The 72,089-nt window shown below is 38.4% G+C and overlaps 1 protein-coding gene and 2 long non-coding RNA genes across 5 annotated transcripts; 1 reads left to right on the forward strand and 2 right to left on the reverse strand.

Moving 5' to 3' along the window:
- Nucleotides 1-28,038: 28,038 nt before the first annotated feature.
- Nucleotides 28,039-36,364, reverse strand: LOC136244937 (uncharacterized). Of its 3 annotated transcripts, none has more exons than XR_010695659.1 (4): nt 36,276-36,364; nt 34,090-34,165; nt 33,685-33,765; nt 28,039-29,028 (listed from the first exon to the last, which is right to left on the reverse strand). It is a non-coding gene; the product is annotated as an uncharacterized lncRNA (long non-coding RNA). The 3 variants fall into 3 exon arrangements; XR_010695660.1 differs by lacking the exon at nt 36,276-36,364 and adding an exon at nt 34,248-34,591; XR_010695658.1 differs by lacking the exon at nt 36,276-36,364 and having other exon boundaries at nt 34,090-34,591.
- On the forward strand, nt 32,187-36,418 carry LOC136244936 (uncharacterized). The gene is made up of 7 exons (XM_066036466.1): nt 32,187-32,239; nt 33,545-33,605; nt 35,014-35,134; nt 35,201-35,293; nt 35,339-35,539; nt 35,593-35,645; nt 35,700-36,418. Exons 1-7 carry the CDS (start codon nt 32,220-32,222, stop codon nt 36,375-36,377), a joined length of 1,227 nt encoding a protein of 408 aa, XP_065892538.1. The 5' UTR covers nt 32,187-32,219; the 3' UTR covers nt 36,378-36,418.
- Nucleotides 36,419-59,425: 23,007 nt separating this feature from the next.
- On the reverse strand, nt 59,426-59,994 carry LOC136244635 (uncharacterized). The gene is made up of 3 exons (XR_010695483.1): nt 59,943-59,994; nt 59,848-59,890; nt 59,426-59,803 (listed from the first exon to the last, which is right to left on the reverse strand). It is a non-coding gene; the product is annotated as an uncharacterized lncRNA (long non-coding RNA).
- Between the last annotated feature and the right edge of the window lie 12,095 nt (nt 59,995-72,089).

Here is a 72,089-nt window from a genome sequence, read left to right on the forward strand (position 1 = left end):
CATATTATTGTCAGCCTTAAGTATGGAATGTACAACTTTTACTATTTTTCGAATATCAGGGTAGTGAGGAGCAAGGCGACGTAAATAAAGCAGTGTAGACTGGCACACCTGTAGGCACTCTTTAGCATGTCCTAGCAATGTTGGGTCATGTGCTTCCATCATGGTGCAAGTATTCATATGTTGGACATATAATCTACCATCTAAGAATGTGCACTCTCCAATTTTTTCATATATGTTAGTAATAGTGGCGTTTACCTGCTCCAGAGGGCCTAGCTTGCACAATTCAAATGAACATGTCCAAGTCTTTGGCCAAGAATCTGCATTATAAGATTGAAATTCAGAATATACTACATTGCCATCTGCATCAAAAGCACCATTTTCATACGTACTTTCTGGAAAATACGATTCTGTATTTGATGTGTGGTATCTAATGCCACATAGTGCATCACGTCTGTGATCCTTTGAAGTTGTTTCACTTGCCTTACTTAATATATATGATAGTCCCAAGATGATGAAATTTGTGCACAAACTCATTTTTATAGCTTTCCTTGTAATGCAAGGTGTTCTGCTACAAGGTGCTTGGCAGTAGATGTTGATGCAGAAATCTTCTTAAGGTTACCGAATAGTGAGCAACTGTCAAACAAAAAAATTTTACATAATTCCGGCGGGCTTGGTGTTGTTGTGTTGTGTATCAACTGGTAATAGACTTAAATTGTTGGGAGAATAATAGCTTGCTGACTAGACAGTTACAAGAAAACACACATAACAGTACAAGATAACATAGATACAACACACTTAGAAACTGGTGCACTTGTAAGCGCATGCGTTTTGCTGACTATTGGCAATATATTGTATAAACAGATTACTAGTTTGGCTTCTTGTCTAGGGCTAGACGGAGCCATTTGTTAGAAATAATGTTTCTAGTGCTTGTGATATGAATTTAAAAATTAATTTTGTGACCAGTGTCTTGCTTTAGGCCATATGGTAGCCATATTTCAGCAACTATACACATTATACGCAAATCTCCTTGTCAGTCCCTCACAAGTGATGTTCTCCAAACCTTAGAATTGTTAGTAAGTTCTCATGGTTCTTCATTGGTCTGATTTTTGGTTCACAGTTTTCACCAATTGACATGGGGAAAACTAATGTTTCCATAACAACATTTGAATTCCATGTCAATTATTGAGAAGTTAGGAATGCATTAACAATGGGTTAAGACCCTATATCATGAAAAATGATTGATAGTGCAGTGTACATGAAAGGTAGGGACCCGCCGATTATGCTGGCATGATAATGAGTATAATAGGTGCCTGAAAGCATTGAGCATAATGCTAGCATAATAGGCAGAGCACTTGTGCATTACCATAAATTCTTACTTATCAAAATGCATGTTACAGAAAAAGATTGATATATAATAGTTAGACGTCAAGAACCAGGGTTCTACGGGATTTAGAAAACTCGAAGGCCCTGGGCTGTAGCGCCTGAGCGCAGCGAGGGCGCTACTAAGGGCCTGAGGGTTTTTAAAATCCCGTAGAACCCAGTGGTTCTTGACGTCTAACTTATTTAGACTACAACTCGTTATTGTACCTTGAGTTGACAGCTGCTTGTAAATAGGAAATGTATGGCTAATTACTAGAAACAAGCCCTCTACACCTCCCGACATGGCGGGACCTCAGCGTGGCTGTTGCTACCCGTTTAAACGCCCATGCGTTGCCAATGTTACAGGCGCGTGCTATGTATCGAAGTACTGGACTCAGCGAGTGGACTACAACTCTTTGTTGCTGATGTTGTGCCTCGACAGCTGCTTGTAAGCAAGTAATGTAGTGTTGATTAGTACAAACAAGCCCATTACACCTCCCTCTAATTCAGTACGGCTGTTACTAGCCATTTAAATGCCCATGCGTTGCCAATGTTACAGGCGCGTAATTATCGTGTTTCGTATCGCCTCAGAGCGTGGTCTCTATTGGACATGACCGTGGCTCTACGAGATTTAGAGACCACGTTTTCAGCCAATCAAATTTCAATATCAAACTTGTTGTAGTCTAAACTCTAATAGAACAGTCAGAGATGACTGTTCTATTAAAGTATATCGATCTTTTCTGTGACATGCATTTTGACAAGCAAGGATTTAGAGTCTGTGCTTCAGCAACTTACTGTTTTCCCTAAAAGTGCAAATTTACTAGAAAAACATGGGAACTGAGTTATAAATATTGAGCATAATAGGTAAATATTGAGCATTAATTTGAGCATAATAGGCAAAATTTTGAGCAGTCGGCATAGCATAATTGGTAAAATAATGAGCATAATTGGCGGGTCCCTAATGAAAGGCGGCCATAGCAGTATATATACATGAAAGGCAGCCAAACTCAAGCTATTTGTTGTTATCAGAAAGTCTATGCACTTTGTATTTGTATTAGTAGAGCTCCTAAGCCTTAAAAAAAGCAAGTTTTGTGCAATTTTTTATAAAGCATGAAACTTGGTAAATAGTTTGTATATGCCATGAAGGTCATTTTAAGATTGGGAGCCGCCTCAGATTTGACTTTTGGTGACCTCTGTGTCCCATTTTATACTTAAAAATTGACAGTTTTTCTTCTGTTTCACTTATACATGACTCATAACCCACAAATGTGGTGCCAAATTAATGCTTTTACTCTAAAGAGCACATTGATGCTTTCAGAAAGGCTCAATTATACATGACTCATAACCCACAAACATGGTGCCAAATTAATGCTTTTACTCTAAAGAGCACATTAATGTTTACAGAAAGTCTGTAGCTTTCTCTATTCAAAAGTAGTCATTTGTAAGCACCCGTCCACTCACATCATGCATGATAGTTGTATGTATACTACAGTGTTTTCACATAGTTCTATTACATCCTGAGTAATTGTTGTACAGTTATATATAGTGGACCCTGTCTTAGTAACCACCTGTGTAAAGAGACCACCTCTCCATACCAGGGACACTGGAACAGCAAATTCAAAAAACTGTATTGTGCATGGTCAAAGCCTGCTTGTCTAGTGCAGCCATTTGTCTATCTACACACCACAGCAAAATAACCCTGAGGTGATTACAGTAACTACGTGTGGTATCAGGTTACATGATTTTGTTTAAGTAGCCTAGTTTACAACTGTATTAATTTTCAGGATAGGAAAACTATAATATGCAGCAATATGCAATGATTAAATCCTGTGTAAAGTTAACTGCTGGGCCTAGTATCATAATAGTACAAAGCATACAGCTGGAACATAATAGCCTATTAGTAATCTATAAAAAAACAAATAGTTTCTCACCTAGGCAGTAAACAAAATCACTAAAATTTCTATTTGCAGGGATTCTGTTAAAGTTTTGGACCTTCAATGCTCACGATTGTGTAGTACTATGTACAAGGATCATCCTGATGTGTATCGTTTCTTTATTAAAGGGGTATAACAAAAGTTAATTAATGCTAAAGTTTTAATAGGTCACAGGTGGATATCTCAACAGAGAACCATGAACTACAGCAGTTCAAATGTCAAGCACAGAGCTTGAACAAAAGGTCCCTCGTCCTTATACTGGGCACCATATGAAAGGTAATTAAATTTCTAATGAAGGCAGTTGCAAGTTGTTTCAACATCGTGTTCTCAAGTTACAGCGCTTTCAATTCAGTGTAATATAGCAACAAGGAATCTACAGAAGTGTAAAGGAGATTATTTACATGGCACTGTTAGACTTGTATGTACACTTACAGGTCAAGATAGTTATATCGACAGTTTGGAGAATACATACGTATCTATAAAATCACCTTAGGAAGAGCTTTATGCAGAATTGGTGTACTACCATAGAAGTGCAAATTTGATTACAATTGAAACATTCCTTATGCTGCTAATAGCTGGTTGGTCAATTTGTATTCCAATGTGTAAAGTCAGGTACATGGGGTGATACGTAACTATAGTTAACCACTATATAGGCCAAAATTAGAAAGGCTCTATTACTTTAGAGGTTACATGATTCTGTTTATCCCTTGATTCTGCCTATATAGTATAATAACAGGTTTGAATGACAACAATACTGGTGTACATGTTGTCATACATTGCCTCTATTGACCATAGCATGTACACCAGTAACAGTAACACCTACATTGGCTAGTGGGTCGGAAATACGTGAGTAGTTTTTTCTCTAATTATGTGTATAGACATGACTATTAAGTTTTCTCTAGTTCCCTGAATTTTTCTCTAGTCCCTGTACAAGTGAAACTCCATCAAATCAAGACCATCAGCAAGAACATCAGGCTAACACTACAATAACCCCAGATGGCACAATGAATGAGGTGAGTTGTGATATTGTGTAACAACTGATAGTGTAGCGACAACCAGCTATTTTTAGTGTACTATTTGCACGTAAAAGTCTTAAATGCTAATAGTGCAAGAAACAGTGTATTATTATTCATGTTTTTATTTGCAGCTCATACCATCTGAAATTCTGCTGCCTTTGATAATGAAGCATAAAACTAGAACAAGACTGGCAGTTGCTATGACAAATATATTGTTTGGGAAACCAGGATAAAGTCAAACTGTAGAGGCCGGGATAAGCCTGCGTTAGACCCAGTGAAGTTGATGTGCATTAAAAGAAGTCGTATGAGTGCCACAAATCTACAGTCAACAATGAAAAAGATAACTGGGCCATATGTTTTACTACAAAGGCTTGGATGTAGGAATGCTGGGAGTGTTTATAGCCTCTATAACGTTTTAATATACATTCCTCACCTCATAGAGAACACAATCGCGATGGCACCGATCCTCGGGGCAATCTTTAAATAGGATATGTACAAAGATATTCACTCTAGAACAATCTAACTACCACCAAATAAACTTCACTACACAATGAAGTTCTTTGTGCTATACTTACTCATACCAGCTGTCACACACACGAGTGACTGCCCGAATTTATTAGAGTTATACACGAAGTGTTAGAGCCGAGGTTGGAGCAAGGGGGTGTCACTCCAATAAGCACTGTACTATGATCTGCGAGTTCCTATTACTTGTACCTTAATTCTTTATGGTGTTTGTACATGTCTGTACACTTTTGTGTAAAACTCACGAGTGGCCCAAAATGTTCTTTACCAAATTTATAATCAGTGTGCTCTGTAAGAATAGTAATGCTCATTAATATCATACAGTAAACAGCATACAATTTAAGATACCTTTGATGTAATTCATTCATCTAGGGTCTAGTTGACAGATGTTCTTCTTTCTTGCCTCATCGCTGGAATTTTTAACCCCCTGGGGTTACCACTGATGAGCTCCTTGTTGGAAAGCATCCTAGGTAGCTGGAGTGGAGCTTTTCCTTTATTGAGTTTTGCACTCTCTAGCTGCAGTCAATTAACTTTCTTGCTGAAAATCTGGACGTGGTCCTTTAACAAATGACATGAATAATGTTACAACACTTTAATTTATTTTGAATATTTAGTATAGATGCACGGATAATATATAATTCAACCAGTGCATGCATAGTACTGAATGCATTGCAATTGTATACATTATTACTGTAAAGACTTTAGTTTCACAAGCAAGACTTGCTGCTGTATTTAGATTTATATCTTTCTGGAGGCAATAATGATGTCTTCTTGCATCTCAAACTCTGCACAAAGTTGTACTACAAGTACCATGAATAAGGAACAAACTGCATATCCTTGGGACAGTATATAGATGGCATGTGCCCCACTGGATACTGTCTATGTGATAACTACCATATATTTTTTTCAAGGGGGAAATATATTTTGCAGATCACTGCCTTTGAAAATTTTGAGGGATAATTTTTTGCATTTACAAGATAAATTAATGCTTAAACAATCAAGCTTCGAATTTTGAGTGGAAAAAGATGACGGATAACTGCCTCCACAAAGCATTACTTGGGAGTCAGGATAATGCTGCGTTAAAGATTTTGCAACTGAGGAGTCTGTATTTTGCCATTGCAGTTCAATGTGCATGATAATGCTGCATAAAAGATTTGGCAGCTGAGGAGTGTGTATCTTGCCATTGCAGTTCAATGTGCATGCCTTCATGTTTGGCTTTGCCAAAAGCAATACTTTCAGCATGACAATCTGCTCCTTTTGCTGTACCGTGATATAATTCACCACCACCTTTACCTTGCATGCTGAGATGAACAAAATATAGTAAGGAGTTGTTCATACAGTAAATCAGCAGTTCTGGCTAAACTTCCCCCTTGTAAACCAAACACCATCAGATAAAGTGATAGCTCATTTCCAGCTACCTACAAATGTTGTACCTAGAGCCTTCATTTTCGCTTTCACATATCCACAAGCATAGCATCCACAACAGGCTGGAGGAGTTTAATGGTATCATGTTATATGGCAGGATTTACTGCTGAGAGACCTAGATACTGTTTTAATTAAAGTCTTGCTGTTCTACGCATGCACACAACCACCTGTTACAAAGGGAACCCGTCAACCCAAATTACAAGCTGAATGCTTAGAGAACTCAGTGTCTACTGAGCTAGTCAAAAAATTCTGAGCACATAGTACATGACACTTCCTCCCAGCCCAACAGGTGAGGAAAAGCAATAGTGAACTGCTAGTCCAACACAAGACAGACTAATGCTTGTAATTTTAGTTTCCTTAGGAGTACTGACACGAAACAAAGATTTTCAAACTCTTCTTGCTTTGGGGATCATGATGCTATCAAGATTTTTGGCATCATCACTAGGATTCCACTTTTACTGACAGTTCAAATACCAACTACCTTAAAGTAGGTACTTCACAGTACATTTATTAGTAACACCATATATAGTGCATTTCATGGTATTGTGCAAGTTTTTATGGTTCAGGTTTATGATGAAGTAGCCAATCAGGATTCACAAAGAAAAAAAGTCACTGAAATGCAAACCAGTTGAATGGATAGTCCAGTATTCTTCTGTACTTTAGCTGGAAAAGTGTAGATAATGCCATAATGGCGCTTACTAGAGGTGTACCGATATTTGGATCAACTATAATATTGGCCACCGATTTGGTAATTTTTACCAATATTGGTATCGGTACAGAACTACCGGATGACTTGTTTGTAGCTGGACTCTCTACAGGGTGATTTGTTTGTAGCTGAACTCTCTACAAGGTAACTACTTCTAGCTGATCTTTCTACAGGGTGATTTGTTTGTAGCTGAATTCTCTACAGGGCGATTTGTTTGCAGCTGACTCTCTACATAGTAGTTTCTTTGTAGCTGAACTCTCTACAATGTAACTTCTTCTAGCTGAACTCTCTACGGGTGACTTGTTTCTAGCTAATATCTCTACAGGGTGACTTGTTTCTAGCTGAACTCTCTACAAAGTAACTTCTTCTAGCTGATCTTTCTACAGGGTGATTTGTTTGTAGTTGAATTCTCTACAGGGTGATTTGTTTGCAGCTGAACTCTCTACATGGTAGTTTCTTTGTAGCTGAACTCTCTACAATGTAACTTCTTTTAGCTGAACTCTCTACAGGGTGACTTGTTTCTAACTGATCTCTGTACAGGGTGACTTGTTCCTAGCTGAACTCTCTACAGGTGATTTGTTTGCAGCTGAACTCTCTACAATGTAACTTCTTAACTCTCTACAGGGTGACTTGTTTCTAGCTGATCTCTGTACAGGGTGACTTGTTCCTAGCTGAACTCTCTACAGGTGATTTGTTTGCAGCTGACCTTACTTACGTGGTGGTTTCTTTGTAGCTGAACTCTCTACAAGGTTTGTAGCTGAACTCTCTACAAGGTGACTTTTTCTAGCTGATCTCTCTACAGGGCAATTTGTTTGTAGCTGAATTCTCTACAGAGTGATTTGTTTGAGCTGAATTCTCTACGTGATGGTTTCTTTGTAGCTGAACTCTCTATTAGGTACCTTCTTCTAGTTGATCTGACTACAGGGCAATTTGTTTGTAGCTGAATTCTCTACAGGGTGATTTGTTTGAGCTGAACTCTCTACGTGATGCTTTCTTTGTAGCTGAACTCTCTATTAGGTACCTTCTTCTAGTTGATCTGACTACAGGGTGACTTGTTTGTAGCTGAATTCCCTACAGAATAACTTGCAATGTAAATTATAAATGCAGCTGAATGCTTTATTAGGGTGACTGTTCTATTAGAGTATCTCGCATTTGCTGCACGTAGTTGCCTTTCGAATCATATCTCAGTGGTTTGTAATCCAATTCTTCTGTACTACTGCAAGGACTTTCTATGATGATTATTCCAGCTACATACTGATTTTTAGCTTGTTGCTCTAAGCGGTTTGCCTGGTAGACACGAAAACTAATAGATTTTTTATTCATGAAAATCGATCACGTAATTTTGATACAGGTTGGATTTTATGTCATATCTCCATGGTCTTTATCCCGATTCCTTTCAAACCACAAAAAAGCACTCCTATGATGGTTGCTCCATCCACATGTCAATTTTCAACTGATTCCTCTGAGGGGTTTACCCTGTAGGTGTGACAGGCCTTCGACCTTATTTTACTCAAATAATCGGTCATAACTCCGTGAATGTTTTTTTTTAATAACAAGAACAACAAATTAAAAGTAACAAAGAAAGAAAAACAATAAGAGTTACTGCTTAATTGATGGGAGTCTTGACTCTACTTGAATGAGGTCAATTGGTGCTGATCCTAAAGAGTGGCCAAAGGACCCCTTTGAGGATCTAGAACCCCTCAGACATCTAATTGCTGACCTCAGAAGTGAAAAAGACAAGCAACACCGGATCCACCCCATTACAGCAGCATATATAATTTGAGTCCCATTTATCTGATAGCAAGGAAGCAAGACGTTTGTAAAACATGGTTGCTTCATTTTTAGTTCATTAGCCATTCCTCCTGTGGCTGAAAAAAATTTAAGTAAAGGAACTCTGTTCAACTTCACGTATGCGAGCTTCGTAAGAACGCTTCTTACACAATTCATGTTTTCTGTAAATGGCACTGGCACTGGTGGTACTAGTAAGATTACTAGGAACATGTGGGTTAAAGACTTTAACATCAATGTAAGGTTTCTCACAATGGCCACCCCAAAAACCATTGGCTGAAATATCTAGTCGAGCACCATCTTCAATGTTTGATGAGGCTAAGGTGAACTGCTCATCTGTAATAGGTTGTAAATGTGGTTCAACATCCACCTCATGGCAGACCTCAGTAAGTAAGCTCGCTATCAAGTCACGGATCTCGTTGTGACGGATTGAAGGGAAGCCACCCTTGGGGGAACCCTGGCAGGATCCCATCCTTATCTGAGAGCAACAGCATTGTGAAAGGCAGTTTTGTGGAGAGAAAAATTGTGCTACTGCAAAGGTAGAACAGTTAACCAATTTGAAGCTCCCTTTTCAGAAGCTAGTTCAATTGATCTCTTCAGACTAGTTGTAGCCCCTTCTAGTAAAGATGCTTTGTTAGAAGATGTCATGGAAAATTTCAGGAGATATATTTCATTTTTTATTAAAAGTTGTTCACCATGCATATCACTTGAGAAAGCACTGGTTTGAGATAACAGAAGGGATTGCAGAGGCTTGGTAACTTTGTTAGAGGCGGTAAACTCAAAAGCACACATTCTGATAAGGTTGATAATACCCATGCCACCAATCCTAGTGGGAAGAGCCAAAAAATCTATCTAAATCACTGGGTGGTGGATGGCCAGTTACCGCAGAAATGAAGCTGTGTCTAATGCAATCCTCAAGTGGGTGAAAAAGATCATCAACATTAGGTATAGTACGAACAATGAATAACCATTTACTGACTAGTCCATGCGTAAAGGCAGAGTAAGCCGCATGGGGCTGGGTGATGACAAAAGATGACAACAACTTTAATTCTCTGATCCAAGTGGTATCTCCAAGTGGTATCAACAAGTGAAAAACCTTCAGATTTCTCGTCATCAAAAATGGACCTCGTGGAATAGATTGCAGCTTCAACACCACAAGTTTGGCCAGCACAAAGCTGTAGAGGACCAGCAGCACGTTGAATATCAAGTTCAATAATTGACAGAACAGCCTTAGCAATAATGCGTCTCACTACTTCTCCTACACCAATAGGGCGGACACCAGGATTTTTATCCAAAGCAATAAGTGAATGTTCAACGGATTCCTACCAAAGTTGGTACGGAGATCCGCTTTAATGAGCCCTTTAAGTGTGCCAAATTTCAGCCCGATCCGAGGACGCATTCGTGTTTTATGGCGGCTTTTGCAAAGTGTGTGAAATGAAGAAGAGGAAGAAGAAAAAATGAAGAAATTAAAACAAGATTTTGTTCGCTCGCATCTCGGAAATGGCTGGAGCAATTTTCTTCAAATTTGGTGTGTACACTCCCCTGGCTGGCTGGCACTACTCTAGCAAATTTTGTTCCAATCGGATAAGGGATCACAGAGCTACATAGGTGTGACAATTAGGCACCGGCCGATTATGCCGGCATAATTTAAAGCATAATAGGTGACCAAAAGCATCAAGCATAATGCCAGCACAATAGGACGATATTCGAGAATTTAATTAAAATGTGCAATACGCGCGCCTGAAAGAAAGCAAATATTCACTGCCAATAGTCTTATTAGTGCATTTCATATTTAAAAATACGTAATATAACTTATTAAACCATTTCTTTGTTGGTTATTCACACTTTGCAGAATTAAGATCGAGATACTCTAATAGAGCAGTCACTTACTCTAATACAGCAGTCAGGAAAGGCTGATATACTCTAATAAAACAAGTCAGTTCTAGAGCATAATCTTGATTTTGAAAGCATAATTTTGAGCATAATAGGCTTAATTTTTGAGCAATGCTCAAAAGCATAATAGGTAAAATCTTGGGCATAATAGGCCGGAGCTTAGTGACTATTGCATTTTCTTTCTTCCTGTTAATATACTCACGGGTGGCATGCCGGCTTCTTGGGCCGCATGACACACTACCCTGTGTCTTGATCACAGTCTTTACAAATGAAGCAGTTATAGAGTACCTTGTAATAAAAAGAAGGGTCACTGGATAATCAAGGATACTTGCTGTACCAGCTTTCTCACAAGCCAGTAAAATGCAGAGTAATGCAGAAATATTGGTTTATGGTTTCATGGGAGTATACATAAAAATGTTTGTGGGTGCTTAATTGTCTGGATTGCACAATAGAAACGCAAGCTGTATACCACCACAGGCAGAATATAGAAATGAATACATGCACATGTTATTGTAGGGTATGTAAATGTACACTTTTAACTATAATGCAAATATCAATCATAATTTCTGCACGTAGTGGGTATATTTTTAATATTAAGTGACAGCGGTAACTGCACATGGTGAATATACAGTGATACCTTGTGGTGTTGATTGAAAGCAGCTGGTTTACAGCATTTGTCAGAATTTAAAACGACATCTAGTAATGGGTGAAAAACTGATTAGGTGTCCTGTGATGTTTCACTCTTCTGAGTATGAAGTGTCTGATGTGTAGACAAGTTGCATGTTAGAAAATTTTGATGGGAACAGTATTCTTATCCAGGTGACCAACTATGTATACTAACATCACTTTACTCAAATTTGTTCTACGTTTAGAAGAAATGTGCTGAATAGGAAGGTATGTTTATTGATGTGGAGGCAGAAGAGCAGATTGAGGCACAGTATGTTTTAACATGGAATTGACCAAACTGGAAGATTCTCCAGTAAGTATACTGTTACGTACACTTGGATGTAGATATCAAATTTACTTGATGTACAACCACAGTAGTTCTCAACCACAGCAATCCTGCTCTTCTACCGCTACTCCAGCTCCCATCAGTACATATCCTGCAAAGTCTACTTTGAATATTGACAAAGAAGGTCAAATTCAGATTGCCTAGGCACCAAAGAGGTGATCAGAATAATACGATTAGCTGCATAGGCGTAGGAAGCATCTTCAAGTTGGGGGGGCCATGAGCTATATAAAGTACTGGGGGTCACAGTAATTGTATATTGTTATACTTATTGAGATGGACTGCATGCTGTTGATTGAGGATCAGTCAGCTGCGAAGCAGCTGCAGTCTAGGGGGGTCTGGGGGCATGCCCCCCCAGGAAAATTTTGAAATTTATATGGACATGGATAGGATCTGGAGCAATTTTCAGTCAAACAAATTACACTTATTTGTATATGTATTCAACTCAGTTATAGGGGGTCTAAGGCCATGTGCCCCCGGGATGTACATGTCTTTTGGAAATTTACTTGCATATGACTGAATTTTTCGTAGTCTTTGTAGTAACATGGTTAATCGTTTTACTGTACCTCATGCAGACAGTTAAAAATAAATTTTTTTCAGTGATAGTTTCATTTACTATTGTTAAACATTTCCAAAATATTTTCTTCTTTTATCATTAGCTGATATAAATGTCTCAGCAATGTCTTTCTCATCAACACTATCTGTACGCTCTTTATGTATAAATGTAATGAATGTGTGGTTTAATCTAGATTGAGACATCGTGCTACGCAAGAAGGTCTTCAATCGTCTCAGTGCAGAAAAACTTCTCTCTGCAGTTGAAGTTGTCACAGGTAGAGTGTAGAAGATTTTTAAAAGCTTTATTACTTCTGAGAACATTACTTTCCCAGGTTCATTGATGATATCACAGATAGTTCTTACATTGGTCACTTTTTTTATTGGCACCTTACTGTTAGTATTATGTGTTGTAATCAAATCAGGCAACATTGTCAGTTGAATTTTCAATCGAGATAAATCAAGGTCACTGTTGTATATATCAAATTCTTCTGGTAATTCTAAAGCACAAAATTTGCCATTTGCAGAGTCTAGTAAGGTTTTCTCTAAGACTGACATTACAGGTAATCCTCGTTTTTGTTGAAATCTTCGCTTAAGTTCATTAACAAGCAGATCTAATATTTCAAAATACTGTTGCTTGAAATAGCTTTTAGGGTCAGAAAACAGTACAGGAGCTTCTCCATCATCAATCCGATGAGGGGGTCTTCTATATCTGGGTAAAACAGGGTCAGAAGTTAATTCTTTAGCCTCTTCTACTGTTTTAGAGTAAAAGTCAACAAAAGTACTATCAGACCTTAGCCTTGTCAAATATTTTACAGCTAACTCAGTAGCATTGACAGCTTCTTGGATAGTGGTGTCCTTACCTTGTAATGTTAAAGAGAGCTGTTCTGTTCCTGAAAAAATTAAATGAGCTAGTTTCAGTCCAAAAAAGGTACTAAATTTATCCATCTGAGCAAGGTAACCTCCAGCTTTTCGACCATAGTCATCATGAGTTTCAGCATTTATCTGTTCTAAAGCAGCTAATAAGTTGGAATAATTACTTAAAACAGCAGATATAGCTGCAGTACGAACAGTCCATCGTGTAGGACATAATGGTTTCAATGAAACAGAACAAGCTCCAAGCTCTTTTTGTACATCCGAAAAAAGTGTTGATCTTTTTTGGAGAGAATCTGATTAGCTGGGATATCTCCATAACTAAATCTAGAGCATCCCTAACTACAACACATTTCCTACCTACTGTTTGCAAACACAAATTTGTGCAGTGTGCAAAGCAATGTAGGTATAAAGCTGCTGGAACATCCTTTTCAATTCTAGCAGCAACACCATTTAAGTGACCACTCATGTTGCTGGCACCATCATATGCTTGGCCACGACACTGAGCAATTGGTAAAACATGCTTACCCAAACAACTTTTCAGCTCCCTAGTGATTGTTTCAGCATCGGTTTTTGGGAGTTGAATCAATTCGATTGGGTCTTCATATATACAAAAATCATCATCTACCCATCTGATGCATACAGTTAACTGCTCTTTGTTACTGACATCCGTAGTTTCATCGGCAATGACTGAAAACCAGTGCACTTTTCTAATGTCTGCTATAATGTTTGTTAGCACACTATCAGCTATCAATTTGATTTGATCATTCACTATATCAGGTGACATATACTTGCGTTCTCTGATCCAATTGTTTAATTCACTGCAATCATTGCTTCTGAGGTTCAATAATTGAACAAGATTGCTCTGAATTTCATCATGCCCCCTAATTGCAAGGCCTTGCCTCAATAAGAACTTCAGTGATGATAGCTGCTTAATTAGCATTTGTCGATGGTTCCTCTGTGAAACCATAATTTGCTCATTGTTGAGGGTGTCAACACCCTTTTGGTTTATCAGCTGAATTTTTAAAATAGATTCTTTGTGCAAATCAGACTGAGAATGTTGTGAAAATCTTTCAAGAGCCTTCTTCCAGTTATTAAAACCGTTACGAACAAAAGCATCATCTCCTTTTTTAGCAAAGCACAATAGATTGCTTTCTGCACAGTATCGACACAAAACACAAAATGCTTTGCATTTGGTGGTGCATAATGTCAACCATGAGTAGGTAGAATACCAGTTGGGTGAAAAGTTACGACAGCGCTTCCCTTGTTGCTGCTGAAACTTGTTAAGCACAGATGGATTAGTGGGTTGAAATGGAGTTAATGACAGCTCACAACATTTAGCTGAGCATTTTTCCACAGAAGTAGGCATGCTGTTCATTTGAACATCTCTGCTGGTGGTGGTGCAGCTGCTGGTGGTAGTGGTGATGGTGCTGCTGCTGGTGGTAGTGGTGGTGGTGCTGCTGCTGCTGGTGGTAGTGGTGGTGCTGCTGGTGGTGGTGGTAGTAGTGGTGGTGCTGCTACTTTGCTGAGCAGTAAATTGATCAGCAATGTTTCTATCACTAGGAATGGAACTCTTCCCCCTGACACTTGATGAAGGCTCATTATTTGTGCTGCCACTGGAACATTTGCTAGCAAAACAAAGTGTTCCCTGCTTAAATTTTTTGGCAGCTGGTGGCTTGATAGAGCACACCTGTTTATATAATTTAATAATAATAAGCCATCAGATATACACCAAACAGTTACCTCTTGCTCTTCTAGGTGCTCTTCTGTTGATTCCATCACAAATTCCATAAATTTACTCACTATTTATAGCAATTCCAAATAATGCATAAAATAATTTTAGGGGTGCTTGTTGCCACGTAACGAAAATGAGACGAGGCCATTGCAGAATAAGGCAACCAAGGAAACTCGTGAGTGCTAGTTATGTATGCATATTTCGATTATATTGTATTGCTAACCAGCTAGTCCCTTCATATTGATAGTGAAAATTTGTTTCTTTTTCAACCATGGTCTTGTATTTCAACTTCCCAATTGTTGGGGGGACCATGGCCCCCCTGGCCCCCCCGCTTCCTACGCCTATGAGCTGCATGGTCTAGAGATGGGAAGCCATTTTACACTTGTCAAGAAATATTTTTGTATATTATATCTAATCAAAAACAGCCAAGCTGTAAAAAAAGGTGCGGCCCCCATAAAGGCCATGGTGAAAAAAGATGTGAAATCCAAGGTGGCGGCCAAGAAATGGCTTTGATGGTAGGTTAGTGGTAAAAATTTTAATAATGACAATTCAGGTGAATTTTTGTGCCGCTTCACAAAAATTCACCTGAATTGCCGTTATTAAAATGTAACCATTAACCTACCATCACAGCCATTTCTTGGCCGCCACCTTGGATTTCACATCTTTTTTCACCATGGCCTTTATGGGGGCCGCACCTTTTTTTACAGCTTGGCTGTTTTTGATTAGATATCACTTCTTTTTGTATTTGTATACTGCAAAGCCGGCCTATGGCTGGCTTTGGGGCTTTTTTAACCCATGTGTTTTTTTCTTTACCACAGGAAGAAGAAAAGAACTTAAAGAAGAATTTTAGTACTTCAATTATTTTTGATTTTATTAGTAATTATATACATATATTTATTACATGCTCATTATTCCCCACAGGATTTTTTTTGCAGCTGATCTCTCTACTGGGTGACTTGAAATGTAGCTGAACTATATACAGGATGGTTTCTTTGTAGCTGAACTCTCTGTAACAGGTGATTTGTTTGCAGCTAAACTCTCTACATGGTGGTGTCTTTATAGCCGAACTCTCTACATGATGGTTTCTTTGTAGCTGAACTCTCTATAAGGTGACTTCGTCTAGCTGAACTCTCTACAGGGTGATTTTTTTTGTAGCTGAACTCTCTGCAGGGTGATTTGTTTGCAGCTGAACTCTCTACATGATGGTTTCTTTGTAGCTGAACTCTCTACAAGGTGACTTCATCCAGTTGATCTCTCTACGGGGTGATTTGGTTCTAGCTGAACTCTCTACAGGTGAATTGTTTGCAGCTAAACTCTCTACATGGTGGTTTCTTTGTAGCTGAACTCTCTACAAGGTAACTTCTTCTCTACAGGGTGATTTGTTGTAGTTGAATTCTCTACTAGGTGGTTTGTATGAGGCTGAACTCTCTACATGGCGGTTTCTTTGTAGCTGAACTCTCTACAGAGTGATTTGTTTGCAGCTGAACTCTCTACATGATGGTTTCTTTGTAACTGAACACTCTACAAGGTGACTTCTTCTAGCATGATCTTTCTACAGGGTGAATTGTTGTAGCTGAACTATCTACAAGGTAACTTCTTCTAGCTGATCTCTATACAGGGTGATTTGTTTGTAGTTGAATTCTGTACAGGTGGTTTCTTTGTAGCTGAACTCTGTACATGATGGTTTCTTTGTAGCTAAACTCTTTACAAGGTGACTTCTTCTAGCTGAACTTTCTACGGGGTAATTTCTTTGTAGCTGAACTCTCTATATGATGGTTTCTTTGTAAATAAACTCTCTACAAGGTGAATTCTTCTACCTGATCTCTCTACAGGGTGATTTGTTTGTAACTGAACTCTGTACAAGTGCGTTTTTGTGGGTGATCTCACTGCAGGTTGATTTGTTTGTAGCTGAACTCACTAAAGGGTGATTTTGCTTGTAGCTGAACTCCTTGCATTGTATCTAGTTTCTAGCTGATCTCTCTACAGGGTGATTTGTTTGTAGCTGATCTCTCTACAAGTTGATTTGTGTGTAGCTGATCTCTCTGCAGGTTGATTAATTTGCAGCCGATCTCTCTACAAGGTAATTTGTTTGTAGCTGAACTGTCTATAAAGTGATTTATTTGTAGCTGATCTCTCTGCAGGTTGATTTGTTTTAGCTGAACTCTCTACAGGGTGATTTACTTGTAGCTGAACTCCTTACATTGTGACTAGTTTCTAGCTGATCTCTCTACAGGGTGATTTGTTTGCAGCTGATCTCTCTACAAGTTGATTTGTGTGTAGCTGATCTCTCTGCAGGTTGATTAATTTGCAGCCGATCTCTCTACAAGGTAATTTGTTTGTAGCTGAACTGTCTATAAAGTGATTTATTTGTAGCTGATCTCTCTGCAGGTTGATTTGTTTTAGCTGAACTCTCTACAGGGTGATTTACTTGTAGCTGAACTCCTTACATTGTGACTAGTTTCTAGCTGATCTCTCTACAGGGTGATTTGTTTGCAGCTGATCTCTCTACAAGTTGATTTGTGTGTAGCTGATCTTTCTACTGGTTGATTTGTTTGTAGCCGATCTCTCTACAGGGTAATTTGTTTGTAGCTGAACTCTGTACAAGGTGCTTTTTTGTAGGTGATCTCACTGCAGGTTGATTTGTTTGTAGCTGAACTCACTAAAGGGTGATTTGCTTGTAGCTGAACTCCTTACATTGTGTCCAGTTTCTAGCGGATCTCTCTACAGAGTGATTTGTTTGTAGCTGAACTCTCTATAAGGTGATTTATTTGTAGCTGAACTCCTTACATTGTGTGTAGTTTCTAGCTGATCTCTCTGCAGGTTGATTTGTTTGTAGCCGATCTCTCTATAGGGTAATTTGTTTGTAGCTGAACTATCTATAAGGTGATTTGTTTGTAGTTGATCTCTCTGCAGGTTGATTTGTTTTAGCTGAACTCTCTACAGGCTGATTTGTTTGTAGCCGATCTCTCTACAGGGTAATTTGTTTGTAGCTGAACTCTCTACAAGTTGATTTGTGTGTAGCTGATCTCTCTGCAGGTTGATTTGTTTGTAGCCGATCTCTCTACAGGGCAATTTGTTTGTAGCTGAGCTCTCTACAGGGTGATTTTTTTGTAGCTGACCTCTCTTCAGGGTGATTTGTTTCTAGCTGATCTCTCTACAGGGTGATTTTTTGTAGCTGACCTCTCTTCAGGGTGATTTGTTTCTAGCTGATTGCTCTACAGGTTGATTTGTTTGTAGATGAACTCTCTACAGGGTAATTTGCTTGTAGCTGAACTCCTTACTTTGTGTCTAGTTTGTAGCTGATCTCTCTACAGGGTGATTTGTTTGTAGCTGAACTCCTTACATTGTGTGTAGTTTCTAGCTGATCTCTCTACAGGGTGATTTGTTTGTAGCTGATCTCTCTACAAGTTGATTTGTGTGTATATAGCTGATCTCTCTGCAGGTTGATTTGTTTGTAGTCGATCTCTCTACAGGTAATCTGTTTGTAGCTGAACTCTCTATAAGGTGATTTGTTTGTAGCTGATCTCTCTGCAGGTTGATTTGTTTTAGCTGAACTCTCTACAGGGTGATTGCTTGTAGCTGAACTCCTTACATTGTGTCTAGTTTCTAGCTGATGTCTCTACTGGGTGATTTTTTGTAGCTGAACTCTCTTCAGGGTGATTTGTTTCTAGCTGATCTCTCTACAGGTAGATTTGTGTTGATTTGTTCATTGCTGATCGCTCTAAAGGTAATTGATTTGTTGCAGTTGAACACCCTGCAAAGTGTTTTGTTTGTAGCTGATCACTCTAAAGGGTAATTTGTTTGTAGCTGAACTCTCTCCACAGTGACTTGTGTGTAGCAGAATTCTGTGTAACTGAATTCTCTAGAGAGTGACTTAATTGTAGCTGAAAGTGCATGACTTGTTTATAGCTGAACTTTCTTCAGTGTGACTTGTAATGTTCTGAATCTCTATAGTGGTATATTTGCTTAACTCTCCACATGGTGACTGTCTTCTTGCTGAACTGTCTATAAGATTAACTGTTTGCAGCTGAATTCCCTACAGAATAACTTGTGATGTAATAAAATTCTATAATGGAGTAAATAAATTAGCCGAATGCTCTATTAGGGTGACTGTTCTATTAGAGTATCTCGATCTCGCATTTGCTACACGGAGTTGGCTTTCGAATCATAACTCAGTGGTTTGTAATCCGATTCTTCTGTACTACTGCAAGGACTTTCTATGAAGATTATTCCAGCTATACACCGATTTTCAGCTCATTGCTCTAAGCGGTTTGCCTAGTAGGCGTGAAAACTAATACTTTTTTATTCATAAAAATCTATCGCGTAATTGTGACACAGGTTGGGTTTTGTGTCATATCTCCGTGGTCTTTATCTCGATTCCTTTCAAACCACCAAAAGGCACTCCTACGATGGTTACTCCATCTACATAGCAATTTTCAACTCATTCCATGAAGCGGTTTACCCTGTAGGCGTGACAACAAATCGATCTTGTTTTACGCGAATAATCGGTCATAACTCCTGAACCATTCATCGGATTTGTACCAAATTTGATGCTAGGATTCGCCTTTGGACTCCCTTTCTGTGTGCCAAATTGCAAGGCGATCGGAGTACGCGTTTGCTTGTTATAGCAATTTTTGCAAGTGTGCGAAAAGACGAAGAAGAAAAAAAACGAAGAAAAAAAAAACGAAACTTTGGCAGCTCGTATCTCGGAAATGGCTGGAGCGATTTCCTTCAAATTTGGAATGTAGACTCCCTTGGCTGGCGGGCAACTGTGTAGCAAATTTGGTTCCAATCAGATAAGTGATCACCGAGATACAAAGGTGTGAAAATGACGTTTTCGTTCTTCCTGTCAATATACTCACGGTGTGGCGCGCCGGCTTCTTGGGCCGCACGACACACTACCGTGTGTCTTGATTACTTACTCTAGGTATAATGAACATGCCTATTGTGTTGCCTTGAGTATCTACACATTGTGCACTGAAAACCCATAGGTCCTTCTCAGTCACTACACAGTTCCCCATAGCCCTGTGATATCATTGATTTATCACAACCTGGCAATCATAATGAGGAAAGTGAACCATCTGATCAAGGGTGTCCTGCAAGAACACCTGAAGATAATGCCACAGATTTCATTCAGGGTTTTCAGGAATTCTTCCCATCCAGCCAACAGTAGTTATTTTTATATTTATATATTTATTACTGTACAGAAATCAAAAGATAGTATAACGCACAGGTATTAATCATATTACAAAACTGATTAAGTGTAAGGTAGATAAATACAGTGGAGGGAGTTAAGAAGTCTGGAACATCAGGTTGAAACACAGTATTCTAAATTTGCCTGTGCAGTATTGTGTTAGTGCTGCTACAAAGCAGGTTGTCCACATCTATTTTGTTCTAATTTGCGATGGTTTCCTGATGAACCCAAAGTTACATACATCCCACTCCCTACTCCAGATCCTAAAGCAGCGATGGGACTCTACAGATTGTGAAAAATGTGAAGGTGTGAAGGTGAATGCTACCGCCACTATTTAAACTCGACTGTGATACAGTTATGCAATACAATTATTACCATCTATGCCAAAACCTCCAGTGATCATGAAGGGAGCCTTTCAGAAATTGAATAGAGAACCTACACTGAAGCATTAACTAGAAAACACCTACAAGTATCATTTTGGATAGAACACTTGCAGCAGGTACAAAAGAAAAGAAGAGGAGCTGCTAAATCTGCGATTACAAGAAAGAGCAGAAAACAGACACATTTAGCTGAAAATCTAGAAAAAAAGGTATCGGAGGAAGTAGCATCAGAGACAGTGTTTGGTGGGGTATGTGGAGATTTATATGAAGAAGCATACCAATGAAGTAGAGAAATTGGGTAGGCTGTGAACTGGGTTGTGCAGGTATAACTGCTGCACCTGACAAGTAATTAAGTGCATAATAGCCGATTCCAATACTTCATGAAAACAGCAGTACTGGCCTGATACCGACTCTAGGATCAGTGCAGCCCTATAGTGCAATTCACCATAAGCTTCCAAAACGAACATGATATTTTAAACCTATATAATCTCAAATTAGGAACATCATATGTGACTGGATTTTGGAAAAACGATCCAAATCGCACATTAGAAGTTTCGAGATAAACGGTTTTAAAGAATTCAAGCCAGCATAACTCCCAAGGATAGTAAGCACGTGTATGAAACTTACACTAAAGATGCATCTATCTGTTACCTTTCAGACCACTTCCAGTACTTGTAGCTGCTTGTAGAGTTTCCCGCCAAATAAGATTGAAAATCTGAGCTGTTGGACGAGCGAAGTAGCATCACGAGTGCTCACAAAGGGGTGGGGGGTGGCAGGGTGGGCAAGGGTTAGACCTCAAAATGGTGACAGACCACGATTGGAATCCAGAGACGAGATTACAGGGCTGTGCTTGCTCCTTAGTGGTTGAAATGTAGCAAAATCCACAGAAAAAACGTCTGTCCTACATTATCAGGCTGTCCACCAGTAAACCGCCATTCGAGCTCTATACACCCCCAGCTGTTGGACGAACGAAGTAGTATCACGATCACAAGGCCTAAAACCGCCATTCGAGCTCTATACACCCATCAGAAAAAGATGTCTGTTGAAACCAGCCTCGAGTAGTTTGAGTGGTACTGTGTGTCAAAACTACTAGTACGATAGTGTAGCTATCAACTGGTGGTGTTAGTTTGATTTTGCCTGATGTGTGATTTGGATCGGTTTTGTAAAATCTGGTCACATATTCCTCTGAAATTTTTAGTGAGCTTCAACATTTGAATACACAGTCTATACAGAAGATTATGGTTATATCAGTTGGAGTCTTGAATTCCCAACCTATATACCTATGGCCATCATGTGTAATTTTATAATAGTTAGTATAGGCTTAAAAATTCAGTGAACTATTGTTCACATAGCAAGCGAAAAATTTACGGAGTGACTTATATGGTTTCGCTTTCCCCACCCACATTTTGAAAAATTCATGAGTTTTTTTTTAAATGCAACACTATCACTATTGAATAATCAATCAACTTAAATTTGGTACAATGAATGCAAATGATATATGCATAAAAATTACAGAAAAAAAGTTATAAAAATTTTGTTTAGTCTATTGTACTCGATCTTCGATGTGAGTGGTATATTTTTTGTATTGCTTAACTTGCTGTTTCAATCCATTCCCTCCACTGTATCCTTCTAGGTAAGCAAACATGTAATGTCTTGCTTTTCTAAAGTAGTTCCTAAGGTTCTCTAAACTCACAGAATATAATCCTTGAGGAACTGTAGCTCTTAGTCGTAGTATTGTGCAGTTAGCATGTGTCCAAGTGTAACGTTTTGCATGAGACCAACACTTTTCGATGGGATTAAGTTCACAATGAAACTTGGCCAGAAATATGCATCCAAACCCATTCCTTCTTAAAAAATGAGCTATCTCAGGTTGTTCATCTCTAAAATCTGCACGTGTTGCGATCAGTGCTCTCGTGTCTTCCAGTTTCATTTTGGTAACATCGATTCCCCTTTCAATCAACACTGCTTTCAATCCCTTCGGGGTACCATCAGGAAATACCATCTTTTGGACTTTGCCATTCCAGATAGTGTCATGCATTCTGGGCTGCTTTCCTCCAGGCTTTACGTTCATCTAGAAGCATCTAGTGTATCTTCTGCAAATGTCCCATGACAACTGCTATGGTCAAAGACAAAGCTCAAACATGTGCCAAGGGCTAAGTAAGCAAGTAAGAATTTTAAAGGGCAAAGGATAATGACTGCACTTCTACTTTGGCAAGTGTACTGTATTCTCCATGCAGTACTGTATCTGCCTCATACAGAACACTTCGGCAAATACAGTACAGTCACACAGAACGGTTATGTAAGGAATGTTACAAAAACAACCCCAGTTCGACCAGCATGATTGATCACGTACACGACATTTTAAATCACTAAAACTAGCTAAGTCAATCCTACCAGTTTGTTCAATGACCAAAAACACGTTATACAAGCACTACCGATGGTATGATATCCAAAAATTGAAGTGATCTGGATACTCAAGATGAGTGCTCTTTTGAGGAAAACAATAAGGCAGACCAGGAAGTACAATATGACACTTTTTGCACCGCCTGCTTGTGTACAAAAAATACAGCACTTGGGGAGTGTCTCAAGACTAATGCAGTACTTGGCTTTGCCTCATGCTGTAACAGCCCAGTCCTCGAAATAACATTCGGTCATCGGACAAAAACCGGACAATTAAACCTAAATCCGAACATTGAATTGTTTATCCGGACATGTATGTCCGGACAAAAATCAGTCACGTGCACGTTTTAAAATGGCATCACGTAAACGTATCACAAGCGACTCTACTGATGATAGTTCGAAGAAAGCGAAACGGACAGTAACTAGAAAAACTGTAGAAGGATGGATAACCCAATATGATAAGGAATATCAAACCATACGTTGGTTGGATTTTTTGATGCGAAGTGATGGGAAGCACGTGGCAGAAGTAAGATGTAAGGTTTGCTCTGAGTTCAAAGAGCGATTAGTTTCATAACGAAACTACCGCCCGACATTCATTGAAGGAACGGATAATGTGAGATTGTCTGCTATATTAGACCATGCGAAATCCGCCATGCACGCTTGAGCAATGGATCCTTACTACATCAAGACCCAAGCACCAAGTCCATTGGAGTATGCTCCTATTGCAAAAGCCTTTGCTCATGACAATTTGGACCCAGCAACGAAAGAAAGGCTGGTGAAGAATTTTGAAATAGCATTTTTTCTTGCTAAAGAAAAGCTCCCATTCACGAAGTTCCTTCCACTATGTGAAATGGAGGTCAGACACGGTGTGCAGATTGGAAGTGGCTATAAGAATGATCATGCCTGTACTTCCTTTGTTAACTTTATTGCTCTGAATCAGCTGGAAATTTTAAAAGCCTAACTCAGGAAAATTACTTTTTTCGGCATTCAATCTGATGGCAGTACTGATGCTGCTAACAAGGAGTGCGAGTTGTTTATGGTGCACTACCTGGACAGTAAAGCCACTGATGGCCAACTACACATACGAGACAGATTTTTAGCTGTGAAATATTTGGACTGTGGTACAGGTGAGGTCCTATACAAATGCTTTGATGAGATGGTTAGCTCTATTGGCATGCAAGATTTAGTTGAACAAAAACTTGTTGGATTTGGTTGTGACGGCACAAATGCAAATATTGCAGATAGCGGTCTGAAGGGACATTTAGTACAAAGATTTCCATCAATTCTAGTAACATGGTGCTTATCACACCGGGTGGAATTGGCTGTAAAAGGTGGATTAAAAGGCACCTATTTTGATAAAATAGATCATTTGCTGCTGAAAATGTACTACCTATATGAAAAATCGCCAAAAAAGTGTCGCTGTCAAGAGTTCAGCTAGAAACAAGTCATCCTGTAGAGAGATCAACTAGAAGAAGTTACCTTGTAGAGAGTTCAGCTACAAAGAAACAACCATGTAGAAAGTTCAGCTGTAAACAAATCGTCCTGTAGAGAGTTCAGCTACAAACAGATCACCCGGTAGAGTTCAGCTAGAAACAAGTCACCCTGCAGAGAGATCAGCTAGAAACAAGCCATCCTGTAGAGAGACCAGCTAGAACAAGTCACTTTGTATGTAGAAAGTTCAGCTACAAAAAAAAATCATCCTGTAGAGAGGTCAACTACAAACAAATCTCCCTGTAGAGAGATCAGCTAGAAGAAGTTACCTTGTAGAGAGTTCAGCTACAAAGAAACCATCATGTAGAGAGTTCAGCTGCAAACAAATCACCTGTAGAGAGTTCAGCTACAAACAAATCACCCTCTAGAAAGATCAGCTAAAAGAAGTCACCCTGTAGAGAGTTCAGTTACAAAGAAACCACCATGTAGAGAGTTCAGCTACAAACTAGTGACCTTGTAGAGACATCAGTTACCTTGTAGAGAGTTCAGCTACAAACAAATCTCCCTGTAGAGAGATCAGCTAGAAGAAGTTTCCTTGTAGAGAGTTCAGCTACAAACAAATCACCCTGTAGAAAGGTCAGCTAGAAGAAGTCACCTTGTAGAGAGTTCAGCTACAAAGAACCATCATGTAGAGAGTTCAGCTGCAAACAAATCACCTGTAGAGAGTTCAGCTACAAACAAATCTCCCTGTAGAGAGATCAGCTAGAAGAAGTTTCCTTGTAGAGAGTTCAGCTACAAACAAATCACCCTGTAGAAAGATCAGCTAGAAGAAGTTACCTTGTGGAGAGTTCAGCTACAAAGAAACTATTATGTAGAGAGTTCAGCTGCAAACAAATCACCCTCTAGAAAGATCAGCTAAAAGAAGTCACCCTGCAGAGAGTTCAGTTACAAAGAAACCACCATGTAGAGAGTTCAGCTACAAACTAGTGACCTTGTAGAGACATCAGTTACCTTGTAGAGAGTTCAGCTACAAAAAAAAATTACCCTGTAGAGAGGTCAGCTACAAACAAATCTCCCTGTAGAGAGATCAGCTAGAAGAAGTTACCTTGTAGAGAGTACAGCTACAAAGAAACCATCATGTAGAGAGTTCAGCTGCAAACAAATCACCTGTAGAGAGTTCAGCTACAGGAGATTTGTTTGTAGCTGAACTCTCTACAGGTGATTTATTTGCAGCTGAACTCTCTACATGATGGTTTCTTTGTAGCTGAACTCTCTACAAGGTAACTTCGTCTAGCTGATCTCTCTACAGAGAGATTTGTTTGTAGCTGAACTCTCTACAGGTGATTTGTTTGCATCTTAACTCTCTACATGATGGTTTCTTTGTAGCTGAACTCTCCACAAGGTAACTTCTTCTAGCTGATCTTTCTACAGGGTGATTTGTTTGCAGCTGAACTCTCTACAAGGAAAGTTCTTCTAGCTGATCTCTCTACAGAGAGATTTGTTTGTAGCTGGACTCTCTACAGGTGATTTGTTTGCAGCTGAACTCTCTACATGATGGTTTCTTTGTAGCTGAACTCTCTACAAGGTAACTTCTTCTAGCTGATCTTTCTACAGGGTGATTTGTTGTAGCTGAACTCTCTACAAGGAAACTTCTTCTAGCTGATCTCTCTACAGGGAGATTTATTTGAACGCCATTATGCAGCGAGAAGCCCCTCGCGAAATTGAAACTATAATCACGTGCATGCATGAATACGTAATAGTAAATCGCGCGAACCATTTGTTTAAAGTCCGCCTGACGATGGAGAATCACCTGGAATCTCACTCAAGGGATGAAACCGATGAGTGTACAACGGAAGAAGATCAGACAAAGGACGGAAAAGTTGATCAAGTTAGTTCAATTTTATGACTGTGCAGGCCTCCCGGGGGAGCATATATGCACAAAGTAGTTACATTACAAAAATTAAGAATTAAGATAATAGTCCTGTTATTCCTTGTTTGAAATGATTGAGGTCTGTAACAATTACAACATCATCTGGTAAAGAGTTCCATAGATTAATACTGCTTGGAAGAAAAGAGTTTGAGTAGGCATTAGTTCTTGCTGGTAACTGTAAGAATCTCTTTGAGTGTCCACCTGTAGAGTGGATACAAGGGCGAGGTGGGAGTAAATCATCAGCATTAATGTCTACAATATGAAGAATTATTTTGAATAGCATTATTAATCTAGCTATGTTCATTTCGCCTATCAGCAAGAGGACTCCAGCCAAGATTAGTAAGCATGTTGGATACACTGTTATTTTTATTTTATTTATTTAGCTTTACAGCATGCGTGCAAGTAAAATCAAAATTGCATAAGGTGAGTAGTTGTTGAATACAAATCTAGCAGACCTCCTTTGCACAGACTCTAGGGTTTGAATGTCTTTCTGCGTGTATGGTGACCAAATGGTCGATGTGTAGTCAAGAATTGACCTTACCATACTTTGGTAACAGGCGACTTTGATGTTGACAGGGCATGATTTTAAAATTCGTTGGAGATAGCTCTTAACATTGTTAGCCTTTGCTGTAATCTGTCTTATATGCTCATTCCACATTAGGTGTTGGTCTATAGTAACTCCTAGGTATTTAGCATGAGGTACTTCTTTAATCTTTTCATTTACCTGGTCATTAGGCACATCATTCATGTTCGTGCATAGTTAACTAAATTCATAACGTGAATAAGATTAATCATTAACAATTAGCTGGAAGATGCAGTAGGGAATATGTAATCTATGATATAGCATAGCTTAAAACATGGCTAGTTTATAAGTACCATAGCCAAGTAACCTATGGCTTGAAGGCTACATACTTGCAAGCTTGCATACTTGTAGTTGCATGCAAACTACAGATGTAAGTTTTAGTATTAAGTTGTCAAGTGATGCTCACTATGCAAGATACAACCATACTATATAATGTACATAGGTGGAACAATCACAGCATACGTGCTCCAGATGTACAAAGTCCTTCAAAAGGAAGTACCGTCTGAATAAACATCTTAAACAAGTCCATGGAATAGACAGTGATGAATGTACAAGAAACTTTTGTTGTCCTTTCAGCTGTGGAATAAAGAATTATAGAACAAACAAGGAGCTGATAAGTCACTGTGAAAAAGTTTATGATCATTCACTAGGTAGATATATATACAGTAATGCTGAGTATTGCAGCACTTTTGTGGTGATTATTATTTTATTTATTATGGTGGTGTCACTGTTCTAGGTTATACACATGCACCTGGTTATTTTAACGTGTATCCTAATAATTATATGACACACACCCTCATATTATTCACATGCAGGGAAGAAGAGTTTGAAGTTTACTAGCATGGCAGAGTTTCATGCATGGAAAGAAAAGGAAGAAGAGGCATGTATGGTGACATTAGACATTTGCTGTGCCACTGGCATGTTGATAGGTAAGATGAACCACATATGTGACACTAGCATCCATACAGAGTATGCCAGCAAAGTGACCTTTAAGGGCAAGTACACAAAGGTAACAGTGACAACAGGCCTTAAAGTTTTCTGCCTGTTAATTAAAAAAAATTATTAAGGCTTTACAGCACAAGTGCTGAAGGTCTGTAGGATACCTAGTCCTACAGCCTGTTTAAAGTTGCTACAGAAAGTATGTTTGAAAAGGTGGAGAAAGGAGAGAAAAATATTGTCGCAGTGTACTTTTTGTCTGCATGATACATGTGGGAGGGAGTGTAAATGCGTGTAGGTAGTCAAGTTCTTATGAACAACCATAACATATGTATGTATACAGTTTTAATGATTTTCATGTTGGTTGTTTACAAATTCTTAAGTTCTCAAAAATTATCTACAAAATGCACGCACACATATCACATGAACACACACACGCACGCACTACACACACACATACAAACACACACATGCACACACACACAGTGCACAAACTTGATTGGCAGTGATAACAAAAGTGGCACCTGAAAAAGTCGGTCACTTATAACCTGAAGTTTCTTGTCCTTAATATGTCAGTGATATTGTTCTATAAACTTCTCACTTTAGACATTTAAAATTGGCCCTTATAAAGAAGTGGCCTTTCTATGTAGTTGGCCAGTTTCCAGTATTATTTTCATAGTAATACGTACATTGCAATCCACAATATCCAATGTTCATTGATTAGTCTCAGAACATGGAATCCTTCTTCATGATAATTAAGAGATCACAACAGGTCTATTATACATGCAGGTTCTACTTTTATTGTACAGGGCATGGAAGAACAAACTCAGAGCAGTATCACCATGTAATCAGAAGGAGCTCTATCAAACTTTGTGCATTTTGCAATCAAAAATGGATATAAATACATTTCAAACTAGGGCAGCTCAATTCGTAAAAGTTTGGTTATCACAAGAGCCAGACTTTGTGAAATATTTCACTGAATATTATCTTAGCAGAGCAGGTAATTAAACAAATCAAGAAAATTGCTGCTACATGTTCTTGCTGATTTACAGAAAAGTGGGCAAAATGCTATCGTCACTTTAAACATGGAGACACAGATACTAACATGTACCTAGAGAGGTATGTATATAAAAGATACATACATACTGTCATACATAATTATGTTGTACAGTTTTCACAACCAGCTGAAGACCACTTATCTGAATGGAAAAGTCAACTGTAGAGTGGATTTTCTTATCCATCACCTCTTGCAATATGAGAAGGACGCATTTTTTCATTATAAAATGAATCGGTTGCTACCACCAGCATTACACAAGAAAGTGAAGCAGGAGATGAATCATCATCAGCGAGGTCTTATGATACCTGCAGCAAAAGTGAAGGTTTGTATATGTATTAACAACTATGTACATATACAATAGCACAGTGAGAAGTTACTAAGTACACATACAGCAATATAATTATGTAGTATGTACAGTGTAATACTATTAAATAACTTGACGCTAACATGCAGGTGAACTCAATAACTACTATCATTACATTACAATTCAACATTGTATTAGAGAATACACTAAATAAAATTTTTAGAGGGAGAATTTGACGAATTGTTATACAATTATTGTTAAATTCTCTGTTATTACGCTATATAGTATCACAAGTAATCGTCTGCACGAATTTGGGATTGTGCATTATCAAATGAGTCTTGTTTTAGTGCTTTTGATTGAGGCTCTACTAATGTATTAAAGGTTTCAGGTACTGTATGTACCACAGCCAGCCAAAAGTCTATTAGTAATTCTTTTGCAAAAATAAATAGTGTGTGTTCTTGTATGTTTATCCACAGCACTGCCATGCAAGTAAAAAAATGTACATTAAAGCAACTAGTACATGTGAGTACAAAAAAATCTGAAAACACAATAGACAACCATACAACAGTTTGTTTGTTTTTCTGTTCTTTTAAGATTGCAAAAGTAGTTTTTGCTAATTCACAGAGCTACATACCAGTCTTCTGGTACAACTCAGAGGTTATCTAATATCCTTACCTGCTCAACTACGTGCTTCAACCAGGGACCACAATACAGGTTAAGTGTCACCCAAGGTTACTACATATATGAATATATCAGCAGAACTAAATTATGGTATTTTAATGCTCCTTGTTTCAACACTGCATGCTGCAAGCAGCTGTCAAGTTGTACTCTAGACTTCAAAACACAGGGTTCTATTAGCAACACAAGTGGTAATCCACTGAAATAAATGAACACGGAAATGCATTGATGTTACATATATGCATAGTAACAGGGCCAGGAAATTACTGTTGGGGGGGGGGGGGGGGGGGACAATAGTGTTAGCAGAGTAAGGGGCAACAGTGTAAAGATCCATGTCCCTTATTGCTACACATGCAACATCTACAATCCCCTGGGAAAATTATTTTAGACTCTGGTGCATTCTCAGGTACGTACTTGAAAATGAGCAGAAGTAATTTCAGGTTATTACTGTTCCTGATGCATTCTCAGGTACTTAGCTGTACTGTAACTGACTAGATGCACATGTCCTGTATTTCATTCATTATTACAGTTGTTGATAATTATTGCTGATGTACACCAAGACTTTCATTAAAATTTGCATTCTCCTCTCCTCCTAAATAAATTCATGCCCAGAGTGTTATAGTTTTTCTTATATCATAAAGGAAGAAAATCCATCCCTTCTGGAGGCGAAACTGAGTGTGGCGCTCAACTAGACATTGGGTGGCCTGCAGTTTAAATTAGCAGTAGGAAGGATTTTATTCTTTTTTGGCCCATTTTCTGTTTTGCCTTATTAGCTGTGTTAAGTACATATGTTTATGTTGCAGTTTTTAATTCATGTTTACTAGGTTAGGTATGTAACTTGAAGGCTGCAGCACAAGTTGCTATCAGACTTTCAGTGCTGGACATTGTAAAGCAGTAATAATAATAGTTTATAAAACCTTTATTATTTTAGGAAGTGGACAGTGGTATGTGGCATGTTGAAAGCATATCAGGGAGTACCCCAGAGGGATATACCATTACACTATGTCAAAATGATCCTTGTGAAGAGTGTTCATCAAATCAGATGATTTGTACAGCAAAGGAATGTAGCTGCCTCTGTATTCATATGTACAAATGTGGCAACAGATGCTACAATTATAACAATGGCCACATCTGTAAGCACATCCACTGTGTGCATTCTATTCAACGTAAGAAACAGCAAGAGCAAACAAAATCAACAGTTCCAGAAATTCCAGAAGAGCAATATGACAGAATTGAGGATGAAGAAAATGGAAGCATAGCTTATACAGAGTCGGTAGCCTTTGCAGAGTCAGTAGCTGATCCCCAGAGAGGTGCGTAGTGTACATAGATACTGTATACGTACATATTTTTGAAGTATGTAATTTTTGTGGGTTGACAAATTTTAGCAATTTTATTTTCATGGATACTCGTTCTTCACTGAGGCTTTTAGCATAGGGGTAGTCTTGATAATATTTTCGAGCCCTACCCTTCCATGTTGTTCTTAGTTTGTAATGCTGTGAAACGGGCTAACCATGCTGTAGTTGAAAATGACAACTTCACTATTCAGTAATTGATAGTTGGGAGTGTTTTCAGACACAAAATTAATCATCATACAGCACGGTAGTACTGTATATTAGGGACCACAAAGAACCAGGCTTTTCCAGCTCAAAACACCACCCTAAAACCATCCTCGATTTCCATTTATGACAGATTGGCAGCATTGGTTAGGCACAGCCAAGCTCAAAAATGTCTTCAGACCAACCCCAAACTCTTTCCAAAGTTTTTATGGAATTTTAACTTTTTCAATTTAACAAAATTTTACGTTGATTGAATAACAAACTGATTCCAGCCAAACATAACTCAACAATGGATAAGGCTACGGGCTTGATTTGTTCACTGTTTGATGTCGCTTCATCCCTGTGCCTTTTCACCAAGTGCATGCAGTACGTACAATGCATGCATCATGGACTTGCCTTTAAAATGCTGACAACAGTTTGTGATAGCATTATGCGGCTTCCTTGTGGCTGTGTTGGTGCCTGTTTTTTTCCGTAGTGCCCCCAAAATCAACATAATTACACAATAGTGTGTCATGACACATAGTTATCATTATCAATAATCAGCTTTGTTTATGAAGTCAAGTACTGCTTAGGATAGAAGCTGGTTAAACTACACCTATATATGCTTAGGATATGATTGTTATCATCACCTCAGCCTCAGCCTGAAGCTTTGATGATAACAAAGACATCCTACTCATGTTGGAGTTTAACTGTAATGTATTGTACTCTTATTCAATTCCAAACATTCAACACCCTACAAAAGGATTTGCAGTCTTATGTTAATACTACCAACAGCAAAATTCTGCCACACCTAGATCACATCAATGCACTTCTACATCAAGCCATATCAACATGTATTGCTGCTACCAAAGTCACAAAGACACCAGAGCCTATAAGGAAAAAGGAGAATTTATCACCAGGAAAGTGTTTGGAGCATCAATGGAGGTTTATTAAGACAACAAAATTACCCGGTAGGAAAATGAATGGGAATGTTTTAAGGTACGTAAGACATAATTAATAAAGAGTATACAGTGGAGCCTCTCTTCTGAATTACAGACACAGCCTAAAAAACCTCTCATAATACAAGTCTGCTCAATATGTCATGTTTTACTTCTAAAAGAGGAAATCCTATATTACAGCAAAGAGTCTTGGTCCCCAAGTGTCCATTATGGAGAGTTCCACTGTATATGTACTGTATGACAGAAAAGTTTGATGGGACGAAAATTTGACAAATCCATACTCATCAGCTTTGATGAATTAAAAGTTATCAAAATCATAAATCTACATAAGTTAACACATACTTCTAAAGGCACTTATGGATGTTTGACGAATTTATCAATTTTGTCAAAATGTCATGTCTTACGGTATACTATTAGATTACCAAGAGCTAATATGTTAAGGAAAGTATCTACCTTGTATAGTCCTGTAGAAGATGTTTGTGCACAACTTTAAACAGCTTCCTTTCTGCGTAACATAGACTGGTTAATATAGTTTCACATTAAACTGCAAAGATCATCTCAGACACAAAAGCACGCATCAATTCAACTGGGCCTAGTAAAGACATGACTTATAACCTGAAGGATAACTCCATAAAAAGTGTGTCTAATAAATCAATAATAGAGGGCGGAGTACTACCCAAAATTTTTGACTTTGCATGTCATCATGTTAACAAGCAAAACCTGCATTTGAGCATTCTGAAATTGAAAGAGTGCTAGTCTGTTGTATATTCTTTAGTGGTCTGCAAATATTGTTGTGATAATTGTATTGATATCCCATGAGCACAAATCATACATTCCTACGTATCTCAAAACAACGTTACAATTGAAGCATTTTTTGGTTTAATTATTTCAACTACATGCTGTGATTAACATACAAGATTTATTTTGGTATGGTAAGTAGGATTAATAAATTAACAGTAAACCATGTATCTTATCATTTGGCAGCTGAACTACGTAATTGCAATAAGGAAACAAACAAATACTACAAATTTATGGAAAATAAGCTTTGTCATGTTTTACAGGACAATATGGCGATAGATACCATATACATATGAATCTTGAAGGTATATATATATATACATACAAATTTCGCAGATCAACAGATTTTATTATTTCGTGGACCATTTGATTGTCTTTCACTGAGACTACCTGTATTATATAGCATGTGCATAGCTAATCTTAATTTTCAAGGATGAAAAATTTGCAGACAGTTAAGCAACTACAAAAAAAGTGTCATTCAAAAATTTGTAGGCATACGGTACTCTCCCATATATACATACGTATATTGCTTATGTGATTGGTGTAGGCATGCTGGTGCTGAGGAGAAAGAGAAAATTTTAGACAAGCTTACCAACAGTCAGATTGAGGTATGTATGCATACAGTGTATGTACAGCTATGCATATGTGTATGACTAATGGTGAATTACACAAGGATATGATACTCACCACTGATCAACGCAGCTATCAGGTCATGTGTACATACACTCCTTCAATGAAAGTGCTGATACAGTACTTTCGTATGGTTTCCTGGAATGAAGAATAAGATGACCATTTAGTGCAGAACGTAGACAAAACTACACATCACAAAAGGCACGTCTCACCTGTTATTGTGGTATAAAATGGTGGCCATGTGCTGCTTTGTTTGGCCTCTAACCTTGACAAAATGATAAGTCTCAACATTTTTTAAAATTCTACATCTAGATGCCTGGTTTTTAGATGCACCATTTTTAGCGGTGCACATTATTTTATGGGGGAACCCTACTACACAACACTTAGTCTACCATAATGTTTGATATATGTACTTCCAGTGGTGTTGAAGCATGCACACTTACACGTAATACTGCCACTCACCAATTTTATGAGTGCAAATAGCAGTGACTTCTATGCAAATTGCAATATCCTAGGGTTATTTCTGTTATTGTTGCTACTATGAACAAATCAGTACATGTAAACAATGTGCTCATGGTAACCTATATAGTACCTTTAAATTACACACACAATATGCTTACATTGAGCTGAAATCTGAGAATAGAGGCATGTTTGCTCCCTGGCTATCAATTACTGAAAAGTAACTGTTACACATTATTACAAAGAATGGTACAAAATGCAATCAGTCCACTTATGAAAGAAATACAGTTGAATCTCTATATAATGGACACCTTGGGACCACCCAGATTTCTGGCCATTTTGTGTGTAATATAGAGGGTTACCTCTTTCCAACCTGTTGGGACCAAAATTTCTATCCTTATTATGGAGGTGTTTTCTAATGTGTCCTTAATAACACACAATTAACTATTACAAACTGTGATGACCAGCATAAGAAACAATTGACATGTTACCCACAAATACATGAGACAAAGAGGAAACGTAAATCTATGATACTGTATAGTTCTATAGCTGATACGGTAGACAACAATCCACATCCCAAACTTAAATTGTTAACCATAGTTGAGTTATACTTGGCTGGATATGTCAGTTAGTCATTAAATGTTTTGCTGGAAGAAACATTGTCCCAGGTTGCTCTGATACGTCAAAGGGCTTGATTATACCTAACTAGTACTGCAAAGTAATTGTGAAGAACTGGTTTTACAAGTTTAGTTTATAAAGTGGTGTCTACTACACAGCGCTACAGCATACTGAAATACTTTAAGAGAGTGATTAGTGAGATATACTTTGAGCTATGGTATTATTTATTCAACATTTGAGGTATCAGCTTAATGTGAATATAACTTTTGAGATACTCACACTACACACATGATGTAATTTATATCAAAGGAATTAAATGCCGGTGAAGAAATGACAGAACAACAAGTAGAAGTCACAGGATTGTCCCAAGTTACTGAATCTCAAACAGAAGATGACTCAGCTCCACCATCACCAGCTCAAGTGCCAACAGGTATAAATACACGAGGTGTCATGATATGCAGAATTATAATTATAATGCAAATACCAAATATTTCAGATAATAATCAGGATGCCAAAATGAAGATCACCCCCAGAACTAAGCAAACTGACAAGAGTACCACTGAGGATGCTGTCAAGAAGATCACAACAGGTATTTATTGTATACAAAATGATTCCATTGTTAATTTTCCAATAGGCCACAAACGAGCTAGATGTGGGGAATGTGCTGGTTGCACTGCTGCAAACTGTAAAACATGTAAATACTGTCGTGACAGTACAAAATTTGGTGGACCTGGCAAGCTTAAGAAGGCATGCATCCAACGCGCATGTACAAATATGCAAACAACAATTAGTCAGACCCACAAAAACAATGAAGTGGACCAACCAAAGAAACCAGGTTACATATTATGTAAACAGAGCAGTCACCCACACATGTATACATTCATTTAGCAATAAAACCTGACATGGGGAGTAGTAAATATTCAAGCATGGATGTTATGAAGGTACTGTATGCACACGATTTATATCTTACTGTCTGCTATGATTTAATTGTGTAGAAAATGTGTTCTCCGTTTCCAACCTTCCTGAAGCCACCTGGCCTCAATGTACCAGACATGGTCATACCAGATGATATGGTTAAGCCTACGTCAGCAAACTGTTCTGCTACTGGTTATGCCATTTTAAAGCCATTTCTCAGTTTACAAGGCAGGGAAATTGACAGGGTTCTGGGAGATGGCAATTGTCTGTTTAGGGCTCTCTCTAAATCACTTACTGGTGTTGAAGACTACCATCCACATTTAAGGAAGGCAATAAGTGAATTTGAAGCTGACAATAACTTATTATTTAAACCTCTCCACGAAGCAATTTACCAGAACAATTTCAACAGCCACCTTAAGAACATAAAAAAGCAGTACGTTTGGGGAACCAGTACTGAAATTATCGTAGCAGCAACTTTGCTGGAAATGGACATCTACGTGGCAAGTGATACTTACAAAACCGGTGTGCCTACGTGGCTCTTGTATAAACCACGACCATTGTCCTTCTTGGCTAATCCCAACACAGTACCATACTTACATAAACACAAAATCTCGCACAAAATCGACTGTCAACACAACTGGATAGAGATAACTCACATGTCATCCATTCATTTCGACGCTGTAACGCCCTTGAAAGGATGCAACCTTACTAGACCCACGCTGGAAGGGACTGACAATAGTGTTTCTAGTATTTTGTAATTATTACTCAAATGCAGTACTGTATTTCGAAATAAATATTAATAAATGTACACGTGATACAGGTTTTAATTTCGCGAGGGGCTTCTCGCTGCATAATGGCGTTCGATTTATTTGTAGCTGAACTCTATACAGGTGATTTGTTTGCAGCTGAACTCTCTACATGATGGTTCTTTGTAGCTGAACTCTCTACAAGGTGACTTCTTCTAGCTGACCTTTCTAGGGAGATTTGTTTGTAGTTGAACTCTCTACAAGTGATTTGTTTGCAGCTGAACTCTCTACATGATGGTTTCTTTGTAGCTGAACTCTCTACAAGGTAACTTCTTCTAGCTGATCTCTCTACAGAGAGATTTGTTTGTAGCTGAACTCTCTACAGGTGATTTGTTTGCACCTTAACTCTCTATATGATGGTTTCTTTGTAGCTGAACTCTCCACAAGGTAACTTCTTCTAGCTGATCTTTCTACAGGGTGATTTGATTGTAGCTGAACTCTCTACAAGGAAACTTCTTCTACCTGATCTCTTTACAGGGAGATTTGTTTGTAGCTGAACTCTCTACAGGTGATTTGTTTGCAGCTGAACTCTCTACATGATGGTTTCTTTGTAGCTGAACTCTCTACAAGGTAACTTCTTCTAGCTGATCTCTCTACAGGGAGATTTGTTTGTAGCTGACCTCTCTACAGGGTGATTTTTTTTTTTGTAGCTGAACTCTCTACAAGGTAACTGATGTCTCTACAAGGTCACTAGTTTGTAGCTGAATTCTCTACATGGTGGTTTCTTTGTAACTGAACTCTCTGCAGGGTGACTTCTTTTAGCTGATCATTCTAGAGGGTGATTTGTTTGCAGCTGAACTCTCTACATGATGGTTTCTTTGTAGCTGAACTCTCCACAAGGTAACTTCTTCTAGCTGATCTTTCTACAGGGTGATTTGTTTGTAGCTGAACTCTCTACAAGGAAACTTCTTCTAGCTGATCTCTCTACAGGGAGATTTGTTTGTAGCTGAACTCTCTACAGGGGATTTGTTTGCAGCTGAACTCTCTACATGATGGTTATTTGTAGCTGGAAACTTCTTCTAGCTGATCTCTATACAGGGAGATTTGTTTGAAGCCGAACTCTCTACAGGTGATTTGTTTGCAGCTGAACTCTCTACGTGATGGTTTCTTTGTAGCTGAACTCTCTACAAGGTAACTTCTTCTAGCTGATCTTTCTACAGGGTGATTTGTTGTAGCTGAACTCTCTACAAGGAAACTTCTTCTAGCTGGAGAGTTCAGCTACAACATAACACCCTGTAGAAAGATCAGCTAGAAGAAGTTACCTTGTGGAGAGTTCATCTACAAAGAAACTATCATGTAGAGAGTTCAGCTGCAAACAAATCACCTGTAGAGAGTTCAGCTACAAACAAATCTCCCTGTAGAGAGATCAGCTAGAAGAAATTACCTTGTAGAGAGTTCAGTTACAAAGAAACCACCATGTAGAGAGTTCAGCTGCAAACAAATCACTCTGTAGAAAATTCAGCCACAAACAAATTGCCCTGTAGAAAGATCAGTTAGAAGAAGTTACCTTGTAGAGAGTTCAGCTACAAAGAAACCATTCTGTAAAGAGCTCAGCTGCAAACAAATCACCTGCACAGAATTCAGCTACATACAAACCACCCTGTAGAGAGATAAGCTAGAAGAAGTTACTTGTAGATTGTTCAGCTACAAACAATGCACCCTGTAGAGAGAGCAGCAAGAGGAAGTCACTTTGTAGAGTGTTCAGTTGCAAAGAAACCACCATGTAGAGTTCTGTAATAAATATATGTATTATATATATAATTTGTACATTTACTGATAAAATCAGAAATATTTAAAGTACATCTGCTTCCTCTTTTCTTCTTCCTGTGGAAAAGAAAAAAAGACAGGTTAAAAAAGTCCCAAAGCCGGCCTATGGCCGGCTTTGGGGTATACAAATACAAAAAGAAGTGAAATCTAATCCAAAACAGCCAGCTGTAAAAAAAGTGTGCGGCCCTCAAAAAGGCTATGGTGAAAAAAGATGCGAAATCCAAGGTGGCGGCCAAGAAATGGCTGTGATGGTAGGTTAATGGTAAAAATTTTAATAACGGCAATTTAGGTGAATTTTTTGCCAAGACCAAGCGGCACAAAAATTCACCTGAATTGTTGTTATTAAATTTTTTACCATTAACCTACCATCACAGCCATTTCTTGGCCGCCACCTTGGATTTCACATCTTTTTTCACCATAGCCTTTTTGAGGGGTGATTTGTTGTAACTGAACTCTCTACAAGGTAACTTCTAGCTGATCTCTCTACAGGGTGATTTATTTGTAGCTGAACTCTATACAGGTGATTTGTTTGCAGCTGAACTCTCTACAAGGTGATTTCTTCTAGCAGACCTTTCTACTGGGAGATTTGTTTGTAGCTGAACTCTCTACAAGTGATTTGTTTGCAGTTGAACTCTCTACATGATGGTTTCTTTGTAGCTGAACTCTCTACAAGGTAACTTTTTCTAGCTGATCTCTCTACAGAGAGATTTGTTTGTAGCTGAACTCTCTACAGGTGATTTGTTTGCACCTTAACTCTCTACATGATGGTTTCTTTGTAGCTGAACTCTCTACAAGGTGACTTCTTCTAGCTGAACTCACTACACGGTGATCTTTCGTAGCTGAACTCTCTACAGGGTGATTTGTTTGCAGCTGAACTCCATACATGATGGTTTCTTTGTAGCTGAACTCTCCACAAGGTAACTTCTTCTAGCTGATCTTTCTATAGGGTGATTTGTTTGTAGCTGAACTCTCTACAAGGAAACTTCTTCTACCTGATCTCTCTACAGGGAGATTTTAGCTGGCTGTTTTGGATTAGATTGTAATTTACTGAACATTTATTACTTTGTCCTGTCATTTGGCAGAACAACATGTTTTCACTGTTTCGAGGCCTGTAGCCTCTCAACATGTCCCCTTGTGATGTATTTTCTGTACACGCACACACACACACACAGAGCGGTGCTTTAACTATAACATACGTAGTAATATGATAACCTACGTTTATGTGTTATAGCATTTTCGAAATGAAATGTACACATTACAAATACCTGACTAACTTTATCTTGGAACAAGGGTGCTGGTAGAACCAGTATACTTGGATATGGATATATATATATCACTGTCACATACTGTCACTACTTGCAATTGAGAGATTTTCAAACACTTAAAACTTTATTGAGAATTTAGACTATGAGGGATTTCACACGAGAGGACTAGCTAATGGATAGATTTTACTTCTAAAAACTTCTTTTTAAAAAAATCAATTCGTGTGATTTCTGCCAAGTAAATGTTTACACTAAGAGGCAACTACCCTAAGGTTGCAACCAATTGCAATGGCTAATAGTGTGGTACAATTTAGTGTGAATGGATTCATCAGAGAACTGATAACTACTAAGAGCAGAGCAAGGAAAGAGAATGTCTTATCCATCTAGACCTTTAGTGGATGAAGTTGTATTAGCAAGTAAGAGCTAGTAGTAGCAGCAAGTACTCTAGTAGTAGCTATAATGGCAGCAAGTAGTGGCTATAGTAGTGTAGCAGCACGTATAGTAGTGGCAGCAAGTATATAGTGACTGTGACACCTGCGGTGGAGAGGTGAACCTTGGTACGGTGAGTATGCACACTGTGCTTTTATGCTTCAGGTATACATAGCTGTATCAGTAATCACACCAGCATGTTTGGCGGGTGCATATATAGAGGAGGGTGGTATTGTGGTGAACTGGAAGTGGACCATTATGCTTCACCTGGATCTTGTATGCTCGGACCATTTGTGCATTGGCAGTACAGCTATTTCACAATAATGCTAGATATATATATAATCTGACTCTCTTGTTAGATTATGTATTTCTGTTTTCAATGCATACATGGTACCACCATCCAATTTTATAATGCAGCAAATGCCTGTTTCATCATTTCCATTTACCTCCTAATCACAAATAATTCATGGATGGGATAGGACTATACAGTGGAACTAGTCTTAGCGGCCACCTGTATAAATATACCACCACTGTGAAAAAAATAGGGATATAAGATGGTATTTCCAGTGGCTTATTGAATACAAAAAAGCTTGGTATAACCTGCATTATACCAACAATCCCACATAAGGCTTTAGTTAATGTGTTAAACATACTGAAACCATATATGTGATGGTATAGTGTGAGCATTTTTAGCTAAACACGATTAATGGCAACATAACAAGCAATTACTGAAATATCCATGTTACTTCACACAATCATTTTTATCACAGGCTAATGTGCTGTTAAATGCTCTTGCAATGTTTATACCATAAGTAGCTCTTAGGTGTCAATCATTAAAAAATAAAGACTATTGTTATAAAAACAATAAAAAAAACTAGCTTGCTGCAATGTGTGCTAAAAGGAATGGCTGATAAAAGTATGATCGAAGTATAGAATGTGAACTATATGTACATGTCGTACCTCCTCTGCCTAATAATACTGCAATGTTGCATTCAATTAAACCACATTGCAGATGTGGTTTATTATATGAATACAAAACAACAATTCTTTTCAACATGTGCATAAACAGTATACTTTCATATGTACTGCTCACATTTTATTTCCCTTAGGACAAAACAGTAATCATCAAGGTATGTATATCTGTAGTAGTGTTAAAAAAAAACATTTCAAGCTTAGTGATCCGTGAATTCAATAAAATATCATGTAAAATAAGCCATGGTCATTGATTGGCTATGCGCAATATTTACATCATTACAGTAGGATTGTCAATGGCAGGAGAGAATCAAAGTATGATGTTACCATTAGCGACCTGTGTTATTTAATAATTCATGCAGTAGGATTGACACAGACAGCTACAGAGGGTCAAGGTAAGATGTTACCATTAGCAACGTGTGTTATTTAATAATTCATTCGTAGGGTTGACACAGACAGCTACACAGAGTCAAGGTGAGATGTTACCATTAGCGACGTGTGTTGTTTAATAATTCATGCAGTAGGGTTGACATAGACAGCTACACAGAGTCAAGGTAAGATGTTACCATTAGCAACGTGTGTTATTTAATAGCTCATGCAGTAAAGTTGACAGACACAGAATCAAGGTAAGATGTTACCAATAGCGACATGTGTTATTGACACAGACAGCTACACAGGGTTAAGGTAAGATGTTACCATTAGCGACGTGTGCTATTTAATAATTCATGCAGTAGTGCTGGGCGATATAGATTTTTCTTATGTCGTATGTCATGGCAAAAGTTATTCACGATATGAATGTATGTCACATATCTTAACTTGATGTTTATTTAATTTTTTCAGATGGTTTTCTACTACACTGTACACAAAACACAAGAATAAGATCATTTATTAGCTAATACATCAATTATGCACTTTTACAGCTAGTTAAAATGATAATTAAAAGAAATGTTGATTTGTATACAGGCAAGTTACCTTCATCATCTTGATCTATTATGATATTTAAATTAGAGATTATCAGTTTACAATAACTGCATGTGCAAACCAAATGCAAGCTAGGAGGGGCATGCTCCCACAGGGAATTAAAAAAAAAACAAAACATGTACAGATGCTTTGAAATGGATTTTTTACATACACAATCTCTTTCTCCTTTCTTTTTAAATATCAAGATAACTTAGACCAAGTAGTATAATTAGTATATTCTACTGACTGTTTTATTAGAGTATCGCACTGACTGCTCTATTAGAGTATTTCGATTTTTTACAAATTCCAAGTAGCTGAAAATTGTCGCTGGTTAATCACAGTGGCTCTTTGACTATTTTTCTCACTGGTCTACTGCTTCCTACATGTCCCAAGCGCTACTGTCCCTATAGCTGCACACAGATCTATGTAGATAGCGCCTTCAAAATACCCAACAGTATGCCACACCGTTGATGTGGGCGAGACGTGGGTGCAGCAGGAGTAATGGCGAAACTGGAGATGCCATCTTATGAACTCACGTTGTATTGCTTAGATCACGTGCGCTATATAATTTCTAGCTATTGCATCAAGATATAAAAAATATATGTCGTGATATGTCGTATGTCGGCTATATCGCCCAGCACTATCATGCAGTAGGGTTGACACAGACAGCTACAGAGGGTCAAGGTAAGATGTTACCATTAGCAACATGTGTTATTTAATAATTCATTCAGTAGGGTTGACACAGACAGCTACACAGAGTCAAGGGAAGATGTTACCATTAGCGACGTGTGTTATTTAATAATTCGTTCAGTAGGGTTGACACAGACAGCTACAGAGGGTCAAGGTAAGATGTTACCATTAGTGACGTTTGTTATTTAATAGCTCATGCAGTAGGGTTGACAGACAGAATCAAGGTAAGATGTTACCATTAGCAACGTGTGTTATTTAATAATTCATTCAGTAGGGTTGACACAGACAGCTACACATAGTCAAGGTAAGATGTTACCATTAGCGACGTGTGTGTTATTTGATAATTCATTCAGTAGGTTTGACACAGACACAGAGATGTATTTGATATTTATTGAATTATTGCAATCAATCATATATGTAGCAAGAAGAAAGCGCCTTGCCAACCTCTTAAGCACATCAAAAAATGGATAGTGTCAGTGTTGGATCACATCCATGGAGATACCAGGTTGTTGTACAACATACCTACCATGCCTATAACTAACTAGATGCATTATAATATTCATTTGGATAATAAAACCTCACTTACTTATTGATAACACCATTGTAGCACACGCACTCCATTATAGTGACAATGTCGAGTAGGTCCCAAACACAGCTACTTCATGACCTCACTAATAAGACCACCTCATTATAGTGACCATGTCAAGTAGGTCAACGTCCCATACACAGCTAAGGTGTACTTCATTACCTCATTAGTAAGACCACCTCATTATAGTGACCATGTCAATTGCAAGTAGGTCCCAAGCACAGCTAAGGTGTACTTCATTACCTCATTATAGTGACCATGTCAAGTAGGTTCCATACACAGCTAAGGTGTACTTTATGACTTCATTAGTAAGACCACCTCATTATAGTGACCATTTCAAGTAGGTCCCAAACACAGCTAAGGTGTACTTCATGACCTCATTAATAAGACCACCTCAGCACTTTAATTAAGGGGGTAGGCCGGCAAAAAGAGACAAAAGCATTGGCAGAAGACTGTTGCGCTAATGTATTGATATATGGTGTGATTTTGGTGTGTCATGATTTGGTTTCCATTAATTTTTGTTTTACTTTGTAATTATTAATGACAATCACTGATCACTATTACTAGCTGTCATCGCTTGCACTACTGTTGTAAGAGTCAATGTCCACTTCAATAGTTCCTAAATCTTTGTCTTCGGAATACTCATCCTCTTCATTGTCACCACCATCATTGTTATTATCATTGATATCATCAGCAACTATTGAACACTTCTGTAGCTGGGTCAAACTTTTAAATAGAAATGCTTTCTTTCCTTTCAAAAAGTCCAGGGGATGAATACCTCATCTATGTATGGCAAGGCCATAAAGAAACATATTATAATAATATGCATGTATGACGAAAGTTTGGTGAAACTCAAGCTTGGACATTTAGCACGTGAAGCAGATTGGTAGATAAAACTTTGGTGCATTCATCATGGAGTAAATATTAGACAGTATAAACTAGATAATTGGTGATCAAAGTTTGGCAAATTTCCTTTGATCTGCCAATTCGCCAACTTGAGTCACTCCACACTTTATCATTTACAATATGTCATTATTATTGCAAAATACACATCAATGAAAATTGTTTAAGTACAATGCTATGTGCAAGACACGTTACTCTTGGTAATAATATGTGTATCCTAAACAGTTACCTTGTAGAGAATTCAGCTACAAACAAATCACCCTGTAGAGAGTTCAGCTAGAAACAAGTCACCCTGTAGAGAGATCAGCTAGAAACAAGCCACCCTTAGAGAGTTCAGCTAGAAGAAGTTACATTGTAGAGAGTTCAGCAGTTTAGCTGCAAACAAATCACCCTGTAGAGAATTCAGCTACAAACAAATTACCCTGTAGAAAGATCAGCTAGAAGAAGTTACCTTGTAGAGAGTTCAGCTACAAACAAATCACCCTGTAGAGAGTTCAGCTACAAACAAGTTATCCGGTAGAGAGATCAGCTAGAAGGATCACCTTGCAGAGAGGTCTGCTACAAAGAAATCACCCTGCTTCATCTTTTCTTCTTCCTGTAGTAAAGAAAAAATGACAGGTTAAAAATCCCTAAAGCCAGCCATAGGCCGGTTTGGGGTATACAAATACAAAAAGAAGTGAAATCTAATCCAAAACAGCCAAGCTGTAAAAAAAGAGTGCGGCCCTGAGAAAAGCTATGGTGAAAAAAGATGTGAAATCCAAGGTGGCAGCCAAGAAATGGCTGTGATGGTAGGTTAATGGTAAAAATTTTAATAACACTTTTCAAAGGTTCATACCCCATTACACCTGGGCCCCTGGGAGCACCGTTTTCGCACTCACCCCGACAAGGATTATACAAGATATATCCTGACAGGTATTGAGAATGGTTTCTGCATCGGGCTGACTAGTCCAGAATCCCTTGAATCAGCCTCCAAGAACATGTTGTGTGCCTACAAACACCCAGAGATCATTGAGGAGTACCTTCAGAAGGAAGTAGAAGCAGGCAACATCTGTAACCTCTTCTCCACCCATCTGGCCTTCCATATTCACATCAACCGAATCGGAGTTACCCCAAAGAAACGACAACCTGGCTAATGGTGTATTATCACAGATCTTTCATACCCAGAGGATTCAAGTGTGAATGATAGTATCCCCTCAAGGCTGTGCTCCCTGAAGTACGTGACAGTTAATCAAGTAGCTATGAAAGCAGTCTCACTGGGAAAAGGGGCCCTCCTTGCAAAGATTGATATAAAATCTGCCTACAGACTCATACCTATTGCACCACAGGAATAAGTATTCCTGGGCATGAAGTGGAAGGATGCAATATTTGTCAATGGTATGCTCCCCTTTGGTCTCTGCTCCGCTCCAAAGATCTTTAATGCAGTGGCAGATGCCCTCGAATGGTGTATTACCAATGAAGGTGTGGAGAACATATTTCATTACCTTGATGACTACATCATAGTGGGCCCTCCAAAATCTGAACAGTGTGCTCTGGATTTGTGCCGCCTCAAGCAAGTGTGCACAGACCTAGGGGTGCCATTAGCTCCAGAGAAACAAGCTGGCCCCAGCTCTACAATTGAGTTCCTAGGTATAATAATAGACACTGAGAAGCAAGAACTTCGTCTACCTAGAGTCAAACTACATGAATTGCTTACAACAGTTTGTCGACTGCAACACGAAAGATCCTGCCGACGAAAAGAGCTTGAATCCCTAGTTGGAGTGTTACAGCATGCATGCACAGTTATCCAAGGGTAGAAATCCTTCCTTAGGAATGCCATAGTAAAGCTCCACTCAGTAAAAGAACAACACCATCACGTGAAGTTCAACGTTGCATTACGCTCAGATCTAGCCTGGTGGCGCCTCTTCGCCCCTCACTGGAATGGTACAGCTCTGTTCCAGCTTAAATGGAATAGAATCACTGAGGCATTTCACATTACAGTGAAGGAACTCGTTCATAATTGCTGCAGTTACTTGGGGCATCGAATGGAAGGGTTCTGTAATTACGGCTTATTGTGACAATGCAGCAGTAGTTTCAGTCCTTAACACTCGGTACAGTAAAGAAGAGTACCTCATGCAAATGCTAAGAGTCCTATTCTTCATTGAAGCTAAATATCAATTTAAACTCAAAGCTTTGCACATACCAGGGAAAAACAACTGCTTAGCTGATCACTTATCTAGAAATCGAATGTCTGCATTTTACTCATTGCACCCCACTGCTAATAAATGTCCATCTACTGTACCCCACTGCTAATAAATGTACATCTACTGTTTCTCCTTCTACTTTACAGTGGCTCCTCGACCCAAAGCTCAGTTGGACATCAGAGACCTGGATCCAGGAGTTCAACACTTTTGTCAGCATGGCATAGCCTCCTCAACACAAAAAACATATCAGTCAGCACTCCAGAAATTTGCCACCTTCTGTTCAACATACTCAGTTATGACCCCATTTCCCAGTATCAGAGCCCCTACTGTGCTACTTTGCAACCTATCTAGGATGCTCCCAATTGGCTCCACAAACAATATAGGTGTACCTAGCTGCCATAAGGCACATGCAAATTACAATTGGCTTACCAGAGCCCCGTCAATTCTCTTCAATGGCCCGCCTCCGACTAGTGCAGTCCGGCATTCAAAGGCTCCATGCCCACAATAGTCCAACAAAGATTCTCCTTCTGATAACTCCAGTAATCCTCCAGAGACTTAAAATCCACTGGACTCCTACATGCTCAGAACCAGACACCATCATGTTATGGGCAGCAGCAGTAACTTGTTTCTTTGGTTTCTTCAGAGTGGCGAAATCTGCATCCCTACGGCTTTGACAACAAGAAACATCTCGCATGGGGGGACGTCTCACTCAATGATCGAACTGACCCCAACTGCATGAAAGTGCATCTGAAGTATTCTAAAACAGACCAGCTAGGCCATGGAGTTGACGTCTTCATTGGCAAAACAGGATGTTCACTATGCCCTATCAAGGCAACTATGGCAGTGCGTGGATCTGATAATGGCCCATACTTCAGACTTTCAAGTGGTCAACCGCTCACAAAGCCTTACTTTACCAACCACAATAGAGAAGCACTGAAAAGAGATCGGACTACCAGAATCAAACTTTGCAGGTCATAGTTTCAGGATCGGGGCTGCCACAACAGCTGCCAGTGCTGGCCTGGAAGACTCTACCATCCTCACCCTAGGAAGATGGAACACTTCAACGTTTCTTCTATACATCCGTACCCCAAGGGAGCAGCTGGCAATGTTCTCCCGGGCCCTCTTAGCCCCTCAGGATGGCCAAAGTTCATGAATGAACTTTGTCTGCAAGCTTGTCAACTTTGAATCATGTTTTGTAATTTGCTGGTACTAATATCTACCTTTGTAAAAAAAAAATAATTCACATATTAAAAAGAGTATGTCTGTCATCCACCTTGAAGGCGGGTGACTCAGTCTGGACCCGTCTGTTTGGGGAAGGAACAAGTTCCTCCTGGGCCATGGAGTCAGTCCTGACTCCCATTCAATCCCAAACAGAGACAGATGTTAGAGTCAGTAGTCGTGTTTTCAAATCAGGTAACCTGTAAATATACTATATCTGTGCAAATATTTGTTGTATGTGAGTTCCATCAGCTGTTCCAGGACCTCTTGCCATATTATTTCACTCATTCCTCCAATCACTAGTCAAATAGCCTGCACATGTAAACAACTGACATTAAATGAAGGTTAACTAGAGTTAACAGGAGTTAATGGAGAGAGGTCACGGAACAGCATTACGTATACCCGTAATCTAAGCCCTGCAGTGCATGCGCAATATTAGAATTTTGGCGGGCAATTTTGAGCGCCTACCTCACCGTGGATTGACTGTCAGAGTGTTGAACCCACCCACCTCATACCCTGTCCACCTAGAGAGGTGTGACCTGGTCCCGGGCCATCATTCAACCCCAAACAGAGACAGATGTTAAAGTCAGTAGTCGTGTCTTCAAATCAGGTAACCTGTAAATATTCTATATCTATGCAAATATTTGTTGTATGTGAGTTCCATCAGCTGTTCCGGGACCTCATGCCATATTATTTTACTCATTCCTCCAATCACTAGTCAAAGAGCCCTCTGAGTCTTCAGTACTATAAAATACTGGCGTTTGAAATATAGTGGCAGTAGCAAGTACTTCAACATGGGTAGCCCAAGTTTTTGATTCCCATACATGTTTAATTTGCTCTTCTATTGTGGCTTCGTTTACACCTGGGATTAGATAAGTTGAAAAAATCTCTTTGTTTAGATTTTCCATATGACATACAACACTCTGTACTGTGGGGGTGTTCCTCTTGTGTTCTAAATAACTGATCAGAAATTCCTCTATAAAAATAGTTCCCATTGCCAACCATCGTTATTATTGTTTGACCACTGTTTGTCATAAATGATAGTATGTTGTCCTAAATATAGAATAAATAATAACAGGTAAAACCATTTGTCATTATCGCACCGTGTTTGCTGTTATTCCAAGTAGATATCATGGTACATTTTCGTTTGACACAGCATTGCTTCAGAGAGCCTGGTACACCATACTTAGGCTTATCCTTACAGTATTTACAGACACCACATTCTTTTTGCTGTGCATCCTGAACACTTATAGCACCTTCGACGTGCGTTTCTACCTTCTGTTGCTGGCTTTGCTCCTTGCATTTTAATACCACTAGCCTACATGAAAACAAACATCAATATTCACTTCACAAAATTGCACATCAATATAGCTTACACTTTTGGCCAGCCTATCTGCCTTAATTCCAACCCTTTTTGAAGATCTTTTCTTTCTTTGCTTCATTTTCTTCATGGTAGAACACTGCAAGGTCAATTTAGCTCATCTCATGCATACTGCAATAAACTCTTTGAGTTTGGGCGCAACAATAATCCTTCAGACTTTGGAGCTGTGCATGTTACTTCCAATATAAATCATTCAAGTCAATCCTCAGCTGCTGTGCTAATGGAACATCAGCATCTGTCCAATTATATGTCAAATTTTCAATCGTTTTCAGAATGATGCGAGCTTTGATAGATTCTTCAGTGATGTTAAGTTTCTACATAAATGCACAAGTGTATAGCTAACCACTTTAGTCATAACAAATGCAGACAAGTACGTATTAGCTGACTCAGAGTTTATTTTACTATAAATATTTTTTGTTTTAAAAAATGACCCTATAGCCAGGCCTAATATATTTTGTGGAATGGACTTGCAGACTGGACTCACAGACTGAGCTGGAAGCAGCTTAACAATAATCCAGGCATTATCTATCTCTTGTAAGGTTGGAGTCACTATTAACTGCAGCCTACTGGAAGAACAAGATAATGCCTCCATTAGAAGAGATAGGTAATCCCTGGATTATTGTTAAGAAGCTGTTTCCAGCTCAGTCTGTGAGTCGAGTCCACGAAATACATCAGGCCCTATTAGCCATGAAAAATACCCTAATATTTAATCTCAGATAGCCAAGTTAAATTTTATTTTCTTGGAAGACATCCACCCTGATTTTTCAGATTGTTATAGTGCCTTGTAATATCATATGGCCAATGTAATGTCTCACACAAAATTTTTCAGCACATTAAGTATAATAAGCAGAATGAGCATATTTATATGATACTCCTAGGACTCATCCATTTATGTGAACAACACATAGAAGAACGTTCACTGCTGCTGACCACAAGTAACCATCATCAAGTATGTCTATAAATTAAATCCAGTGGTTCTGCTCTTACTGGCTGGGTTGACTGGTCAGCCAGGGGCAGTTCTAAACAATTCGTTGACTGTTTTCCAATTCAAAGGCAGAAAAGTGCAGGCTGACAAATTCAGACCTAAGCACAACATCGATAAGGTGCATCTTACATTATATTCAATCCAAGTTCAGGCTCTCTATTAGCTCTACTAATCTCTGCCATCACCTGAGTCTACTGAGCTGGCACAGATAATACTATGATTGGTGTCACAATGTGTAGTAATTTCTCTATACTGGTGAGTCACAAGTTTCAGATGCACTGCCTGAGGGGGACTGATGAGATATGGAAGGGTAGTCGCTTTCGTCTGTCCAACTCTTCAGGCTTCCATAAAATGTACTACGATTGATAATATGTCTATTAAATTCAAGCAGTCAGTGTTTATAGTTCTATTAATAGAACAGAAGATCACGTGACTCAACATGGAATACGGTGAACTTAGCGATTCCCTATATATAGGCTTATGCGTTTTCAAGACCATGTGTAATCTGCCTATATATAGGCTTAGCTGTGAAGACTCTTCATCCCCAGCTTTCTCTGGATCTGCAGTGTGCTAGGGAATTTGCTTGTTTTAAGGGAGCATCCAGCTGGTTGACTGCTTTACCAATTGATGAGCATGGATTTGCTCTGCATAAGAGTGATTTCCGTGATGCTGTTTGCCTCCGTTATGGCTGGCCTCTACTCCATCTGCCTACTGAGTGTATCTGTGGGACTTCATTTACAGTTGAACATGCTTTTACCTGTTCCCATGGTGGTAATCCAACATTACGCCATAACGAAGTTAGAGATATTACAGCCCAGTTAATGTCAGAAGTTTGTCCAAATGTAGCCACTGAGCCTACTTTGCAGCCTGTCTCTAGTGAACGATTTTTTCATCGCTCTGCAAATACTGAATTGGGTGTGGTGCTCGTTTGGATGTGAGAGCTCAGGGATTCTGGGGTGTTCATCATCAGCAAGCTTATTTTGATGTTCGTGTTTTTAATCCATTGGCCAACACAAATCGCTGCAATTCTCTTGCCAGTTGCTTTCGGTCTCATGATCGAGAAAAGCGTAGGACTTACGAACAACGTGTGCATGAAATTGAAAGGGCATCATTCACACATCTTGTGTCTCAACTTTGGGAGGAATGAGCAAGCCTGCAGAAACCACCTACAAAAGATTAGCCTCACTCCTTGCTACAAAGAAGAATTAACAATATAATGTTATGATCACCTTTATTCGTCTTTTTCCCTACTACGTTCAGTTATCATTTGTCTTCGTGGAAGTCGTTCTGCTGCTGGTCGGCCTCATAAAGATCTCACTGACTTTTCTCTTGCTGTGAGTGAGGGAAAGCTCCCTCTTACTGACTAATGAACTATATGCATTTTTTGTGTGTGTCTGAATAATTTAAAAGTATATATATATATATATAGGCTTATGCGTATGGAATGCTGTTTGTAACAAAAATTATGGTGGCCGAGAAGGGTCACCCGTCGACGGGACAAAAGCCGTGATCGGACACCGGTTACCGATATCCGTTAGCTGATATCCGTTAAGCCGATTATGGTTAGTTGGAGCACGATATTATAATTATTATTATTAATTTGCAAAGCCCACTAGGGGCAACATGCTAATGAGCATTACAATCACATATTATATTACTTACAGCATTCTTAAATGTTTCGAGATCTATTGTGTCAATGTTAGGAATTTGATTCTATTGAATAATTGTTCGTGGGAAGAAGGAGTATTTGTACACATCAACTCTAATCGTTCGTTTAAATCACGTGAGTGATGTGGTGGCAATTAAGACATATATTTTTGAAGGTGGTAACATGTGTTGTTCTACGGTTTATTACCATGGAAAGATTAGAAACCTTCAAGGAAAGTCAGCGAGCTCTGTATTACGTTCCTTAGGGACGGTTCTACTGGAGACGTCTAGATCCCTGGATGAAAGTAATGAAACGTGCACTGATGAATCTCAGAGTGGTGAGAGAAGAGGTATAAAATAACTTTATGATTTTAATGTATTTCTGGCCAGTAATATTAGTGAATAATTTTAGCCTGCACACTATTTGATTGTAAGTACAATGAATTTGTTAGTGGTACCCTTACAGATGTTTTGGAACGAGCTAATGACTTGCAGAAAGCGATGAAATCTCGTTTCACTGAAGGGAAAAAAATTAAAAAGTCTGAACAAGATTCCCTTTTTGTAAGGGAGCAATTAAATGTTGGCTATTTTATTATTATCATCAATCTACAGATTTCAGTGTGTATGATGAAAAAGAACCGCCCAGGTTCATACTCTCGTAATAAAACACCATGTATTGAAATGGCCACAACCCAAGATAAGAGTTATGGTAGTTTTGCTAAGGTAGCTGCTGATTGCCACCAACTTCGTGCAAAAAAAAGGAATGCTCTGTTTAACTTAAAAGGTGCTATGATATCTGATGGTGAACAATTATCTAAACCATGGACCGTGGGGGGATATTTGAAGATGTTAAAGTGTGAAGCCGCGAATTTCAGAATTGGAGTTGGTTATGTTTCAGAATCATCAGAGTCATCGGATGAGGTAATGGTACTGTACGGTTACATGTAATGCTACTATGACTGATAGTTATTATGCTATGTATAACTTAGTATATAATAATTAAAGAAATTTTTAGTGTATTTACAAGGTAGTGTAGAACATACTTTAGTGATGCATGGCTATACCCTTTCCATGCAGCCGCTTATCGGTTGGAAATTATAAGTGCTGCGCTACAAGGGTCTGGGATAGTTCGTGAATTATAAAACACTGAATACTAAGTAGGTGTTGATTTATGGTAACTTGTAACTGGCTTAGTTTATTGCTTTGATTTCAATAGTGTGACAGGATTACTATTAATAGTGCTCCTGTACTTTGAGATAGTATTAAATTATGTGTGATACTGCACTCTTGTTGCAGGAACCATCCACACCCCCATCGAGTCAACAACACTTATTGTCCACTCAGAGTATGTTAAATTTATTAGTGATGATTATTAATTTTGTGGTAAAATGTATAAAAATACTAGTATTTAAAAAAAGTCGATTTAAAAAAAGTGAAGTAGGGATCTATGCAACAAAAAGTAATGAAACAAGAGATGAATGATGGTATTACAGCATAACTCAGTGAGAAAGTCCCTACTTTGGCACTGAATAGAATAATTGTTACTAATGTGCCAAAGTAGGGACTTTCCCACCCAGTTATGCTGTAATACCATCATTCATCTCATAGCAAGCTAGTTGCTGATTCTGTATCACAAGCATGTAGTGGTGGGAGTGGAGATTGATATATGAGCAGAAAATGGCAGAACAGGTCATCTGGAATCGTCAGCCTGGGTGAAGATTTACTTTAAGTAAAAGTGACCTACTTTAAAGTAAAGAAATGCATGCAGAAATTGGCTGGATGCTTACCATGGCACAGTCAACCATACAAACAAATAAGGAAGTTCAGTAAACCTTTGCATGCTTACCATGACACTGTTGATCTTACGAATAAGTATGGAAATTCAGTAAATGTTGTAATTGTGTTGTGTTCCAGACACTGTTGACAGTACGAACAAATATAGTAATGCTTTGAGATTATTACTACTATATGGCTTGATTCTATTACTTCAGTGCCTCTTATATAGCCCTGTTTAAGAAGTCTCAAAACCTGTTTAATGTTAATGTGAATCTTGTGTTTGTGTGATGTCATTAAATCACTGCTCAATAAGAACAGGCTTCATGGATGTTGCTTTTCCAATCTTCGGTTTTACCTAAAAAGAGATAGAGGTAGTGGTTAAGATGTCTATGTCTTTATTACAATTGGGTAGTCATATATATGTGTAGTCTACTTTACCACAATTGTGTTTAGTGGTCTTCTAGTGAGTTTGTTTGAACAGTACAAAATTGATTTCTTGAATTTCTAAAAGCACATTATTTGTCCCACAAAATAACGAAGTATAAGCTGCAATGGTTTTGACTCATGTACATAAACCATGTTGATCATTATTATATGTAACTGTGAAACGTGAATGATGTATTTGTCATTTAAGATTTTTCTATATGCAAATCTGCACTATACATGTACCTCTAGACCATTGTTATCAGATCAATTAATTTCTTTAAAATAATAGGTTGATCTGCCATCAGTAGGTCTACTTTTGATTTATAATTTTCTATTGCACCATGTTGTGTGTGTGTTAGTGGCATGTGTGCATGTATGATAGTGTGTTTATTAAAACAAGTGACAGCTTCCCGAGTCTGAGAAAGCTTTGGTGGGACCTTTGAGTGCCTACACCTTGTACAGCTTCATCAGGGATAATTATTGGTACTAAACCATAAGAATTTTCAGTACTGTAATATCCTATACAAAATCTTTCTGACTATCCTACAGAGAGTGACATCAATCATTTGTCATTTTGTTGTGAACATACTTCTTCTACTAGTTCTTAAGAATAGAAGTAAACATTAGTATCAATACCAAAAAAAATTATTCAAATTAATTTGGAAACTATATATCAAAAAGTTTACATAAATAATTAGGAACTATCCTGATGACTTGAAAACACTATATTGTATAGTAAATTAAGCAGTACATTACCAAGGTTTTTGTACTACCCTTAAATGGCTCATTAGCTCTGTAACTAATTTTTTTGTGCCGATGCGGTCCAGAGACATTTGCATTGTTATAGTGGGTTTACACTAGCAGCTGGGCACGCTATAGTACAGTACGGCACGGTACAGTAAGCTAAATTTGCTAGTGTAACAGGTATCGTATCAAGCCGAAGCGTACCGTACCATACCGGGTTCACTTGGCCCTACAATCCAACCATGCTAGCTCGGTTGCACAAAGCTGTGCACAAAGCTGTGCACAAATCTGATTGCACATGTATTACTAAATCATTACATTGTTTTAAAAAAAGTAGCAACTGCTGGAGTAGACCATGATGGTACACCTACAAAGTAAGCAGTATTATTAATTCTACTGCCACTAACACTCACTTTGCAGCCAAGTATCTAGCGACTATACCACCTACTAAATCCAGTGTTGACGCTTATCACAAGGAGTCTCTCCAAATATTACTAGTGAGAACAAGCAGGGTCTGGTCAAGAGGCTAATGAATGGCCTTCTCCTAGTATATCCAGGATTGAAGATAGTGAATTATCAAACAGGTAAAAATACTATGACACGGTAAAATATTTACCTAATAAATATTACTAGTGATGATTTTGGGAATAACAGCACTAGCTCTGTTGTAGCCACTTTGAGATCTCCTGATGCCACCGACAGCACAAATACGGATGACCTAGCTGGAAAGAAAATCAATATTGTTATTTCAAATCTGTTACCTGTTGTATTTAGTGACAATGATGATGATGGTGCCACCATTGATGACAATTCACTTGAGTACTTTCCTGAGAGTTTAGTTGACGAAGTTGTCACTCAGCTAGAGAAAGTTGGGTGGAACTCTACAGGGGAAGAGCATCACAGTTTTTGCCATGGATGGTATGCATACACCCACAATCTACCCAGCTGGTGGTCACCATGGTCCTGCTCCTTCATGGGATTTGAACTATCCTATCCTGGCATTTCTGATGAACGGACAATATTATGCTGATTATAAGGGTACCTTAGGTATGATGGGCTTACCGGTAATGTCTGAGAGGCAGTGGATGAAAGTTGTCAGTTGGCTGGGAGGGCATGTTGAGGAACTTGCCAACTCTTCTTGTGCACAAGTTCGTGAAATGGTCTCAGATCGTGGAGATACATTTAAGTGGACAGCCTCATTTGATGGCTTTTATCTCACTCGAGACCATCATTCAAATAATTCCTCGGCAACACTTCACGATACTGTCAGTGATAAGATCGCTTGGTACGGGCACCGGACCAAACGAGGTTCAGGAGCAAACTGGACTGGGACATCTGCTGGAGCTGAGGGAGATATGCTGCAATGTATCCTGCAAGAAGTTAAGGAGAAGGAATTTAAAATATTCCAGATTGTCATGGACCATGATACCTCTGCTTGTAATATAGTGACGGATGTGTTCCCAGAAATAAGGATCACTTATTGTGGCAATCACACTGCCAAAACCTTTCACCGGGACCTAGTGAAATAAAGCAAGATCAGTAAACCAAGTATTGGGAATTACAGAGGCAAATACACTTCTCTAAACATGAAATTAATTTAGCTTGCAAATAATTCCATGTAAAGTGTAAATTACATGTAGGACCCATAATTACCAGTAGTAAAGTGGAACATGTATATTAGGGACACCTTGGGTAGGGACCCGCCGATTATGCTGGCATAATAATGAGCATAATAGGTGCCTGAAAGCATTGAGTGCTTATTTGTCCACAATGAGTGAAGCAAAGACTTGTAAAAGAAAACAGAGGTATTCAGCAAGTGTTTCTGCAGCAAGAGCGGCTAAACAACGAAAATTGCAACTTGATTCTGATGCAATGTCAGCCTCATCATCTGGTGATGTGCCGCTTTATGAATCTTTGGTTTTACCAAGGGTTGAACCTGAGATTGATGAACAGGTGGACTGTGAAGATGAAGAATTTTCTGAGAACACTGCTCAAGAATTCTACAAGGAATGGATTTAATGTCAGCCTAAATACACCATTAAAATAATGACTGTTGTTTTAATGGACACCTTTAGAATACGCTTTGGACTCACAGATGTTGCTGCTGCTAAGGAAGCTGGTCTGGTGGTTGGGTTCAATGAGAAAACTATTCGTATGTGGCGTAATAACTTTTATGAATGCAAAGGTGGATTCTCTGACTCAGTTCAAGGGAAACATAACCGTCCGTATGTATTGGATGATGAAGACTGCCAGAAAAAAGCACTAGTCTGATTGCGTGATAATGCATACAAGAAGAACCAACCTAACCTGACTGCAACCACATTTGCAGCTTTGGTAAATGAAGATCTACTTCCTAACTCTCATCTTCCTCCAGGTTTTCCATGGTGGATTACCCCACGTACAGCAAGAAAATGGCTTCACGATTTAGGCTTCCACCCCCAATCCTACAAAAAAGGTATGTACTTTGATGGCCACAAATACTACCTGGAGCACAGCCAATTTTAGTACTGTGACAAGCAACTAAACCATTCTTGGAGTATGTGCTGTACATCCAGACATGAGGAGGATATAGTGGAATAGCGAGGAGTGAATGTGACGAATAAGCAGCATAAGGATGATATGATAAAGATACTCCAGGAAAAGAGATTTTAAGTTTCAGAAGACAAGAGTAGAGGAGTTAATTTTGAAGAGGGGTCACAGAGTCATGTTTATTCCTAAATTTCATTGCAAAATTAACCCTATAGAACATGTATGGTGTCATGCCAAACGATACACTCGGGCTCAATGTGATTATTCTTTCGCAGGACTTGAAAAGATCATTGATATAGCCCTTGACTCTGTCACTGTGGAAATGATGAGAAAATTTACAGGAAAGTAAGGGAGTACCACAGAGCATATAGGGAAGAAGTGACAGTTGGAAAAGAAATGTTAAAAACTCTAAAGGTGTACAAAAGTCACCGTCGTGTGTCTGAAAATGAAAACGAACTTAACAACACATAAATTCCTCATTTTAATTGACAATTAAAAACTGTCTGACAAAAGTTTTGTATATTATGTACCCTACATACACAGTAAATTTTAAGCTGATCATATTGCTCCTTGATCTAAAATTTCTATTTTAAGAAACAGGGTCAAATTTGAAAAAAGTTGAATATCTGATGAACTAAGTAAACATCTAAGAATTTCTGACAATTTTTTAAAACTCAAACAGGGTTACTTGCTGGTAGGTATTAAAGACAATACAATAATCCTTAATGTTTAAATTTCTAATTTAGTGAAATCACACTTGTTTTGTAGTTGCCTGAATATCTGAGTACCCATACCACATAATAAAATGTAAATTGGTATCCAAACTGTCTAATGTACATATACGTGCTGTACCAAATTTTAAACAATTATCTTGTACCATTACCAAGTTACACGAGATGTAATTTGACACATTGCCACTGACGTTTATGACTTCCCGCACTGTAGCATGCCTAAAAGTAGAAGAAAACTAACTTCAGCACAATTCTAGTCACTATGTGATCAGAGGAGGGCGGAAGCGATATAAGCGCTACCAAAATTATTAACAGTTAATTGCATTTTTAGAATACTTTCCAGTTCGGTTTTTAAAAATAAAATGGCGGACGCGCCGAGCCAAGACCTTGTTGGATTTCAGAGTGAAGCCACAGACAATGAGGAAGAAATCGATTGTAATAAAGCCAGAATAACTGTTTTGGCGAAGGGCCACGTCATCAATTATGTTATCCCTAGTTTCCCCGTGTTTGAGACGAGATTGGTGAAGGTGAAGCTGCAGTGGATCAATAGTTGTGGGGAGCTGGAAGTGTTTGATTGCTTTGCTCGCGATTGTGCAGCCTTAAACCATGCTCTTCCTGCTGATCTCATCGTCCCATACAATTGTCAATATGCTTTTGTCATTGAGGTGGGCCAGTTAGTAATATTGCAAAACAATACTGCACAAAAGAATATCTGAGACTAGACTCCTTTCTCCTTGAATTAATTGTTCATGTAATTGTCAAATTATTATGACGTTTATTCAATTATATCAGTACATGAATTAATGTAGTATATTTTTGTGTACAGGAAAAAGAGTTAGAACGTTCCTGCAGTAATATTGAAAAATACCATCTAAGTGGTAACCAGGTGTTTGTGCTGTGGGAATGGGATTGGGTCGAAGACGACATTGTGGACGATTCGAGCTCTGGGACTTCCAATAACTTATCTGCCAGAAGTTCACCAGAACTGACTACTAGTGACTCTCCACCACCAACAGCTGACGATTCCCTCTTGGATGACACATCGGATGATGATGATTCTGTTCCAGCTATTACACATACTGTGTTATTTAAGTGTATAGGAGCAGACAAAGAAAAAATCTACCAAGATGTATTGTACATGATAGCCAAGAAGCATGGTGAAGGTATAAATGTACCCGTGAAACTTCAGCCTGAGCCAAATAACAAGTACGACAACAAAGCTGTTGCATTTATGTGTCGGACTGATTCAGGCTGGGAGAGGATTGGATATGTGGTCAAAGAGGCCACAGAAGAGGTCCATGCAGCTATCAGCAATAAGAAAATATTAAAAGTAGCATTTGAATGGATCACATACAAATTCCTATTTAATCTCCTGCCTGGTATGCTGCAATAAGCATCACGCTCAATGGTGAATGGTCCAACACAGTGATGAGAAGTCGTGCTTCGTTTAATTAAGTCATACTGTATGTACATTAATTTTGTTTTCATTTCTTCAAAGCATATGAATGTTCATTACGAATGGGTTAAGGGTACTAGGTGGGGGAGGAAGATTTACTGGGACATTGTGAAACTTGGCACGAACAGATTTATCACCACGAACAGAAAATGAAATTCTCTCATTGCTTCCAAGCAACTCGTATCTTGGTAACTTTGTATTCTTGATCTTTTAGGCTTAGCATTAAACTCAGGCATCCAATCCTCATAGTACCGACCATGCTTAGTGGTGTGGTAGTAGAAGGGCAGTTCAGGGTCCATTCTTTTAAGAAATTCTTTGTAACTTTTCTCCACCCATAATAAACCTTACAAGCCCCATAGGCATTTTGTTGATCGGAAATCGTGGTTCACTCTTATCAGGTCTCAAAGTTCCCATACCTTTTGCAAGATTATATAAAACATTTGTACGCCCACCACTTGATAACTGAACCATAGCACTTGCCGCTAGGCACAAAAAGTCATCAGGTACCGAGAGCTTGAATAGCATTGAAACACACAAGGAAAATAGCTCAGACAATAGTGGTAAGCGAGACTCTTCAGGTAATTGATTCAGCATTTCCATAATTAAGCAACCATCAACTTGGTTCGTTTGTGCACTAGAAGTTTTCATTTGATCTGCAGTAGAAGACAGCACAGGCACTCGAGGTAGCTGGTCATCCTTTTTATAAAAGGCTTCTGCTTCCTTTGGGGTTTTGTACCTGCATGTGTACATAAAAGTCTAAACTCAACATAATATTTATACCTCTTGGACAGCCACCGGGTTACTTTGCTACGACAGGCATTAGCTATAAGCATAAACAATCAAACAAGCATACAATTTACATATAATGCACATACCACTTCTGTTAACATTTGTTTTCATTCTGCGTTGAATAAAGTTACTTGCACTTGTCCAAAATTCTGAATGATTGTGAACTGGCCATTTCTCTCCGGGTGTGTGGAAAAGAATAAAGTCAACCAAGGCACTCAATTCTTCCTTGGTCCATTTGTCCTGTAAGTTTAAAAAATTGATATAAACTAATATTTATATATTGACAGATCATGGATCTTATGTCCTTATATCAGGAAAGTTCAATATTTACCATAAGAGCATTGCTAGAGTATTTTGAAGTACTGGCTCCTTCCTCAGATCCGTCATCAGCAGTCAGTGATGGCTTCGGGGGTAGCTCTAGGGATAAATGGCCGTTTGAGTGAGATTGGCTGGTGAAAAGCGCCACTTGTCTTGCAGGCACGTGCAATATGCCATCAGACATCTGTTTCTGTTCACGTAAAGGAACCCTCTTTCGACTCTTTTCATCTCTGTATGGTGTACAAAGTGTCGGGGAACTTCGAGAACGCTTGAAACTCCTCGGAGATCTCGCGCAATCGTCTTCCGCCATAGCGTGGAACCCACGTGATCTACCAAATACTTGGATGCTGTATGTGTGCGAAAACGATCGTGATCGCTGATGATCGCTGCAGGTATACAGTAAATATAAATCAAATTATTTATTGGCACTATTTGTGTGCCACACGGCTTTTGATATAAAAAATTGTATTGTTCTATGCGCATCACGTGTACCGCTTCCGCCCTCCTCTGCTATGTGATGGTAAGAAATGGTGTAAAATCTGCAAGAATGATTTATTAATTTGGCGCTCCCCCATTCCGTTCCAGCTTTTAGCACTACCCTTTCTCAAGTAACGCTCAATCATACTCTGCACATGAAAATGTCAGAAATAAAGTAAGACTTCCAAACTCCCTGATCATTGCATTAACATCACTCTTGTTCAGATACCAAAACTGTCTGGTTCCTCTTACAGACTGGAAGATGGTTAAAAGATTAGCTTCAGTAGTGACATCACATTTGTCTACGTTGCTGAGAAATTTTAACAGAGAGCTTTTTTAACACAGGAGCTAAGGACATTGTAGATTCCTGAAGCCAACTCAAGTAATTCTTTCTGCCATAAGTAATAAAACACAAACTCTGAATACTTTCTATATGTCGAATCTTTATTGAAAAGTCGTGACTTGACATACTGGATGAAATTCACCAAATTCTCCAGTTGGGAACAGAGTGGGAAAACAGAGCACATCAAGGAAGTGCAAATGATTGTCCATGGAAAGTTCATGAACGGTACGAAGCTTGTAGTGTTGGATATCTTTGTCTGTTGGCAAATTTTGATCCATGGATCGAACTGTGTAGGCTTGTAGACCTGCCACATCTTCTGAAGCTTTTTCCAGATCAGGACTGCTGGCATTGTTGACAACTTTTCCACCGTCTTCTTAGCAGCTTCGTCTACACAAGTTGCATCAACAGATGCATACAACCAGTTTGTTTCTTGCAATTTCTGTGCAGCTTGCTTCACACGTGGTACGTCAACCAAACCCTGCCAAACAATTTTGTCCTTGGTAGGACAGCCATCAATGATGATGTACAGTTTTGGATCAGGCAGACCAACTAACTCATCAATGTAAAAATCGTATCTGTCACCGGCTTCATCTGATCTCTCTAGGGTATTCTCTAGTGGCAATGGTAAGAAAAACATTGTTCCCTTAGCAGCCTTCAGGGCATTGTAAATGGGAACCTTTCCAGTGTATGTTCCCAACCTCACAACTGTTTGAAAACACTTAGCTCACTGTATCAATTGTGTTTCTATTGGATTTAGTATTGATAGTTCTTTGGCACTGGAACTGTCCACAACCCATTGAGTACAGAACGAGCTGGCATTTTGTTACTGTTCAATATGGGATGACAATGTTGACAGATGTACAAGTCCTTGCCTGCCATGTCAGGATCCTCCTGTAGGAGGAAGCTCTTCAGGTCACACCATTACAAGTGTCATGGAGAACTATGCATACAGTACATTTTGCAATACCAAACAAATGACCAATAGGTGTTGGCTACTCTGTGTTCTACACTGATAGCTTTACGCAGTTTAGTATCTTGCCTTTCAATGAGAGGCTTAAGCTCTACTCATGCGAAAATTCTCAGCCAATCGGTAGCAGTAAAAGTCCTTAACAAAACATGCTCCCACCAGTAAGAAGACCTAAAAACATAAATTTGTGTGGCAACTTGTAATTTAATAGTTTTGTAAGCATTCAATATACATACAAAAGTTAACTATACTTATTGTACTTTGGGTGAAAAGATCAAAGTGAAAGTATACTTTTATTTCCATATTGTACACCTGGCTGCACACTTAAAAGCTGGCAGGGTGCTGTATTTATTTCAACTGTGCTGTATTTGCCGAAGTGTGCTGTATCTTCCCTTTGATCCCAATACAGCACTGTTGAAACAGTAAACAAGTTGACCAATGCCAGACACATTATCGCATTATTTTCACCAACTCTGCAATGTTATGAAGCCATTCAATAATTATGACGGATCACAAACACATAGACGAATGCCATGACCTAAACACAAGTGGGTGAATTACCCTGAAAGCCGTTCTTAGCTAAGGAAGCATTCAATGACAAATACTAAAATTGCTTTGTATTGAGTGTCCTTCATCATGCTGAAAATGATAATCATCATCTTTACTTTCCAAAAATTGCTTCTCGAATTCTTCAATTAGCCATGCCTGTTCTGGTCCAGAAATTAACCATTTCCTTAAAGCAGCAGGATTTCACTCGGAAATTTCTATTAATGCCCACCGCATGGCATCTATTAAGTTTTAATTCTACATTTTTATCCAAGCAGTGATTTATGTGTTAACCTTAAGTATATCCTAGTGGCTGTATTGACATTGCTTAAGCCATTCTTGCAGTGGGCATTGAATAGAAGTTTAACATAATTTTTATATTTTGCATGCCCACATTTGTAAATGGACCTTATCTGCAAAAACGGCCGCGATAGTTGTGGGACTTTATACAGCCTGTGATGGAAGAGAATAGTGTTTCGATATGATTGCTGTAAAGGAATTCTGGTACAGTGTGAATGCCTAAATTTTGTCTTATTTTGTACCACAGATCCTGAAGATACGCCTACTATTTCAAAGTTATTGTTGGAGAGAGATGTTGATCAGCTGGCAGATACAATTCCTTTATCAACCATGTTAATGCAATGAAATGTGTATTCATACTTAAAGAAAGATCACAATGCTAAAAAGAGTCTATCCCGACATTCAAATAGTAAGAAGTCTTGGGGAGGATTTTATTGCTGTGTTCCAGACTGTAAGAATACCACTGAACGTAACAAGGACCGGATTAAAGTAGGCCTACCAAAGATTTTATTTCATTGTTTTCCTGATATATCATCAGCTAAAGGAAAAACGTGGATCAATAAAATACGCCATGATCCTGGTAGCTACTTTATTGTGAACAAAAACACCAAGATTTGATCTGAACATTTCAAGCACGATGATTTTGTTTTTGCAGACCTCCCTCTGGAAGGTGGAAAGACCACGTCTTACACGTGATGCAATCCCAATCAATTTTTCCCTGGAGCCAAACTAATGAACGCCTGTCATTGACATCCTAAAAAGCCTTACAGCCACCAGACATTGATATGCATGTGAAACAGATTATGTCACTGAACAAAGATGAGGAAGAAGAAATACTTCATGATGGGATGGAACCTGTTGATGATCGAGATCAATCAATTGCCGATCTACAACAAGAGGTTTTAGAACTTAAAATCAAGCTATCAGAAGTGCAGAACAAGCTCGATACTACTTTATTTAGATTGGAAAATGTCAAACATGATGTTAGTTTGGTTAAATTTTATGCTGGGTTTACTGATTATGGAACGTTGATGGCTTTCTATGAAGAAATTCTGCTAGCGTGATGCAACAGTGGAGTGGAAAAAGAAGTGAATGTGATTACAATGAGACAAAGGTTGGATCCACTTGTAAGCTTCCATTGATTGAACAGTTGTTTTTGACCCTGGTTAGGATTCCACTTAACTTACCTGAATTGGATTGTGCAGTTAGATTAGTATTTCACAATTGTCCATTTCCCGAATTACAAACACTTGGATAAATCTAATGTACCATAACTTGAAATCAATCGAAACATTTCCTTCATGGCACATAGTCAAGAAATATATGCCAGAAAATTTCAAGAAAGACAACCCAAACACTAGAATTATTATTGATGCTATGGAGTTTTACATCGAACGACCATCTTCCCTCTTGTCTCAGGCTTGTACCTTTTCATCTTATAAAAACAGGAATACTGTCAAAGTTTTAATTGGTATAACTCCAAGTGGTGCTAACTCTTGTGTCAGAGGTTTATGATGGATCGATATCCGACCGTAAGTTGGTCGAATTGAATGGATTGCTAGAAAAACTGGAAGCTGTAGACGAAGTAATGGCCGACAAAGGTTTTACAATTCAAGACTTGCGGATTCCCTATGGTATTTTCCTAAATATGCCCCCTTCAATCAAATACCCAAATGGCGGCCAGTGATGTGTTTTTGACTTTAAAAATTGCTAGTTTGAGGGTACATGTTGAACGTGCTATAGGACGTGTTAAAGTTTCGCATATTACAAGGCAATATCCCAGCATCAATGTGGGATCTTTTAGTAATTTGATCTATGTGTGCTGTATGCTTTGTAATTTTGGACCCCCTCTAGTATGTTGATTTAATATTTGATTTTAATGAAATAATCACAATTAAAAACAGCAGATATATTTCTTAAAAACTAAAATGTTTACTTAAAATTGTTCAAGAAGATAGCAGAGTCATAATGATTGATGCCATTATAAATGATAAGTAAAGGACACGGATTATAGTACTTCCACAAGGCGGCCAATTCAGTGACATTTACCGTGATAAAAATACCACCTCTAATCTTGGGAATTGGTGGTGGGTGACAAGGAAATCTTCGTGCAGTGCAGAAGTAAAACTATTCTCTGAGCCACTTATAATGACAACTTCTCTTTCAATTGCAATAACAAGCAAGCGTATTTCTAAATCTCCTCCCCATTGAGCATGCTGTACGACTTGAATTTTTCTTTACTTCCATTGACAGAGTGTCATTCCATCTTCCAAACGCACATCTGGAAACTTCTGCATACAAACAAATGCTAAAATTCTCAACTGGTCGGCAACATAATGATCTCCATGACAACTTTGCCCAATTAAACCCGCCTGAATAAACAGTTTCCATCACCATCAACATTGTGACGTACATAACCTAGTTGTTATAAATCAATTGATGGTCTGCTTACTGTACACGCTGACAACAGCTGGACGTCATCACCTTGGTCATCCTCCTGTCCTCTTCCTGTATAGTCATTTTAGTACAAACAGAAGTAGCAGTAGCCAGTGGAATAACGTACATTGAACTGGGTCTAATAATGCACATACTACAACTATCATATCATCCACTATTCTTTTGCTGGTACGGTTACACAATGTCTCTGTAAAAATTTTGTTTTCCTTAATCCTTGTATTTTCAACTCGTATTCGCACACTGGCAATACTCCGAGATTGTCTAGCCTCTTGAGCTGCAAGTGTGCCCCCATTCAAAAAACCTGGTATAGTCAAAACGCATATTGTCTATTAGACTTTCATGCTGGTTGTGCTATTCTTCTGCATGTTGTTTGGCAATCCCATTCATTTATTTTATAAACTTTTGGTCTTTTCTCCACACCATAAACAAATTTGTCAGAGATACCACATTAGTTGAACGTGCATCAACTTTTTTTCTTCTTGGCTGAATCCAAGTCTGTAGCTTTTCTGTACAGTCTTTCTTGTCTTCCTCATCCATTCCTAGTCGAAAAACATTCTTCAATGTAGTAGAGTGTTGCTGTGACATGATTCCAACGTAAGGTGTTAGCTCAGAAAGCCAACTGAATTGATAATGCTACAGAAAAGAGAGATAGTTCATTGCTCTGCTGTCAAAATGGAGATAAGTCATTAGGTGCTAGTACTGGTGGTGACCCAGTTGTATATACCCGCACCTTGGATAAGGCCTATCATTTCTTTCAGGATGGTCATGTCCAGAAAGTTAGATATCATCCCATGCCAGCTCAGCCAGATTGTATGTGTCGGTGCATCTGTTTTGTCTTCAATGAAGAAAGACAAGATGTATAATGTGATTATTGTTTTGTCAAAAAAAGTTAAAACAGTATTGTGTTTGCCCAGCTGGACTATCTGGCTGTTGGATGACGTCATCGTCTGCTACCTTGCTTGCATCCTCACACCATCTGCAATATGAAGATTAATAACAAAACGATAACACATACACCTTGCCAGAAGAAAGATCCTCATTGTCAATCGTATCGCGATATATCTCAGGCACATAGTTGCCGTTGCGATCTACAACAGCGGGGCAGAAACATCACGAAATACTGATACAGTTAATGATCCGTACACAAAATCGCGTGCACCAATTACGTTCACCGATAGTCACTAAACAGTGAAACATTCTTTGATAAAATTTGGGGGGGGGGAAACCTCGGCGAATCAAAGTTCAATTCGCCAATGTTATCCACCGCTAAGGTTTTCCACTATACTGTATATTTTAAATCATCCTGTAGAGAGATCAGCTCAAAACAAATCACCCTGTAGAGAGGTCTGATCATTGAAACAAGATAATTTTGTCATAAATAAATAACCGTGTAAATGCATTACTCCAAGTTAATAATGAAACATTGCATGGCATGTGATTTACTTCTGTATTGCAATTGCATATCGAGTTATCACAATTAATTTGAGGTCTCAACAGAAATATAATACTACTACATGCATGTGACATAATTGTGATTTATATTATGATATGATGTAATTACACAATACATAGTGTCTTCAGACTTTGAAGCTAAGGTTTTCCACTATACTGTATATTTTAAATCATCCTGTAGAGAGATCAGCTCAAAACAAATCACCCTGTAGAGAGGTCTGATCATTGAAACAAGATAATTTTGTCATAAATAAATAACCGTGTAAATGCATTACTCCAAGTTAATAATGAAACATTGCATGGCATGTGATTTACTTCTGTATTGCAATTGCATATCGAGTTATCACAATTAATTTGAGGTCTCAACAGAAATATAATACTACTACATGCATGTGACATAATTGTGATTTATATTATGATATGATGTAATTACACAATACATAGTGTCTTCAGACTTTGAAGTCAATTTTGGGAGAATGGTGCTGTCTATTTCTTTGATACTTTCTGAAAAAAAACTTCTCTCCTAGTGACACACAGAGTCCTGTACATGAACTGCAGCTCTCCCAAAGATCTACAATTTCCATGTAATTATTAGTGTAAATGAAAGGGAGGGAGCATCAAATTGAATCATCAAGCACCTTGAAGAGTATTTGTCAATTAAATTGAAGATGTAGCTGCTAGTAGTGCCTCCTATGTTTAATACTACATCTTAAGGCATCATTATTGCAATAAGTATGGACTACATAGCTATATGGCTACGTGCATAGCTATGTGTCTATAGCTGGATACACGAACTTGCACAGTGTATGGCTGCACTTAATCGAGATCTCTTTTTTCAAAGGCTTGCCTTTTCTTTATGCTTGTTTTAGTGACAAGGAACAACCTTCTAATGACTGGGATGAAGCAGAACCGAAGGGATTTGGATTTAAAAAATTGTTGGACTGGCTCCTTCTCCACTAGTCTACATCGTTTCTTTATCCAAAAGCTGTTGCTAATTCACTATCTTTTTTGAAGGAGTCTTTTGTGAAATGTTTGCTGCAAAAAAAACAGATGATTTAGATGAACCCGTCCAGTTAGCTCTAGTACTTTGTATTTTTTTGTACCAATTGTTTGCATGGTTGGATCCTTAGGGAATAGAAAGCAGATAATATTTTCGCCAGATACGTTAGAACAGTCATAAGCCGCACATTGCTTTGACGTTGTCTTCACAAACAGTAATATAGCTACAACTAACTTACACAGTATTCTGATTGTCATAGCTTTATACGCTTATACCTGTGACGTCATGAGTAACAGGACCGCAAAATGGAAAAAGCCATAAATGGCTTGGAATGCTCGCTTTTCACCAGTAAACTTTTTATTTTCAAAAACAAATCTTACAAACGTTAAATACATTACATACACTATACACTAATGTAAAACAATGACATCAAAAATTTCATGCAATCCTCCCTTTAATGAACTAATCAAAGTAGTTAAATTCTTTATTTTAGGCTTAAAGTTTGTTAAGTTTGTTTCGAATTGTGCATTCTGGTGAACTTTGAGACATGTAAAACCTAAAATGGGTACAGCTTCTGTGGGCTGCTCCCTATAGGCCCCCTGCCACCAGGTCAGCCCCCCAACCCTCACCATCAACTACTTCCTCTGCCACTGCTGCATACAAAATGCCTGACTGTGATTATGATTAAGTGTATTTATATCATAATTATTATATCATGTAATTAGATAACATTAAGAAGGTACAGTTGTAGGATACTTAAATCCTATATGTGTTGATGAAGAAAACTTATTTAGTATCTTCGTTACAGGGCAGGCAGTTCTCACTGATCTGCCAAGCCCATCTTGTTAGTTGTCGATATGGTATAAATCGATATTGCCCGCAAAATAATTATTGATTTTTCTACAAAATCACCATACAACTGATAATATTGGAAACAAACAGTTTGCAGGACCCACACATTCAAGCAGATGGCTTCAAAGCCTTCATTTCACCTGTCTCAGATAAACTGCAAGTTGCATAATTTCACAATTCTCACACTGCACCTTGAGAATAGTTAGCTGTAGCATAATAGAGTACCTGTCTAGATTAATATCTATCCTATATACAGCTAGCGGTTCCTGACTTACCAGTCTTTATTCAGTAGCCTTTCGCTGGAATATTATTCACTATCTACCAAGTATGAAACTTCATCGCTGTCGCTGGCTACTGGTTCGAATTGATATGGGTCAGCTGTGTGCTCCACCTCTTCCTCCATGTCACTAGCTTGCTGATTGTACTGGTGTCTGAGCTACTGATGCTTGCTGTATCACTCAAATTGTCATCGAGGATTCTGAAGAGTGGCAGAGGATGTACTAAACAGTCTTTAAAGTCTTACAAAACACCGAGACAACACTGCAGGAAGCCCAGTGATTTCACATATACACCTGTGACGTCATCAGTAACAGGACCGCAAAATGGAAGAAGCCATAAACGGGGTTGGAATCCTGTTTTTCTACTCTCTTTTTCACCACTAAATAATTTTTATTTTCGAAAAAAAAAACATTAAACACATTAACACATTACATACACTACAATTGATGTAAAAAAAAACATGACATCAAAAATTTCGTGCAATCCTTCCGTGCAAGTTCAATTACCTTGGTAGAAGGGTACTGCTCCGAAATTTTAGTAGAGTGTTCCTTTGTTATATCAGACAAATATTCATTAAGGTCACATCAACTACAACTCCTCTTCCTTCGATTAGCTTTTCAATACGTTTTGTCAAACGAGCAATTCGCTGCTTAACATTTCTTGACTGCAAGTGTAGTCGTTTCAAATCTTCATCTAAGGAAATTATATACTGAAACACTGCACTGGCATGATCATTTGTTGTGCCACTGAAGTGTTTCAGTATCTAAGTAATAACCATACCTCCTGGAGGTTTATTGTTGCCAAGTCCCCTTGGTGGGGAGGATTTTATGAACGAATACTGTTCTTATTGAAGTAGAGTCCATAATTAATTGCTGCCCCCCGACTTTTGTATAAGATGATTGTCAGGTTCTGAGCTATGCCTTGACCCCATCATATTTACTATATGGACGCAGTAATAGCATAATAGCATACAAATGCATGCATGTGTAGTAGTACGAGTGATTTCTTTCACAACAACTCAGTCCACAGTCACAATACAACTAATTCTTTTTGTTCCTATTTACAAGTCTGGTGTTACATCAAGTGTGTGGGTAGGTGTTGATATGCATACATTATATAAAAATATATTTCACAACACTTATAAAACAATTAGTTCTACACTGCTCCCCTCTTTGAAAGACATGTCCCGTGTCTAGTCATCTGAATACCTTGCGGGCTTTCTCCTGTTAGTTCTCTGAGGGTATCGACGCTCTGTCTGGCTTGGAAAGTTGGTCATGCTAGTCACTTCTTGGGATGCTATGCTGTCAGATTTTTGATATCTTCATTTATTTTGATGCTATTGTGAATTGAAGCATAACACACAGGACAACTTTTCTCAGTGAGACAGTCAGCAATACTCATGAAATTTGGTACACATATACAATGCTGCATATGCAAAAAAATTGTAAGACAGATTTTTTTTAAAACGAATTTGTTTAGGAATTATAGCTTTTAAAACACAGAGGAACCAGCCTTAACCTTTAAGCCACACAAAAATATTTAATGAATGCTTGTTTATTCAAACGGGTTTAAGTATATGGCCAGGTAACTTGGCCTGTCTAACTCCATTAGCTCAATACCAGACATCAAAAGAAAGCTTATTCATTGGGCTACTAAGGGAAGGCTAAATACACACTGTAACAACAGAGGCTTACTTGTTATAGAGCAATAATGAACGGCGACTGGTTTTATCAGAACGCTACATTCCACGTTTCGTCCACCATGTTAATTAACATTTCAGTCACGTGAGCTGTATATGGCCTTACTCGTCATTGAATGGCGAATCAGCCAACGGTGATTTGGGATGAATAGGATCAACTGGCGATGAGTTATGGATGATTTTCTAAAGGTGTGTAGGGGATTTGCGTGCTTATAAACTGAAATGTATTTTAACAGTGTGTTTTGGTCTTCATACTTTCATTGTAGGGTAAATCCCTAGGTATCATATTAATCCTTATTACATCATAGTAAAGTGATGCTTATTGCGTAGTCATAGGACCAACACTATGAAAATTACAGTGCTTTGTTTATATCCATGCGTAGCGGTCAACCAAATTATATAACACGTTCGTTTTTGGAAAGTTATGATGTCTGGCACTATACTGTGTACTGATACGTAGTTATAACAGCTTATACTAGCCCATGTACTTGTGCCAAATATATTGGGCTTTGGTCCCCGAAGGGTTAACTGAAAATTAGCCTATGTTTGAACAAATGTTATGTTACAGTGTACTATTTGCACATGCGTGGTTAGTTGTAATTAGAGTCCAATTAACGATCACTTGTTAACATGTTGCTTGTCGGGGAGCTGACGCTGCTGTGATTTGCTTTAACTTTTGTCTTTGTTAAGATAGCTACCGATCTTGCGGAAGACTAATTCCGCACAAACTCAAATTCCTTGTTGCACCCTTTTTGTGTTTACTAGGGTATATCGTTCGTCATCTGGTGATAGAGAAGCTTTATGCAGTGAGCAACATTTGGAACAATTTGTTAAAGTTATTTGAGATATTGTTATTGATCATTGTGATCGTGAACTACCTCGTGGTTACTATGTCTTTTCAAGTCAAGGATTTTGTCGTTAAAGAAAACTGAACTTGTATCATTGGCCACTCACTACAAATTAGAAATCCTTACTAGATCCCGTAAAGCAGACACTGGATCCCGTTAAGCAGACATTAGAAAAATCATAATTAACTATTTGGTAGAGGAAGAAATTGTCTTGGAAGAAGAGGAGGTCACACCCACTGATCTGGAGCTGAAATGGCTAGAGTATCAAGAAAGGGAACGTGAGAGCCAGCTGAGAAAAAAGGAACTAGCACCACTGGGAAATCAGAAAAGTTTGACATGAGTAAACATATTCGATTCGTGCCTCCCTTCCAGGACTCTGAAGTAGATAAGTACTTTCTACACTTTGAAAAGGTGGCATCCAGTTTAGAATGGCCCAAGGAAGTCTGGACTCTTCTTCTACAAAGTACCTTAATTGGTAAGGTTCGTGAGGTTTACTCTGCTCTGTTGGTAGACCAAAGTTCAGATTATGAGGTGGTCAAAGGAGCTATCCTGAAGACTTATGAGTTGGTGCCTGAGACTTATTGTCAGCAATTTTGTGGGTGTCGCAAAGGAGAGCAACAAACCAATGTGGAGTTTGCTAGGTCCAAGGAAAACCTTTTTGATCATTGGTGTACTTCCAAATATGTTAATCAAGA

This window comes from Dysidea avara, chromosome 14, assembly GCF_963678975.1.
Source record: "Dysidea avara chromosome 14, odDysAvar1.4, whole genome shotgun sequence".
In the NCBI taxonomy this organism is placed as follows: domain Eukaryota; kingdom Metazoa; phylum Porifera; class Demospongiae; order Dictyoceratida; family Dysideidae; genus Dysidea; species Dysidea avara.

Bases quoted from the DNA above. Each gene is read 5' to 3' on its own strand.
- LOC136244936 (XM_066036466.1), top strand. From the start codon at position 32,220: ATGAATGGGAATGTTTTAAG. The intron at 32,240-33,544 runs GTACGTAAGACA...TGATTGGTGTAG, and splicing joins ATGAATGGGAATGTTTTAAG to GCATGCTGGTGCTGAGGAGA. The intron at 35,646-35,699 runs GTACTGTATGCA...TTAATTGTGTAG, and splicing joins CAAGCATGGATGTTATGAAG to AAAATGTGTTCTCCGTTTCC.